Below are 72,089 nucleotides of genomic sequence, written 5' to 3' on the forward strand. Positions count from 1 at the left end.
TTTTGTAAAAAATCAACATTATTAATAAATACGGTAACAAGTTTTTTCACTCTTTCACAAATTTACTAAGTTATAAAATATAAACATAACAGATAAATGAAAAAAAAAATGAATTTTGGTTACAGTTTTATGTTTAAAATCTTTATTTATATAGAATATTCTTAAATATAAAATCTGTTAAATCTATATGTACTATATATTATAAAAATTTATAAAGTATAAATGAAAAAAAATAGGAGTAAACTAACTTCAATACACGAATTAATATTTAAACTATTTAACTTTAACTTTCACATAAAAAGAAACTTCATTCAATATTATCTTCACCATCTTGACAAATTTCATTTAGCTCTATAAAAAAAACAATAAATTAGATATAGAATATCAATAAAATTACAAATAATAATAACTTACCTAATTCACTTAATTGAACATCTAAGCATTCTGAAACTGTATATTATGAATTTATAGTATTTAAATGTTAGTAAATTTAAATAAAATAATTATAATAATAAAGGGAATACTTACTTGGATTTGCTGATGTTGATTGAGCAGTATAACTAGTATCTATTAAATCATAAAATAACATTAATAATGTAAAATGGATTATTTGATAAAACAAAATAAAATTTAATTACCTGAACTGAATTGAAAAGATGATAAACCTGAAGAATTTACTGGTTTTGGAAGATTTTTGAAATTTAAAAGTCTACTAGTATAAACTGCTTGTGGATGCGTTTTGAAGCTTTTGGATTTATCTTCATTTGACCTGTTTTTGAATTTTTCCTTTCTAATTTTATCACATTCTTTGATTTGAAAATAAATTTCACCATTTTGACCTTTGGCACCATTATACCATCCATTTAGTGTTTGATACAACTCTTTAGTGGTTGGTCTATTTTTTATTTCAGCATCCCAACATTTTACCATCAAATCTGCAAGTAACTTTGGTATGTCTTTAGAAATTGTTGGTCTAAGTCCTTTACATATTTTAATAGCTAAAAATTCATTGTGAGGAATATCATTAAAAGGAATTTCTTCAGAAAGAAATTCGTTCATTATTATCCCAAATGAGTAAATATCTGCTGCTTTTGTATATTGTTGTCCACGTAAAACTTCTGGTGCCATATATGGTAATACTCCATAAATTCCTTCTTCTTTAACTGTTTGCTTTATATTTGCTGGTTGACACATTCCTAAATCACTTATATATGAAGAACTATAAGCTATTAATATATTGCCTGAATGAAAATCTTTGTGAACTTTTTCAGCATTATGAATATCTAAAAGTCCTCTTGCAATTTGTTGTAATTTATAAATTTTTGAATTATAATTTATATAATTTTCAGATTTATTTAAATAATTTCTCAAATTTCCATCTTCACAATATTCTATAACCATCATATAATCTTTATTATTTGGATCTTGAGTAATTCCAAAACATTGAATAATATCTACAAGATGAATCTGAAGATGAGATTTAATCTAATTATCATAAAAAAGGAAAAATTTTATTAATAACTGAAATAAATGCAAATAACAAACTTTATATACAAGAAAAAGTAAGTTTAAATTACCTCATTTAAAAAATCTGAACATATATCAGAAGAATTATTCAAACTTTTTAATGCATATTTATTATTCTTGAATCTAGACCATTTTTGATTTTCAATATCCCAAGTACAAATATATCCTTCAGGCCATTCAGCTGAATAAATCTTACCAAAACCACCTTCCGCAATATAAGTGATATTTTGAAATTTTTCAAAAGGTATCCATTCAAGATATTTTTTATGATATACAGCATTAAGTTGTGATTGCTGTATAAATTCATCAATATCTTTATTTCCACTAGTCCAATTTTTAAAGTTATCTTTAAATCTTTTAGCATTACACGATTGACACCAATCTTCTCCAGTGCCAGGTTCTTTACATTCTCCACATATTCCATATGCTTGTTTTCTTTTTTCTAAATCTCCTATATAAACTACTCTTTCATCTACATTTTCTGATTCAATAGTTGAATCAATAGTAGGAATTGTAACATGGCGCTTTTAATAGACAATAAATTATTAATATTTTTAACTACAAAAATTCAATAAAATAATTTATAATTATTAAAAATATTAAATTGCTATTACCAGATATTTATTATAATCAGTACTCACCCATAAATTTTTTGGGGTTTCATCCATATTAATTGAGCTGTGGTTTATAATTTTAATTTTAGTTAATATAAATAAATAACTACGTTACTCAAAAATAAATTTCAGAATTATTATGGCAAAAGAAAAAATTATAAATTGAACGAAGTGCGCTTGCTTATTTGTATTACTTATTTGTACTACTATTGTATACAAAAATTACTATTTTTGTAACAAAGAAAATTCGTAAGCAGCTGATCATCATCTAACCCGAAATGGTTAAAATGAAAAATGCGAAGTAAAATTATTTTCGGTAATGTAGATCATATAATTTTTTTTTCTGTATTTTCAAGAAAATAAATAGCAATAAGTCTATAATAGAAAATCATTGCCAAATTATATATCAAAAATAAATTAGTTTGGAATAAACATTTTAATTAATATATTTTTAATTAACGAAAATCAAGGTTACAGATTATAGTTCGCACATACAGTAAGCTTTTTTTGTCTCTACGCTAGGAAGATAAATAATAATATCGTATGATTGGTTTAAATGAACCTTGTCTAGTAAATATGATAAATGAAAGAAATGTAAGGCATTCCGTATGGAGAAGATAATATTATGAAGATGATCAAACATTGAAGGATCGAAATTTTATTGTATATACGTAAATCAATAATAATCTTGAAAAGTTTTATTATGCAATTTTAAATTGAGTAAATTTTAAAACAAAAAGAAAATTTATTTATCTTTTATCTTAGTAAATGATATTTATTTAATTATGTATTAAGAGATATATTTTTTGAAAGGAGACCACATTTTCCATATTACCTTTGCACTAATCTTACTAATCTTTGATGAGGCGTAAAAAAATTGAGAATGAATAAAGTGTGAAAATTATGGTCAAGTAGTAAATAACTCTTATATTAACAAATCCATTTCTACGATAAAAATATTAATAAATGTTTTTAAAAAGGACAATCTAAGTATCTAACGGACTACAGGTTTCATGAAGATAAATACATCATATTTTGAATATTGTATTTTTAAGTTCGAAAATTATTATTTATTTTTTATGTATTAAAAAATAAATTCCATTTTCCTTTGTTGCTCTTATTACTATTTTAATTAACATTAATATTTATCTCCTCCAATCTATTTAAATATTATTAACTATACTATTATCATTTAATATTTATATTTGTTTCTAATGGAGTAAGAGGGAGATTAGTTGTTATGTTAGCTGACATTTCTGTTTTCTTATCGTTATGGTAATATGTAAAAAAAAATTAAGATTTGAAAACACACAAGTGCATGTGTACCAAGCCTATAATTATAAAGCATTGTCGGAACATTTCCTGAATGCCATTTTCCTGAATATATCTTTTCCCGAAGTCAATTACCCAAATACTAATTTCCCAAACTGGACCCTTTCTGAAAAATACAATTTCCGAATCCATATTTCCCAAACTCCAATTTCTTGAAATCTATTTCCCGAATCCTGAATCTCAAATATCTCGAATCCCAATATCCTGAATCCTAATAATAACCCAAGCATAAATCAACCGGAAAGAATGATCTAGATTTTAAGTACTAAGTCAAAATTTGTTATCATGAAATGAAGAGAGTTGAAAGTGTTTAAGAAAGTTAATCATCAATTCAAATATTAATCATTTTATAAATTGTCAAGAAAAATAATGAATAAACTAAGTAAATTTAATTGAATAAAATCCCATCATTTTTATCAAAAATGATTCTTTACAGCTGATGTTTTTTGATATTTATTTTTTTTTTTGCATTATTCTTAACAATAATTGAGTATTTTAAATTAAATCTAATACACAATGTAAATTTAATTTTCTGGTTATATTTTATGCTTTGAAGTAAATATTTAATACAGTAATATAGTTTAGACATAGATAGATATACTTCTATACTTCTATGCAAAGGTCACAAATGTTCATTATGTCCGTCCGGCACGTACTCTTAAACAGCACGCACTTCGGACTTAAAATGGTTTCCGTTTCCTAGTAGTCGCTGAATTCTGTAATTATACTACAATACAACATATTTAATAAAGGAAAAAAATTTTTGTAAAATTTTTCTGGCAGGAAATAAAATATTATTTGATAAAATTTCCAGAAAAATCGTCCAAATTTACGTTATTAGTCCGAAGTGTAACGAAGGACTATATATTATTCGTATCGGTTTCACAAATGTCCTGTTGTCCGTCCGGCACGTGATGATGTACAATGCTTCGGACTTGATAACGGTTTCCGTTTCCTAGTGTTAAGTATGATATGCTAAATATTGGTACTATGTCGTATAATAATTATACCCCTGATCCATCCACATTAAGGTAATTTTAGCAGGTGTTATATGATAAAAAAAGGAACATTTATTATATTTTTAATATCATATTTATTAATTTATGATGAAATTTTTTCTTTTGTTGGAAAGCATAACATAAGAAATATATTAACAACGATGTAAAAATAAAATAAAAAATTTAATAAAAAGAAAATTATAATAATGTACTGTAGGTTAGAAATTTTAAATAATATTTAAAAACGAGATTTTATTTAACATCTTACAACATCATACAATAATTCAGGATGTTAATAATGAAAAATATGTAAAGATAATCTTAAAGTATTTATCAAGAAATTGACTTATTAGCAGGGAAGCTGCCATTCGATTTTATTTCGTTATAGTAAGAACTATTTAAAAGAGGAAACTAAATAGTAAGCTTTATTTACTAATAAATTCATGTAAAATTTTCGTGATTATGTATTTATTAGGGCACTTGGTTAATAACGATACAAAATTGATTAAGCAAGTTCTAACGTCAATCGGCACATTTCAACTCCGATTTTGTCCTACATAAGTCATGCTTAATGCAACCATAATTTACCAATCAATAATGCCAAACGTGAATATGTCACAAAAAAAATTTTTTTCATTTGTTATAAAATTTAAAGAGTTTACTTTAGAGGAAGTCACCATTCCAGCTCATATTTTAGGTAACTTTACACCAATTATTCGCTTAGATTAATAAAATAATATTTAAAAAAAAAGAAAATAAAAAATTTTTTTTTTTTTGGCTTATAAAACTATACCTAAGTAATGTAACACCGTTTTATAATGTATTTTTAGGGCATTTATATTACAACAAAACTTTTTTAAACTTGTGCAGAAGCAACAGTATTTAATATAAAAATGTCCAACAAAAGATTAATTATAGATTGCAGATCATTTTGTATAACTGAGTGGCGGCAATTAAGGTTTTATTGGATAAAAATAATGTTTTGTTTTTTCTTGAATGCTTTTATTGTAGTATAACTTGTTATTAATAAAAGAAATAAACAATATTAAAAAAATATTATACTAATCATTTAGATAAAAAAAATCATCTATGTAATTTAAAAATTATAATTTATTAATTTTCAATTTAACTAATTTTATTTTTACTAAATAAAAATATATATTTATCCTAACTAAAAAGTCATGCAAAACATGTTTTTTCAAATAAAAAAAATCATTTATTTGATTATATTACTTGAAAGAACAAAAAAAATTTTAGCAAAAAAATACGATAATTAGGAAAATAATTATTATTAAAAATAAGAATCAGAAAAAAAGGCGCTAACCATAACGGCGTAATGCCATAGTGTTAATCTGATCACTGACCTAGATTCAAGTCTAAAAACTAAATAAACAATAATATACTTATATAACAATAATTTTAAAAAAATATATGGAAAAATTATATAAAAAGAATATAGTATAGATTATAAAGGAAATTAAAAATATTTGAAAAATAATTTTGGTTTTAGAAAAAACAACCCCAAAAAGGAAAGGGTGAGCCAGAAAACCTGAAAAATTTTGTTTTTTAAAAGAAAAAATTAAAAAATTAAAAAAAAAATCAGTTTAAAAAAAAACTGAAAAAAAATATCAAAAAAGAAATTGGTTAAAAAAACAAATAAAAAAAATGGATTGAAATAATTAGTAATTACAAGTTTCAAATTAGCTAAATCTTATTTAATGTAGGCTTCAATATAAATTTAATAGAAAATAGATACTTTGTTATATATATATATGGTGAATACGGGTTTAATTACAATGTAATTGGTACAGACGTACAGTACTAATAAAGTCTGTGTTAAAAAAAAAAAAATATTAAGGGTAAAAAGTATTAGTAAGAAAAAAATCCTAAATTTACAATAAGAAAAAAAGAAACAAAAAAAAGGTGCTTACCGTTGCCTGCAGCACCGATCTGATCACCCGATCCAAACCTAATGGTGAAAAATTTGGTTTGAAAAAAAAAGCCAACCCGAAAAAAGAAAAGGTGAAAAAATTTTTTCAGATTGGAAAAAAGCCAAAGCCAACCTGAAAAAAGAAAAAGGTTTAAAGAATTCGAAAAAAACTGAAAAAAAAATTTACGAGAAGGGACAAAAGAAAAATAGGGAACCGAAAAGGAAAAGGAAAGAAAAAATAAAAAAAAACTTGAAAAGAAAAAGAAAAAAAAATTGGGGGAAAAATAAAGAAAGAAATCGGTCTAAAAAAAAAATCAAAAAAATAATATAAGTTATTTAATAAAAAAAAAATAATAATAATAATTTTTCGGTTTTGGAATCTAAATGGAGAAAAAATGAAAAAAAAAACAAAAAAAAAGAAAGAGGAAAAAAAATGAAAAATTTTTAAAAAAAGAAAAAAAAAGGAAAAGAAAAAGGTGTTTCGAAAGAGAAATGACAAAATTTGAAAAAAAGAAAAAACCAAAGAAATTGAAAAAAAAAATAAATATTTGAAAAAAAAAAATTCCGATTAATTAGATGTACAACATGACTTGCCAATCAATCGGGTCTTAACTATAAAAATACGAATCAGCCAATTATTTTTGTAAATTTTTTTTGATTTTTTTTAACAAAAAAAAAATGTTTTTACGAAAAAGAGAAAAAAGAGAGAAAGGTAAATCAAAAATGGAAAGACATTTCCATTTTTAATTTTATAAATTTTTTTTTTATTTTTTTAACAAAAAAAAAAATGATTTTTTTACGTAAAGAGAAAAAGGTAAACCAAAAAATGGGAAGTTATTTCCTTTTCAATCAAAAAAAAAATCCAAAAAACGTTAGTTTCGCTATTTTTTTTTTTTTTTTTTTAAGGTTCAACTCATATATTTATTAATTTTAGAATAAAGATACAAAACGCGAGTTACAAAAATAAAGCTCTAGCTAACTAGTTACTAAATAGTTGTGGGGGGATAAGAATTAATTGCTCTACGAGACGATCTAAATCCCACTGCCGACCCATAAACAACTTTCACCCATCTACCTGATGGACTACTGGAAGACGTATCAACCTTAATAGCGTTTATAAACTACACTAACACCTACTGCACCTTTAATTAACTACACTACTACTAATAAATTAAAAATTCTATAAACATAATAACAAAGAGCTACGCTATTATAGTACACAACAATTATAGTAATCAATTATTTTTCCTCCATATCTAATGTAATTAACTAATCCTTCTGTATCATTATATTTTTTATCTGTAGGAGGTTTTTTTGTTGTTATACATTTTTCTTTACCATATTGTTCTTTTAAAACATTTTTTGTAAGTCCTAATGCGATATTAATTTCATGATAGACAGAACATCGTTCATTCCAAAAATCTCTAATTAAATCGAAAGAAATTTTCCGGAAATTATATAAAATTTCCTTTGTTTTTTTATAATTTTTTAATTTTCCATTAATAAATTTACATAAACTTAAAGGAATTATTCCTTTTATTATATCAATACTTGTAAAAAAATCTTCTCTAATTGAATTATCCCAAATAAAAGGTAAATCTGGCAAATCAATATCTTCTACATATAATGCTTGATTTTCTATTTGATCATTAATACTATCAATTAAAATTTGTTTTATCTGTTGAATTAATATAAAATTGTCTTCTGATCTTTGGTTACATGTCCAAACATGATTAAATTCTTCTTTTCTATATTACATATTGGACAAAAACGATCTTTAAAAATTGAAAAACATGATTTTTTAATATGTTCTATTGTAGGTATTTCTTCAATAAGAAATTGAATCTTTTTTCGCTTTAACTTAGATTCATAAAAATCTGTATGCATAGTACCTTGATCTCCTTGTAGCAGATAAAATGTAATTTCCCAATCTACTTGTAGTTTTCGATATTTATAATTTCGATTAAGATTTAAAAATTGTTCCAGATTAAAAATATTTGTATATATTTTTAAAAATTTTCTTAAACTTAATTCTATTGGTACACCATTCCAATTAGGAAAAAATTTAATTAATGATAGTGACGTTGTTTTAATATTGATTCCTAAATGTTGTATGTAATTATATTTATCTTTCAAATGTTGATTAAATATCGAAAAATTAAGATCATTTTCCTGAACAAGTAAGATATTAACATCTAATGATAATGTTTTAACAATTTCAAAAATTATAATCCACATATAATTATGGTGTTTTAATTTAAAAATTTGTCGACTTGTTAATGAAAAAAAATTATTAATTCTATAATTATTATATGTTTCTATTAACGATTTATCTTTTGTAAGAATAGTTATTCTACTATTATCTGGTAATATAATTATAGAACATAATAGTGCTAAAATTGATCTAATATAAATGTCGAATTCAAATCAAATGTACTAAAACCAAAAATTGATTCAGCTTTATCTGTGCCTATGTTTTTTGCTGATCCATCTATATAAGTTAAAAATTGTTTAACGATAGTATTAATCTTTGAGAATATAATAAATCTGATTTATTTAAAGATAGATCTATATATTTATCAATTATATTAACATTTTGATTCTGAAAATTCATTATAAACCTTGAGTCCATAACTTTGATAATATTGTGGATTTAAATTTAATTGTTGATTTATTTCCATTATCTGAAAAATATCTACGTATTGAGTTTTTGGTAGAACTAATGTTTTATTTTTTTCAAATTTATCTGTAAAATTTTTTGTTTTTTCTCCTACTAAAAACATATTAGATGTTTTAAGCTTTAATAACCATTTTTTTGATTCACGAGTATCATTTGCAAAATTACAACCAGAACAAGTTTGAACTTCCATATAAATACTTTGTTTATCACTTGTAACAATATAATGTCTAATAATATATTCTTCTCCCTTTTTTTCTTCATCAAAAATTCTTCCTATTTGTAATCCATTATTCCAAAACATTATAAATTGTTTTTTCTTAGATTCATTTGGCGAAATTAATTCGTAACCTTTTAAATTATTAATTATATTACTTTACCGATAACGTGGTTTCAATAAATTCGTATATTTATCTAAAAACGTTAATTTCGCTATACTAACATTATATAAAATTAGTTGAGACTTTTTCATCCAAATTTGGACTTATGGTTAGATTAAATGCAAAATCTAATCCATAAAAATGCACAAATTTTCACAAATTTTCATTTTAACAATGATTGTCAATGATCTAATGCATTCCAGGATATGATCAACATTTCGGTACAAAAAAATCTATCGAATTATTTGATATGAGGGTTAACTATGGCACATTCATACAATCATACCATAAAATTTTCCTTGAAAAATACAATCTAGATTTTTCTGATAGGATTTTACCATTGGGTTATCTTCTGAATCATCATCACTAGGCAGTTTCATCATCATATCTATGCATGTATAAGAATAAATAAATTTATGGCAATGATCACACGTTAAAAAATTTAAAATTTAATTTTTTACCAAAATCAGCATTTTCTTTTGTTCACAATTATCGACATAACCATTATCAATACTTGAAGGAGAATCTGTGGAATCTTGCTTTCTACCTGAACATCAATCTTTCCACATCAATCTGTCCACATCCACTTAACTTTGCTATTGCCAATTTCACATGAAAAAGTATGAGAAGACCATATTATTCAAAATTGTAATCTATTTTTGAAACCGAAGACTTCAAAACTTACTGTCCGGTGGCGGCGTAACCAAATGCTCTAGTTGGTGATTTAAATTGAAAAGTCGAAGCCGATACCTAAAAAAAGAAATATAAAAAAATATTAATAATAATATTTCTTTTTTTTAAAAAAAAAAGTTTCTAAAGTTCGAACGAAACTTTTGAAACTTACCGATACCTAAAAAAGAGAAAAAAAATATTAGAAAAATTTGGTTTTTTAAAAAACAAAGTTTCGAAAAAACGAAAATTTTGAAACTTACCGATCCAAAGTGAAGGGTCAAAGCCGATACTTAAAAAAAAGTGAAAAAAAAGCATTAGAAAAAATTATTCAATTATTCTTTGCATTGAGGAGGTCACCGTCAGATGACAGTCGTGATAGTCTCCCCATTTTTATTGCACTTCCAGTATCATCCGTCGTCTGATGACAGGCACGAACGTGTGGGATACCCGCCAGGAGGCAGGATTATGTACGTTGAGGAGGTCACTGTCAGATGACAGTCGTGAATCGTGATGGTCTCCCCATTTTTTTGCTTTTAAGAAATCCGATAGAACTAATTTTATTACCAGAACAATTACGAACTAATGAAATGATAACTATTTTTGTTTCTTCACCCTGAAAGTTATCAACAGTCCTTAAAGTAACTCGTTGATTTAATGGTTTTGAAGTATTATTTTCTTCTCTCTCCATATAAGCAATATTTTCTGCATCTCTCTCATCAATTTCAATGGAAAATGATTTAGATAAAGCATCCTTGATTTTGATCAATTGTCCTGAATAAGGAGTAAGCACTGCTATATCTTCATATTTAGTATATCCATTTTTAACAAAATATTTAACCATTTCTACAACCATTTTAACTTCATGCATATTTACATGAGATTGTATCCCAGAATCACCAAAACTATCTTCTGGGTGATTATAATCAATAAAATATACTTTATGCTGAGCTCCACATATATTTGGATATTTAGCAGTGTTTTTTCCATCTATTAAATCTTCATAAATTGTACGTCTGATTAAATCAGAAATTTCATTTCTCATACGTCTCTGAATTAACAGTCGAGTTCTTTCAATTGTAATTGCATTATTACCATCAACAAATCTTTCAAATAATGATTTATCTAATTGATAATATTCTCCTATTTGTAATTCCATACTAAGAGAATATGTTGAAACATTAGGTCGAAGTTGATTGTGATCCCCTATTAATATTAAATGTTGAGTAGAAGGAGTTAACGCACTAAGAATATGAGCTTCTAAACTTCACCAGCTTCTTCACAAATAATGATTTTAAGATCAATATATCTAATTAAATTTTGTAATTTAGCAGCACCACTTGTTGTCATACTAATAACATCACTATTTGATAATATTTAACGACGCGCTTCATCATAAATATCATTCAACTCTTGACGACATCCTTCATGCACAGTTTGTAAATTCAATAATATTTCTTCATCAAGTTCTGCATGCCAATAATCATGAAGTATTTGTCATTCTTTTTTTGATATTTTCCAAATTGGACAATCCTCTAATAATTCATTCAAAAAACGATCAGAGTGTGATTTTTCATAATTTTTTACAAATTGTAATTCTTCATTGATAAATTCATCATCATCTGAATCCGTTTTTTCATTATTTAACCAATGATCTTTTCTCTCTTCGATCTTTCTAATATCTTCTCCAATCAACCATTTTTCAAATTCGTGCATCTTCCTTCCTTGAACCTTAATAAATTTATTCTGAGATTCTTCAGTTTTTTTCTTTATTACTATCTTGAAAGCCTTTATCATCAGTTTGTTCGTCATCACCGAATAAGAAAACTATATTTTTTTTCACAAAGCTTTTGACCAGTCGAATTCTTAATAATAATATATTATTAATCTAGATTTACTGTATTTTTATCTATAATTTGTAAAATTTTCCCTAAAATATACAATAAGGGATAAACTAATCCTGGACGTATGATATACATCCCCGAAATTAACTAAAATAGGATTTTAGAATCCAATTTAGTAACACAAACATGCGCGCATTTTTTTTCTGAATTATTATTTACAAATGATTTTTATGCCTTTACATTTGACAGCCACCAAAAATGGTAAAAGCCTGATTTTAAATTTTATTGTTTAACGACAAAAAAAAAAGAATTTTTTTTTATACATATATAGAATTTTTTTAAAAATATATGCATTTGTGTATATATATGTATTTTTTTTCAGAAGCTTGGCACTGAACTAGAATAAAAAATCAGCTTAACTTTTTTTTTAGTTTGGCCTATTTCTGAAATTTTCCAAAGATCAAAATTCTTTTATTGTTTGGCATTGTCCAGTTATTATGAGAACAATTATGTGAATAATTTATTATTATCACGTGATTACGATGATTACAGGTTACAATATACTTATACTATAGGCGTAAATAATAAAATTGTTGTTTTTCTTAACAAGATCTTTTTTTAATATTGTTCACACACCTCAACTTCAAAATTTCCTAGAAAAATTGATGCATAATTTACGAAAAAAGTATGTGAACGTTCTCTATTGAAACAATAAGAACCAATTTAATTTCTTGAAGTGGAATTCTCTTTGTTGCATTTCTTTCCGCTCATGCCATTCCACAGGTCCCTATAAATTAACATTTCTTGTGGGACATCTATAAATTAAAAGGGATGGTTAGCTTTTGCTAAGTACTCTACTTAAAAATTTCGTCCCGCCATCTGGTAGGTGACGTGAGGCAGTATCCTTCTAAAGTATCAAGTAACATAATGAAGCAGTCCGGATCTTCTTCCTATATATTAGTGTCGATATTTTCACCGTCCGTTCCTGAAAACTGCACAATAAAAGGTATAGCTACAAGTATCTGTTTGAAAGAACTTACAAAAACACAGCTTTAGGTTATTGTGTCCTTTCGCTGACATCTCTCCTGGACACACAAAGATTTGTTATCATCCAGAAATTTTGAAAACAGAGAAGGACGTTCACAGTAAAACTGTGGCCACGAAGCGCTTCCAGTTCTCTGAATCCAAAAGTCCTCAATGAAAACAAATCATTGCATGAAAGAAGTTGAGGAAGGCACATAACTATTCCTCATTGCGGAACAGTAGACCTCAACACTGAGAAGATCTTATCCGTATCTCTCAGCCAGGTCCGTCAGTTAACAGAGTTATCATAGTTAGACCTGCCAGCTCGCAAGGTTGCCATAACTTCCTTGATCATTGCATCCACTTGTTCACCTTCACCAGAAAGAGGCAGGCAAAGCCCACTCTCTTTAGCTTTACGAAAAATGGTTCGACATACCTCTATATTAGATAAAAATGGAGGTCCGGAAGAGGGATGACGAGAAATAATGTGACGTTGCAGTCGTTGCACCAGTTATTAGAAGTCACGTGATTCCGCGTAAAGTTTTTTCCGATAACAAATTGTTTTTCGGGTGCCAACGAGTGCTAAAGGTTTGTTGAATGGGTTCTTGAGACAAACTACCATATCTTCAAGACGGTGAATTTGAACCTGATGACTTATATTCAGGTACCTTAACCAAGGCTTCACTTTTAAAGTTAAAGATATAACCTTGAGGTGGGTTCTCGTACGATGGGCTCCAGTCATCTATTTGCAACTCTTTAAAGCCGTTAAACCCGAGATAATTCTTTCTATTTTAAAGTCAGGAAAGAAGAGATAAAATTCAATTATTTATTTATTTATTTATTTTGAGGAGTATAATACAAAATTTATAAAATGGTTCTTGATAATTACGAAAATTATTGGTTTAATTTCTTCAAGAGCGCTAAAGTGAACATCATAAACTTTCGGGTTTGGAGTTAGCGTCATCTTTTTTTTGTTAGGAGGGTTTAGAACTCGGAAACAACATTTCCTATCTGTATTTTTTGTTAGGAGAGTTTAAACTCGGAAACAACAGACAGTTGTTTCCCGTCTGTTAGAAGCTTTTTTTGTAAGAGTTTTTTTATTAGGTAGTGTCTTTTTTGTTAGGAAGGTGTCCCCTTTTTATATTATTTTTCTTATCACGCGATATGTCTACATGTGAGAGTTTGATATATGAGTCATCTTTACTCTGATTTAGAGAAATTAGATATCATATGACTCTGACGAAGGTGATCTCGATAAAAAAAACTATTGCGTCTTGCGTCACGTAGTAAGTTTGTTTTTTTTAAAAAAAAGTAAAAAAAAAATAGTTTAAACAATAATCATTTTTGCCTTAAATAATTTTAAATAAAGCGGAGAGTCAAATATGGACTGCTTAGAAATACAAATATGCATGATGATCGCATGATCAATATAATCAATAGCAAAAATTTAATGTAAGAAAGTTTATTATCAAAATATAGAGGTTGGGAACAACCAAATAAATAAAAACAATAATAATGCGAATAGTAACTAAGTCTTTTTTTTTATTAGTGTTAATAATTAATAATTCATAAGTAATAAAAAAAAATTCAACGAAATTTTGGATGACGTCACCCAACAAAGAATTTTAGTTTGAAAAAAAAAAATCCATAAAAATTTCAGAAAAAAATTTCGGTCTATTACAACCTATCGTAAATAATTTAGGATAGAACTATAAAAAAAAAAAATTTTTTTCTCATAATTAGTCATTTATAAATTAATTTAGATCGTTAGATATTCGGTTGCAGAAAAATGAATATTAGAAATTTTATATATAATATTTTTATATTGGGTATAAATAGGTTAAGTATTTACACTGATAAGAGTTATAGGATTTTTTTATGTCATGTATTTAGTGTAGATACTTTATTGATGCGATGTAAATTTTTATGATTAATCGATTTTTCGATTATCATAATACGCACCTGTACGTATTATATGTAAAATATTCTATTTTTACTTTACTTTGGATAAATTTATACTTAGTTTTTTTATTCATATGAATAATTATATTTAACTTTTAACAACCTATAATTATACCACTGATTTTATCATTATTACTGTATATACTACATAAATTGAATGATTTCCTGCCAAGATGGAAAGAGGATAAAATTATTACCGTATTGAAAAGCTTGAGGCTAATAAAAAGAATCGACATGTAAATATAATAAGCTTCGAAAATATATTATGTTATGGACACGAGTTTTCACTTGTTAAAGTTTAAAAACATAAATAAGTACAAATGATGCGCTATAATTATAACGAAAAACACATTTTGTAATTGAACATAATTTGTTAGTCCAAACTTATTTTAATATGCCTCATTCACTACGAATATTGTAAATCATAAATATAATTATTACTAAAACATTATACAATGAATTGAACATCTACAAGGAAAAAAATAAAATAATAAGAAGTATTTATTTGTAATAAGGTTTAATATTAATCTTTCTTATTATATGTATAACAAATATTCAAGAGAGTATGTGTTTTATGTGTATGAGCATATGGTATGAATGAAAAATCACCAATATTTAAGTCCTGATCTTTGAAAAAATAATTTTGCCAATTCTCCTTCACCATCATCATCGCTGATATATCACCAATATTATACGGATGTGATATAACATTGGTATATTGGAAATATCCAGATGGGTCTACAACCTTTTCAGCCATCGAAATCTTCTTTTGTGCATCAATCAACATCCCGTGACGAACCCTACCATCATATTCCATGATATGCGCACCAAATACCTCCTTAAACCAATCGATCGATGTCATTATGTGAATTGTATCATTTCCTGAACAGGCGCGAAGCATCTTATGAAAATCGTGCACATAAAAGTAATCGCAAATATTACTCCAAGACATTATCCATGGATCTAATTGACGAATGGAGACAAGCAATGCAGAATTATCATTGGTAACAGGTTGAAAATGTAGATAAATTTCAATCTTTCCAGCTTGTCCCTCAAGTGGTGATAACCAATTGCAAACTTTTATAATCGCATTTTCAAGGAAGTTGTAAATTGCATTCAAAAAGCTGATTTCTTTACGTTGATTCTTAGATAAAATGGTGTCCATTGGCATCATTTGGAGCATGAATTCATTTGAAGAATGTGGTAAAATTCCGTTATTACAATTGAACATTGTAATGCTTGCGATTAGATTTTTTGGTGGTTGATCATCCATAAGGGGGAACTCACCAGTAAGAATATGACGTGCAACTTGTACACGATCTCGTGGCTCAACAAGATTAGCAACAATAAAAAATACATTATCTTCTGAAATAAAAGTTTTTGTCCAGAGTTTATGCGCTTCTTGGTGAGATTTTGGTGATCTGATAGACTTATTCCAATGAGAGATTAGAGATCTGACTTTTGGATGAAGCTCCTTTTTTGTTGGGTTAGGTGGACCATCATTAGGTGCATCTCCGAATTGTAAGACACTTTTGACGGCCTTCTCAAAGTATTTTAAAGTCTCCATTGTCCATACAGAAGAGAACCACACTTCTATTATTGATCGAATTGGAACTTTTTTCACCATCATTTCTTTAATCACATTAGTTTTTGCTACCGCATAAACAGATCCTTCATACCCAATGAATTTATTTGGTTGTTCAATAAAATTCATATTCTGAGTAATTTCAGCTTGTAAAAGTAAATCCAAATCTACAAAACCGACAGCAATATGAACCTTGCCTTGGTCATATGTTAAACTTAGCTTTGACATGCTACTAAAGCTTTGAGCGGCCACATCTTTACCCCCTAGATATTGAGATTTCATTTTTCCGGTAAAAATATCACCAATTTTTCTTGGAGTTGTGAGAAAATTTATGAGAACTTCAGAAAATTCATTCCATCTATTCATAATATATTTCGGGTCAGGTTCGTCAGGATCATGGTCTATGAATCTTCCGATAAGTTGAAGATATTCTATTGATGATTGAGCAGAATTAAGGAATTGAATATGCATCTTTTCATGTGGATATTTAATGGCATATTCTTGTTCAAAATCAGGTACATTGAAATTTTCTACAACATCATCAGAGATCAAATCCGATATAAATTCACGCATTTCAGATGAAGATGAACTTGTTGGTATGATGAGCTCGGTTCCAACTGTTCCACACACCTTTCTATGCTCTTTCCAGTCTTTTTTCTGACATTTTTTAGAACAATAATATATTTGATTACAATTTGTACATTTGTTCTTGGAAGGTTTCAAGCATACGTTACATATATTTTTCACAGGAACTTTATTAAGTTTTCCACTTTTAAAATAGTATATAAAGAAAAAAAGGAAGAAAAGTGAAAACAAAATGAACATCATGTCTGATTTATAAGCAAAATAAACAAATTAATTGAGCTTAAATAACACTGTATGTTACACATCCATACAAGCTCAAAAAAAAAAAAAGACCAGTTAATAACTGGTTTATAAGTAATATTAGGACAAATTAAATTGATCATTTTTAAAAAAAGTTTAACCGGGAAATTATTAACATATTTAATTGATATATAGGGTATATTGTATAGGTTTTGCCATAAAAATCGCTTTATTGTTTCCGAGATAGGAAATTTTATTGGACCATAGAACTATGGACTAACTTTATTGGTCACGTAAATAGGAGTAATTAGGCAATAAAAAGTACTTTCAAGGTAGAAAAAAGGTATTATTCAAATACTTGATTCGGCACAAAAAACACGCTATTTTTATAATTTTATTTCTATGTATACTAACACACTATTTTCATAATATTTTGAATATTCGTTTAATAATGCATTTTTTTACGATCACCGATCACGTGATATTGCAATATACAAAATTTAAACGGCACGATTTCATAAATTATAAAATGTATGAATAAGATATATTGTAAACAAAATCAATATATAATATAACCGTTATTTCGATTAGATAATCTTGCATAAAATGAAAATGAATTTATCTATTATATAATTTGATCAAAATTTAAGAAGTTTTAAGCAATTCAATACCGATATACATACTGTATTTGTTTTTTTTAAAAAAAAATCCTAATATATAATAAATCCGACATGATTTTACCTATTAGCGATAGTCGATAGATTTAAAATATGATGTCGATTGTATTTAGCTGTAAAATCTTACTTGCTACATTTTCTTTATAGATCCAATTTATAAATTTAGAAAAGTTTTAAATTAAATAATATTGTACTCTCAAATATGCACAAAATTTTTAGGAAATATGCAAAAAAAACATTAATGTTAAAATTAAATATTAATATAACCATTTGTTTATTGTCATTCTATTGGAACGAAAATATTTATTATTTACAGTACATGCGTATAATTTTTTATTTCTAGTTCGTACAAATTCTCGACTAGCGATCATCCATACAGTACATGGCTTAGACATCGTGAATTTCATGAGATTTCACAGTTAAATGCAGCAATTATGTAATGTGTATTTATAATATTCATAATGTACTATATAATTATTATGAATAATATGCAGCAAATATCCGCTACATCAAAATAACCGTAAATTTATTGAATCAAGAATTCTGTTAATGAATAAAATACAAAAAAAAGAAATTAACATGTATGAAAAAACCATACATCAGTGACTCATTTAGCAGATAATAAATAACTACTTTACGTCCGTGCGACTATCGCTAGTGTAAATTCGTGAAAGTTATATTTATCGCTGTTTCAAATTAGTGCGAGTGTGCGACCCCCTGTATGTCATCCCTTAAGGAAATCGGTTTTCACAAATCTGGAAATTCCTGAATTTCCTGGATAAATAAGTAGAGAAGGGTCAATTATTAGCGATCTCCGAAGGAATTCCTACAAAAATTCAAATATTTTCCTATGTGCGAGTTTTAAAATTGTGTATCACTCATATAAGTGTTCCGAAAGGGTCGGGTCAAACCCGGGTTGTTGACCCGACTCGTATTTAGGGGTCGGGTTGGGGTCGCATGATTTGATGACCCGACCCGTAGATTCGTGTTATACCTTTATTTTGATTTTTTGACCCGGCGACCCGAATCTTTTTATTATATTTTTAACTAAAAATTTAAATTTTTTTATATTACAGCTGTTTTCATAAGACCTGGGACAAAATAAAATTTTCAAATCAAACTATCAAATCAGGATCACGTGCCCAGCTAAAAATACCATCGGCGAATCGGGTTCAAAAATTTAGTTTGTCCCAGGTCTTATGAAAACAGCTGTAAATACAACTTGACGGGTCGAACCCGGGTTATCCGAGTCAGACTATAATCAGGTCAAGTCGAATCCGAGTCGTTACTTTTACACTCGGGTCGAGTTCTAATACACCTCAAAATCCGACCCGACTCGACCCCTTCGGAACACTAAGTGAGTGTGTCATATTTTCAAGTGAATCTACTTAAATAACTGAAATTTCCCAAGATTTCCTCTGGTAATCACACGCTTCTCTGCATAGTTATTCAAGAAAATTCCAGATTCTCCAGATTGTGTAAACAGTGGATGACGCACAGGGGTCGCACTACGCACTAATTTGAAAACAGCGATAAATAAATTTTCTTCTTTTATTTTATAACAATGAAATTGGCTAAATTAAAAAGTGTATTTGAAAACATCATCACTTTTTGTTAAAAAACACAATATAATATTTCACAATAATTAATTGTAACGATTAAATATTTTTTAAGAAAAAACGAAAAGTCCCAGATTATCAATTTTGAGGTGATACAAAAAATAGTAAACTATTTTTATCATGGGATAAAGTTTTATTTGTTGGCTACAATTGGCACATGATTGAATGACACCATTAAATATGAATACAATTGCGTAATTAAACAATTGATTCAATCTGATCCCTTACAAATTTTTTTCGTTATAAACATAAAACATGTCGATTTCTGGCACACAGATTTTATTATGGTGTTTGGTTCGAGGAGGATCCGTTTTTAACATTACTATAGAAAGGAATAATCGAGTTTCTGATCTCAAAAAAGCTATCAAAAATAAGAAACCAAATGATTTTGCTAATGTCGATGCAGATAGACTCACGTTATGGATGCTTAAAAACACTGTTAATATTAACGAGATTCAAAGCCTATTTCTTCAAGATAACGAGAATGACCAAAATATAGTTTTATTAAAGGATATGCGAAAAATTGAGAGTTATTGGCCTGAAGATCAAAACCATTCCGAAGATTATATCCACGTTGTCGTGGAACCACCAGTTCCTACCGGTAAGTTACTGTATAACAAATTTAATCAACGTTATATAGCGTAACTTTCCTTCATTATCATATGCCAATAATATTTAATCTTGCGCCTACTTCGTCTAACACATTAGAGCAACTCTTTACCGGTAAGCGAGTCTTAATAAATTTATAAACGCGGTGGCTTGTACTTACTGTGCTATAACCTTAATAAACATAGCAACAATTTCTTCACTCTGTATTATTTTTAACAATGATTAAGTAAACTTACGCTTCTTTCCTGACCAGGCCAAGTAGGAGCTCATTCACTTTCTCCTTCTAATGCAGATAACGACATGTTAAAACGGCAAAAGCTTATAAAAGGTTAACTTTGCATGTATCATGTTTGGTCGAGTTATACTTCATGCCTTCTTATTGCTTTTTTCTCATTCATAGAGTATCAGGTGTGGCCTTGAGGCGAATAGCCCCTCGGTTAAAGCCAGACCTGAAAAGTTCTTTAAGGATCAACAAACAAATCCAATCCTTAATGGTCGACCGCTTGAAAACACCGGTCCTCCTATTGCTCTTTTCAATAACACCTTTAGCTTATTTCTTAATGATTTTCATAATGAAAATTTGGAAATAACTTCTGATTTTTTGATATGGACTGAGGAACTTATTCTTGCAGCAGCAGATAGTTATGATAATGAGGAAGAACGGAATGAAAAAATAAGAGTGATACTTATGGAAAAATTGGAGCCATATTGTTGATTGAGTCCGGGAAAATAAAGCAAAAGTGTAAGAGTGATGGGATATTTACGATTACATCAGGCTTATTCTTCGTTCATTCGAGTAAAAATGATCCCACCATCCAAGGAGCGATATATTACAGAGATTACTGGTCTCAACAAAATGTATGTTTAATTTTAATCCTTTGGTTAATGCTGTTCAAATCCATGTGTTCACATGGTCATATAGTAATTAATATCTTTTACTTAGGTTGAACAAATCCGAAATTGTTGTTGCGCTCCATCTTTCATTATCGCCATGGTCGGTGCGTGGTTTTGTATTCTCGGAGGTGTCTTCCTTAGCAGGGTGGTAGTTCAGCCATTGACTGACTTGATTCCTCTCACAATAAATTTACAAGACTTTGATGAAGTGAGACGAATTGCTCGTCTTTTTTATTCGTTATCTCGTGCATTACAACAGCTTAGTTTGTTTTACCAAAATTTGAAATTGACACCATCGGATCAACGATTCTTTCCTTATATTCGACAGTTCCCATTCAAAGGAGAAGATATTAATTTCACTTACATAAATGAAATATTTGATGATCATACAAGAACTATCTGGAAAGCAAAAAAAGAAAATGGTCAAATTATTGTCGTAAAATTTACACCCAAATACAATATCGAAGCACACAACATCTGTTCGAGTATTTTCGTGCCCCAGATTTGTTCTATTGTAGCGATGATAATGAAGCAAAAACTCTTTGGGATTTAAGATGGTCATCATGGAGTATATTTCCGCTATTTCACTTGACCAAAAATTCATTAAAGGCGAAATCAAGACTGAGTCTTGTAAGGTTATTTACGAAGATATTAAGCAAGCCATTGGATTGCTACATGAGAAAAACTTTGTGTTTGCGGATCTCCGCGCTTCAAATATTTTGATTATTGACACAGAAGAAAATCAGCGGGCAATGCTCGTCGATTTTGATTGGTGTGGAAAAAGCGATGAAGACAGATACTCTCCGTCAATGAACAAGAATATATCGTGGCCTCTCGGGGCAAAACCGCGCACCTTGCTCAGAAAAGACCATGACCTTTATTGGCTTGATGTGTTGTTGCGTGAGTTTTTGAGGTATGTTCTCTTCCTCTCATTTAATAATCTGTGCGTAATATTGGCTCTATTTATATTTACTTTACTTTATATTCCAGTCCAACAGATACTGTACACTCATATTCGATATGCCAGTAGGTTCTCATATGTCTACCGCATCAAGAATTTGCTCTTCAGGATGAAGATATGAACATATTGTGAACATTTTAACGAGCTATTTGTTTGTCGATTATCGTAACTTTCATCTTCACAACAAAATCACATTGTGTAATTAATTAGATTACTTGTACACGTAGGGTCATGATTTTTAACAAATGTATATGTGTAGTATGGGTTTGTAACTGCATTGGAATAATAAAAGTATTTGCGTATTTGCATTTAACATTTTTATGCACAATTTAAAATTTTATTTTTGCCGTTCATCACATTCTTTCAAACAGTGTCAAACAAAAAAAATTTTGATTTGTGGAACGGCTCTATAAAAAATATTATTACAGCTGATTCCATAATATACGGGACACCCATTATTTTTACTCCATGCGGAGAGAAACTCAGTAAGATTCGGCATAACTCAAAAACTAACACCACTGCGCTCGGACCAGTATTCTGAATCTAACAATATAATTTTTATCTTATTCTGAACTTTACCGAGTTTTATAGAATGTACCGAATTTTATCGAATATGCCGAGTTGTCTCTCGGTATGTGACTAGGTGTCCCATATATTATGAAATCAGCTGTAAAATATATGCCGAAATATATATGGAATGGCGAATTGTAGATTCCAAAATCCCAAATCCCAAATCCCAAATCGTAAAGCCGGCCAGAATTAAATGGAAGCTCAATTTAATATCACGTGACACAAATTGACCAATAGTAATATAGTCAGCGGGTTTGGGTCTTTGGGATTTAATAAATTTATTTATTTTAAAATTACTTTTCATTCCTTTCATTTATTTATTTCTTAATTTTACATTATATCCTAATTGCCTACATAAAAAAAAGTATTCAAATAAGGACACCAGATCGGTCTTTCACTTCCACCAATTGATTTTCCAATTATGCACTAAATAATTATTACCCATTAAAAATTTAAAATAGATTATTTTTAAAAAAAAAAAATTCAAATTTATAAAAATAAAATTACATATAGTTCGATATCAATGGAATATAATAACATGGGATTAGGGATTGGAATCGATTAATCGAAAATCGACAAAACATAGTAAAATCGATTCTCAAGAATCGATTCTCAGCAATTTTTTACATATAAGTTAACCTGACTCCATAGTAATTTTTCATGCCGGCCAATTGCTGATTATTTTTGCTGAAATTAGAAACTGATTCAAAGTCAGATTGGTCGTCTATAAGAAAAATCTTGAAAAGATTCGATTTTCGATTCCAATCCCTACATGGGATATTCTACGTAAAAGGTTGAATCAATCTTTAGGTACTTACATTTTCATATGCCGGTTCATATAAGATCGCCAATCTTCTATATACAAAAGAAATATACTAGAAAGATGACAAAAGAAAAAATAAATTATTGTAAAATTTCATTAGTCAGTGGCTTGATCGGAAGACACACGTGATTAAATTTCGACTGCAAATCACAAAATAATTTTTAAAATATTATATTTTGTCGCGTATTGCAGTATTGCATAAAGTTAACATAAATGCATAATTATATAGTATTAAGTATTAACCGGTAAACTTAATTGTATACACTCAATTCATTAGCTTCTGCAGATATAGTTTATATTGTTTTTACAAAATGTTAGCTGATACATGGAATAATATGTTAAGTTTTGGCTTCGTTGTTTATATAAACTTTATTCATAAACATTTTGTTTACAGGTATTGAAATACAAAATTAACAAAAAATTTAACTAACTTTAAGGAAAATGTGACAACAAAGGAAGAATCAAATCTACATTCATTTTAAATACCAACAATTTAGGATCCTCCGATTAAGCTATTTAATCGAAAATTCTAGTGGTTCTATAAAATGCTTAAAGTTCAGTATGTTGATGAGCAGAAAGAAACGAAATTACTATGCTACCTAATATTATTTAAGTTATAACTAGATGAAATTTTGTAGAGATCAGTAAACAATACTAAAACATTTTGTTTTATTTGCCACGTCATTTAATTATCATGCTTTCTATACCTAAAGCATTTATAAAGGTCTACAGCAACGCAGGTTGATTGCGCCGCCAAAATTACTCCGATATACTATACTATATAATTCGGCACGTGGTCTACTAAATTTCACGTGTGCTCTCTTAAAAAAATTAGTGGTGTAAGTGTAACCCTACGTAACGATTAACGACGAAATATGGAAATAACGGTATTAAAGGAATATGTTTTCCATCATACAAACAAAGGTAACTTTCGTCCTCATCTTCATTAATATTATTACAGTATTTTCTCAAATTCTTCGGTTGAAACCATTGATTTTTTGTATTTTTTGTTGAATAAAATAAATTTCGGAGACTTTCGGCTTTTCGATGAATGAACTTTCGCCAAATGAAAGGATTCGGTCTTAGCCTAATCTCCTTTGTTTCAGTAAGCATTCAACCATTAATTTGCCGAAGCAACTAATTTTACCCTCTTATTAATAATATTACATTTCTTAGATAAAAGATTTAATAAATAGGTTTCTCGTTAATCTCGTTATTATTAAAAAAAATTGGCAATATGGCAATAAAAAAAAATTGGCGAGAAAAAAAAATGACGAGAAAAAATACATTTGATATTTATATATAGTTTCAAATGTATTGAACCTATTAAACCACAGAAAATCCACAAGGCTTTGCGTAAAAAAAAAGCAGATAAAAAAAAATGCAGGATTGCCCAGTCGGTGGTATCCGTTCGCAAATAAAATTTTTAAATGCCAGATTTCCCCGGATATCCTTTAAAAGGACTTTCCCCAACAAAATGACAGATAAAATGACAGCTATTTAAATTCAAGGCTCGTGACATGTATTTTTTTTCCTGTAAATGATTATAATGTTATCAACTTTAAAAAAAAAAAAATGATAAATTTAGATGATCTCGACATAAAATTCAGATGTCCCTGCACGAAAACTATTTGAGGTTTATTCTACGTTTAGGAAAAAAAAGAAACGCCTTAGTGCCTAATGCATATAATAAAAACCAATTTAGAATTACCTAGACTGAAACGAAATCATGAGCTCCATTAAAACAGTGTCCGATTACACTTGATCATCATGAGTCTATACAATGAGTGCCCTTATTAGTTAAATAGGGCAAAAGAATAGTACAATGCAACAATGATTGTCATTTCTAATAGATTTATTTTTTTTCCGAGTCAAAAAACCTACAAACTAGCTCATACTAACTTTTTTTTTATGTACCCACTTCGTCATATTTTTTTTTCTTTTTCTCCTTTTCCCCCCCTTTTTTAAATAATATAATTTTAAATAATAATAATTGTTTTTTTTTTTTTTAAAAAAAAAAAAAAAAAATTATTCACAAAGAATCATTTCAATAATTCCCTAAAAATGCTTAGCGTAACGTACTTTCCAATAATTGACTAATTATGTAACGTTTTTTTTTATTTTAAAAAAAAAATATTTTTTGTTCGATTTATTTATTTCTCTCACTCTCTCACTCTCTCACTCTCACTCTCACTCTCACTCTCACTCTTCTCTCTTACTTTATAGTCGATTTTTTTTTTTATTTTTCATTCGACCTTTAAAAGTTTGTGGAGAAATATTTTTTTTTAATTAATTCATATATTTAATTTTATATATATATATATATCTATCTATCTAACTATTTCTATATACAGTATATAGTTTACTTTTATTATTTTGTATAAAAAATCCTTTTCTTGTACTTATTTATCCATCAGATCCTTTTTATATATTAATAAACCAGCGGGCTGGAGAAGAAAAAAGAAAAAAATACTTTTTTTACCCTTTATTTTTTTTTTATTTTTTTTTTTTGAAAAAAACTATTCGATAGACAATAATTTTATTATTAAAAATTTTATTTATATAATTTCTTTAAAATAATGACATCTGAAGGTGCAACTTCGGTGCAAGTTGGTAAGCAAAAAAAAAAAATTGAAATTTCTAAAAGTCTTTTCATTTTATCCTTATTCATTTCCATTTTCGAGTCTCATTTAAGATTAATTTAACAAACAAATAAACGGTCACATGTCAATATTACATAATAACCCTAACAAAAAACCTTCTTTAAATTATACATTAGCTGTCCGAATAAAACCGATTACCGACGAAGATTTAGAAAAATTACCTACAAGATTTCAACGTCAAGTAATTACTACTCCATCTCCACATCAAATTGTTGTTGAAGGAGAGAAAAGACAATTTTATCATTTTGATCATGTATTTCCTCCTGAAACCACTCAAGAAGAAATTTATGAAAAATCTGTTGAAAATTTAGTGGATAAATTTTTAGAAGGTATAAAAATGGTTCATTGTTTCATATTGTGTGGCGCAGCCTATTTGCATTTTAAGTTTTAGATTTATTTATTTTTTTTTTTTTCCTCCATTAGGTTACAATGTGACAATATTAGCGTACGGTCAAACATCTTCAGGAAAGACCCATACAATGGGTACAGCCGATAATTCATCTATACCATATCATAATAAAGGAATAATTCCTCGTGCTATAGCAACTTTATTTCATACAATGAATACTTCTTCATTATATATGAATCGAAAATTTTCAATAAAAGTTTCATTTATAGAAATTTATAATGAAGACTTAATTGATTTACTTGGTGAAGGTGAGGGAGAATCTAGACCTCAAGTCATGATACGTGAAGATTCAAAAGGTCATATTTATTGGAGTGGTTTACAAGAACTTCAAGTTAATAGTGTTGATGATGTTATAGCGTATGTATAAAATTATTTATTTGATTACATTTAATTATAATTTCTAAAATCATTGTATATTTGTAGTTATTTGGCAAGAGGTTCATTAAATAGACAAGTTGGTGCTACTGATATGAATGCGAAATCTTCTAGATCACATGCCATTTTCTCTCTTACAATGTCACAACAAAAATTAGTAAATCATAATGGTTATAATAATTATTCAAATCCTGGTTCAAGACCAACAACTCCATCTTCAAAATTAATGGGTTCAAGAGCTAATTCAAGATTAGATTCAAGATTTGATGATGAAAGTGATTGGATCACCATAACTAGTAAATTTCATTTTGTAGATTTGGCTGGTAGTGAAAGGGTAAGTTATATTGTTCAAATTAAATTTAACCTATTACATCTTTCATTTAATACATCTCTAAAATTTTTTTTTTTTTTTTTTTTTTTTTTTTAGCTAAAACGTACTGCAGCAAGTGGAGATCGTGCAAAAGAGGGGATATCAATTAATTCAGGTTTATTAGCGTTAGGGAATGTAATTTCAGCTTTAGGAGATCCAAATAAAGCAAAACATACAACTCATATTCCTTATAGAGATTCTAAACTTACTCGTTTATTACAAGATTCTCTTGGAGGAAATGCACAAACTTTAATGATTGCTTGTGTTTCTCCCGCAGAATTTAATCTTAACGAAACTGTCAACACTCTTAAATATGCAAATAGGGCTCGTAATATTAAAAATAGTGCTGCTATCAATCAAGAAGAAACTGGTTGGAATGACATAATACATTTACAAAATCTTGTAGTAAAGCTTCGTAGTGAAATATCAAATTTAAAAGTTGCATTATCTAATGCAAATTCTAATAATGGAACGTTATCCCCTGGTAGAACTACACCTGTTGAAGGAATTAGTAGAATCAAATCACCAACCGCAGGTTATTATTCTTCAATACCAACGGGAAGAGTAACACCAACTCCTGGGATACCGACGGGAAGAAGCACACCCACAGCTTCTGGGATACCGACGGGAAGGAGTACACCCACAACTTCCGGTATACCAAATGGAAGGAGTACACCTACATCAGGAATTCCTGGACCATCAGGAATTCCAGGAAGAAGTACGCCTACATCAGGAATTCCTGGACCATCTGGTATTCCAGGAAGAAGTACGCCTACATCGGGAATACCTGGAAGGAACACCCCAACAAAATCAGGAATTTCTTCAGGTATTCCAGGAAGAACTACACCAACATCAGGCGGTATACCTTCTGTAATAACACGTCGTACATCACGTCCATCACGTCCATCTTCACCACTTACAACCTTCTCACATGGAAATTATTTGGCAAATAATAGTAAAGATACGGAAGCTATGGAAGATGAATTGATGCAGCTTCGAGCATCATATGCTGAACTTTCACGAAAATATGCAAAAACTTCTGCCGAGCTTGCTATGCATCAAGATAATAATCCCGACGAATTACATAATCTTAAAGGACCTGTAATTGAAGAATATGAAAAATCAATATCATCACTTGAAAGTAATTTAGCCATGACAATTGCAGCATTAACTCATGCCGAGAATGCATTGAAAGAAATTGAAGAAAGAAATGCTATGTTGGAAAAAAACCAAGAACAAACAAAGAGTCTTAATAATAACTTACAGAAATATATTAAAGAACTTGAATCAAAACGTGATACTGAAACAAAAGTGGTGACTGCACGTGAAGATCATTCAGAAAAATTTGTTAGTGAAGCTGTGAAAGTACTTGAAGAACGATTACGCGATCGTGAGGCTGCTTATAAAGAATTAGAAGAAAAATTAAAACGTTCTGGTGTAGATCAAGAAAAACATGTACTTTTGAATAAAATCGATAGTAAAGATAAACGAATTAGTTTTCTTGATAGCAAACTTACTCAACTTGGTGATGAAGTTGATAAATTAAGAAGATTGGAAAATAAACAAAATTCAAGTACAATGAATTTTTATAATATGTCGGAAAGAGATCAATTGACCATCAAATCTCTTGAATCAAAACTTCGACAAACTGAAACAGAACTTGATGAAGCAAAATTAAAATATCAAGAATTACAATCAAGGTTAGATAATAGTTCAGAATTCACGGCAACGCCTATTACACCCATGACTCCTATGACACCTGCCACACCACATAATGAATACAATAATAATAATATAAATGGTTCAACAAAGCTTGGTGTACATCGAAAAGCAAAATCTTTATCAGCTGATCTCAAATCAGAAAATCATTCTGCAATTATTGAAAAACTTCAATTTGAGTTAAAATTATTCGAATCTTTTAATAAGGACAAACAACAAAGTTTAGATGCTGTTAAACGTGAATTGAACCATTTAGAAATAGATTATCAAGAAACATTACAATTGGTTAATGATCTTCAAGAAGAACTTAAAAAACGTGATGGTATATCAAATTCAGAACCAGCAAACTCATCTAATTCTCAATTACTTCAAGAAGTTGAAAAACTCAAGGAGAAAGAAAAACAACTTTTACAGAATATCGAAGTACATGAAACCGAACATAAAAAACATGTAGAAGAAATTGAAAGGTTAGAATCAAATATTCGTGATCTTCGTAAACAAATGACCGAAGAAACTTCTGATGATAAAAATGAAGAATTAATGATATTACGTGAATACGTGGCTAACAACAAAGATTATGAAAATATCATTAAACGACTTGAAGATGAGCTTCGAGAAGTTAAAGAATCGCATAATCAAGAGAAGAAATCAACTACATCATCAAAAGACAATAGTATTACGAATAATGATGAATCTTCGGCTGATAAACTTGAACAAAACGTTGACGAAAATGTAATAGCATTGGAAAGTACCGTTAAAAATCTTGAAAATAAACTTTCTTCTCTCAACTTGGACATTAAAAACAAAGATAACATTATTGAAAAAGAATTGGAAAATAAAGGGTTATTACAAAAGCACCTCAAAGATAAAGAAACTGAGGTAGCTATTCTTACAAAACAATTGATGGATCTTAGGAAACAAGATGATGATGTGCAGAGGAGAATGAAAGAGCTCCAAGCGCAATTAGGTAGCGTCAAGGAAATCAATAAGTCATTAGAAAGTGATTTGGATAATATTAAGAATGAATTGAAAGTTGTAAAAGAGAATGAAGCTCAAGCACTTGAACAATTACAAGTACTAGACGCTGAAGAGTTGAAACTTCAACAAGAATTGGCGCAATTACGCAATACAGAAATAACGCAACGAGAACGAATTGCTGTATTAGAAGCTCAATTATCAGAGAAAGGTGCACAGATTGATAATGAACTTATAAATGTAAAATCAGAATTAGCAATTTCAAAAGAATCAGAAATTACCAACAAAGAAACAATTGCTCAGTTAACAAAAAATATTTCAGAAATTGATAATGAGCTTACAAATGTACAATCAGAATTAGCAATTTCGAAAGAATCAGAAGTCGCAAACAAAAAAATGATTGCTGAACTTGAATCCGAATTAAGTAAATCTGAATCTATAATAACCTCTTTACAATCTAATATTGAGATATCGAACTCCAATGAAAATGAAATAAATGAAACACTTGTTAAACTACGAAAGGAATTATCGGATACTAAATCAGAAATGGAATCACAAAATGAATTATTAACAGAACTTGGAAATCAATTGACAACAACCGAAAAAGAACGTGAACAATATTCCGAACGTATTAATGAATTGTCAAGAATTATAGAAGAAAGAGAAAATCAATTGACAACAACTGAAAATGAACTTAATCAGTATTCTGAACGTATCAATGAACTATCAAGAATAATTGAAGCAAGAGAAAATCAATTGACAACAACCGAAAAAGAACGTGAACAATATTCCGAACGTATTAATGAACTATCAAGAATGATTGAAGAACGTGAAAATCAATTGACAACAACCGAAAAAGAACGTGATCAGTATTCCGAACGTATTAATGAACTATCAAGAATGATTGAAGAACGTGAAAATCAATTGACAACAACCGAAAAAGAACGTGATCAATATTCTGAACGTGTTAACGATCAATCAAGAATGATGGATCAACAAAAGGAAGAAGTAGAAGCTTTTGAATTAACAATAACGAACTTGGAGAATGAACTCAAAGATACGAAGACTGCATCCCAAACTTATCAGGATAAAATGAAATCATTGGGAGAAAAACTTTCTGATTTAGAATCTCAACTTGATGAAGCAAAAGCTTCAAATGAAGAACATGTTCGAATGATCAATAACCTTGATTCTACATTAAAAGAATCTAACATTCATCTCAGTGAGAAAGAGGAATTGATATCTACCAAAGACTCCCATATTAAAGAATTGGAAGCAACAATTAAAAAGATTAATGAGAAATTAGCTGATGCTGAATTGTCTAGAACTTCTGAATCTGAACATGTAAAATCACTTCGAGACAAAATTGCGGAAATTGAAGCTAAATTAGAACAAAGCCCATCACCTGAAGATCTTGAATCAGCGCAACAACTTGCAGATAAACAAACTGAGCTCGTTAAAGAATTGGAAAGGAAGATTGATGAAATTAATAAAACTAATTCATCAGACATTGCTAATATGAATGAAAATATTGACATTTTAACCAAGGAATTAAATGAGATGAAATCCGCCGAAGAAGCGCAAAATTCTTTGATTCATGAATTAGAGTCTGAACTAAAAGAAAAAGAAGACAAGACGCTTGAATTAAAAGAAATGTTAGATAAGGCCAACGCCCAACTTATCGAAAAGAATGAACATTTAAATGTCAAAGTTAATCTTGAACGACAAGTACAAAATTTACAAGAACAACTTACTTCTATGGCCAAGGAATTAACGGACATTACTACAAAATATGAAGACGGCGAAGCTTTATCAAATGAATACAAAGTACAGATATCGAAATTAGAAAAAGCTCTTGAAGAAGCCAAAAAATTATCAAGTGATAAACAAAAAACTGATGAAACATTAGAAACTTCTGAATCCGAATTCAAGATTCCACTGAAGGATAATACAGCACAAGATAATCTTATTAAATCACTTCATGAAAAGATTATTGAACTAGAGAGCGCAGGAAAATCAAATTCCGATATAACTAAATATGAAATTGAAATTAAAGAATTAAACGAAAAAGTTTTCAAATTAGAGGAAATGGTTGCAGAAAAATCTAAATTAATAGAAAGTTTAAAGGAAAGTGGGACAGAAATAAAAGAATCAAGACAAAAATTAGAAGTATTACAAAAGGAAAAGAACGATCTTGTAAATGAAATTGAAACATTGAAAGTTAAAGCTGACCGATATGAACAATATAGAATTGAAGTAGAAGAAGAGAAAAAAGAAATTAATAGTATTTTAACAAAAGAAAGAGATGCCAGACATAAAGCTGAAGTTCAATTAACCAATCTTGAAAATCATATTGAAGAACTTCAAGGTGCAAAGAGGAGTAAATTTATGTGTTTTTAAATTATTTATTGTATAGATATTTTTTTAAACCTGTATAGAATTATAAATTTTTAAAATTAAATAATTAAATAAAAGTAATCATTAACTTTAAACGTAACGAGATACCTAATACTGATAACTTGAATAAAATATTTTACACTTGTTTTATTTTTTGCGCTATTCAATTATTCATTTATCACGCTAATAGTAAATAAATACTGTACATAACGTACTATTATTAATCTAAAAACAGAAAAAAAAGTATATTTTTTTTTATTATAATTAATATTTTTTCAACATTAACTATCTAACTTATAGTGAAAAAATTACATTATGTTCCATTTACTGTATATACATATTTACTGTATCTCATATATACACTTTCCAAGTTACCCTTCCGCACCACCAGTTTCTGCAATTCCTTCAACTTTAGTTTTGTTTAAATTTCTACTCCAAGGATTACAATCAAGGATGGGTGGATGTTCATCATGAAGATTTGGAAGATAGAAGAATGCTATGGCTATCAATACATACGATACCTAAAAGGTATTTATTTACATATTAATTACTAAGATTTTACGAAAAAAAAAAACAAATGATTATAAAATTTGTATTGATAATACTTACAATTAGCATATAACCTTCTAACCAATGTACTTTATTGTCCTATTAATAAAATGAATAATTAATAAATTTTTTTTTTAAAAAAAAAATGTTTATAGAATGAAAAATTATTATACATACAGCGACCAGATAATTTACAATCAATATAGCACAACCCAATACAGATATTTCCAATATATTAAAATCCAATGTTAATGGTTTACCATAAATCCATCCAACCGATACCAATATTGGTGCGATTAATAATGCCATTTGCTTTTGAAAATATAAATAGCGTGAATATATAATTTAGAAATCTGTTTTTCAAAAGATTTGAAAAAAAAAAATTTACTCACCACAGACGTATTAAGAATAACGCTGATAGCTGTATCTACTTTATCTCTAGCTGCTTCCGCGATAGCTTGATAATGTTCAATAAAACTCGATACAACTAATAAAAAAAATTAAATATATAAGATTAAAATATTTTTAAGAAAATTTTAAAATTTGCGTATTTACACGTACCACAAAGAGGTAGAAGGACTATCCCAATGAATCCAGTACCAAGTTCAAATTTATCTCCTAATTCTTCAATACTTGAAACCAAAGTTCTTGCACATATTGTAATTCCGGCTACCGATCCTGCAATCCTTTTTTTTTTAAAAAAAAAAGTGAGATCCGAATTGCAATTTTTTTTTTAAAAAAAATAAACAAATTATTATTTACACTTACAAGATTATATCAAATAACCAATTATAAATTTTATGGTGATCAAATTCTTTAACGTCTACTATCTAAAAAATAGGTCCTATCTTAAATTAAATATTTTTATGTTTTTAAAATCATTTTTTTTTCACTTACCTCATGAGCATGAGTTTTCAATTGAAAAACTAATAGTCCTATAAAAACCAACATAAGTATAATAGCTGTAGCATGACTAATGTTTTGTAAATTACAGTCAACTAAACGATGATCTGTTGTATCAACAGGTACTGCAGCTATTTTAAACGCTGCCGGAATCATTAATGCAAGAAAGGCTAAAGCTAAAATGGAAGATGATGTGTCGACGAATGTTCCAATTTCGAATTCAGTATGAAGAGCGGGTTTACCATCTCTACGACGAGCCGTAGGCCAAGAGCCCACAACGAAAGTTATACCTAGGACCTAACAAATAATGAATAATTATTGAAAAGAACGAGTAAAAAACGACAAGTAACTAGCATTATTTTATCTTTTTCTAATATACCAGAGTAATATTACAGAGAATTGATCCTAATACAGCTGATCGTACAATCGCATATCGACCATCCATTAACGCATATGATTCAATAACAAGTTCAACAAAGTTTCCTGATAATGCATGAAGGACCGCTTGATATTTCTATTTTAACATTTTCGTTATATTAAATCAATTAAATCAATTTTTAAATTTCTTATTTTTAAAATTTACCGGTCCTAAGAATGCGGATAAATCTTCCACACCAATTGTCATTATATTAGACAAAGGAATTATGGCCAAAAAATTGAAGATAAAATTGAGATAAAACACATCATGGAAACGTTCTTCGAGATGCATTCGCGGTAGAACTATCGCCGGAATCAAGAAAATAAGCAAAAAGTTGGTCATTTTCCCTTTCTTTAATATGTTCCAAGTGAATTCTCTCCATGATTTTGGATGCAATAAATGACGTTTCTTGAACACTGTATGTTTGCGTTCTAAGGGTTGTTCAATTTCTATCTACATTTATAAATACATAAGCATTATTATAACCGCAGCACAAAATTAACTCGATAAACAAATAAAATTCATACATCATCATCATGACCGTTTCTATCGCTCATTTTTTAAATTATTATTAACAAATAAAATAAATAAAAATATCTTTTCACTTAAATACCAGAAATAAAAAGAAAAGAAAATTTTATTTTATGTTTTACACTTTTCTCGATTCTATTCGTTTTATTTATACTCATTGTCAATCTGTGGGATGAGCCTCCATTAAGCAGACTGTAAATGGCTTGTTGATGCTGATGATGCATCAAATTCACGGGTATCTTTGATTAAAATTCAAGATTTCGGGAATGTTGTAACCGGGTATTTGAACTTTTTGGTTAGCCCGGAAATTTAGAAAACGCCGAGGCTTTTTATAATTACTATTTTAGGAATAATCGACCAGCTTGCGTAATTTTAATCAAGGTTTTAGAAATTGAAATAGTTCGATTTTTTTTCCTAAACGATCTTCTCAAACTCCTTTTTTTCAACATACATCCAACATACATCAGGTTATCTTATTTTGTTTTAATAACAATTTTGTGATAATCAACAAAGAAAAGCCATTATCTTTTTTTTAGAAAAGTATTCTTGTTTATGGTTATTTATATTATGGGAAAATTTTTTCATACTAAGCCTTTTTAACCATTTCAACAAAGTTCAACCTATAAAAACAAAATCGTATTCATTTATATACATTATCCAATACAATTTATGTAATAATAAATATTTTACTATATATAAATAAATGGTTTACTTCAGTTTAAATATTAATGCGAATAATTTATATTATATAATTAAACACAAAAAATGTATTTTTAGAAAATAATGACTCGTAAAAAGTTTCATCACCGATCAAGCCATTATCAACAAAGTAGATTAAACAATCGAAGAACTAATAATATAACGCGTCCTCAGTCTCAATCTAGTTCAATCGATTCTTCTAGTTCTTTATCAGTAGCTATATCTGATGAAACTCCAAAAGAAATTCCCGGATATTATTATGATCATGAAAAAAATAGATATTTTAAGATAATGCCAAATAAGGCAGTCGGGTCAAGTAATCCTTTTAGTGCCGATTCGATTACGAAAAGAGTCGAGGAGGTAAAATCATATTTAATTTATTTAATTACAATTAATTATTAAGAAACAATTATTTATATTGCGTCTTTTTTATTTAAAGAAAGCAAGAGAACTTGTAATACCTAACCAAATTCCCAATGGAATATCGCTTCTTTTAGATCGAGAAATAAATTTTAACAAGCCTATTTATACATTCAAAAGGTAAGGATCGATTAAAGATAAAATCTTGTGAATCCTTCTTATTCATAATAAGATGTTGATCTTTTTTTAGTGAAAACCGACAAATTTTAATAAAATCATTACGCCAAGTTGGTTCAATTATACCAACCGCGATAGAACGTACACCTATAAAAGATTTTCAGGTATACGAATAATTACTTGTTGTATGAAAAAAGCGATATTAGAGGCGAGATTTAGTGAGAGATGATAAACCGATAATTGATTGGGAAAGGGAAACATAAACGCCGACGCTACGTCCTGTTTTATATTTATAAGATCTTTTAATGATTTATTATTAATTAATTTAAAGATTCATCCATATTTTAACAAGATATTATATGGTGATTCATTTGGCAACATAAGGTTCGTAAACATGTGTGCACTTCATGATTGTCTTTGGACAATGATTTATTTTGTTTTTTTTTTTGCAGTTATCCTCGAATTTATTTATATTGCAAAAGTTTAATCTGATTATAATAATTATATTTTAAATAGCCAAATGAAGATTAAATGTACTTCCAGTTCGTGTATGGAGATTTATAATGATCAAATGGCTAAATTAACCTCGGAGGTATTGTAAATTAACTTTTATATATTTTTAAGAATAATGTTAAGTAATGATGAATAGTCTTAAATGACTCATCGCATGATCAAAGATAATATTCTGTAAGGACTTGAAAAAATCATTAATGAAGAAATTAATCCAATAATTGTTTTATAGATATCATCGGTGCGCTTGGATCGTACTGATCTATTAATGTAATATTATGCAATTTCATTTGGTTAATTATGATGAAATAAAAAAAGAAAGAAAATAAAAAGGAAAGAAATTAAAGAAATTAGAATTTTTTAAAATTACTTACGTAATAATTTTCCCCCTTGAAAAAATTATGTAGGGCTACTACACTGGGTGATACGGTTGCCTCGGGTAATATGTATATATTAAAATTACCTTCGGGACCTTATCGTGACACGGGTAGGTCCTTTCCTCACTCAATATTTACATGATGGATAATCAGGGATGGGGAAGACTCGCTCGGTTCCGAACCGATAATATTGAAAACCGAGTTGAGCAGAGTCAAATCGAAAACCGAGTATTATGTATCAAAATTTATCAAAATCGATTTGGAACGATGTACCAAACCGAATGGAACGAACCGACTCAAATCGCTCAACCCGAACTTTTTCCACCCCTATCAGGATAATTAAATACCTCTAATCACTAATTACTCAATTACTCTTTATAAATATCCTCATAAGCACTAGATGTAAGATATACATATCGGAGTGGTTCAACAATTTGGACTAGTTCGTTTTCCGAAATAGATTCTTCGATAGCATTAGGTGAATATATAATTAATCATTTTGATTATAAAAGAATTAAGAATGTTAAAATTTTTTTTTTTCCAAAAAATATACTAGGGTCATCACGAAAATTATCTGTTATTCAAGGATGGGAAGAGTATCCTTGTGTTAATAACTTTAAGACAAACAGTGATGTTTTCGCGTTGGATTTTGATCGATATCAGGCAAGCGGACAAGCTTTTTATAATTGATAATAAGATAATAAGATAATTTTGGCCAGATTTACGTAATTATTTATAATTTAAAAGATACCAAACTAATTTTTCAATTTCCTATAAAGCCCGACATAGTTTTTGCAGGTTGTAGAGACGGGAAGTTACGTATATATGATATTCGTTCTGATTGTTCCAATTCACATTATGGAATTGGTCCACCGATAAGTCAACAATCTCCAATTTGTCATATAAGACAGATTGGTGCATGGTATATTTTATCAGATGGAATGGATGGATCCGTACGTATTTATTTTATTTATTGAAATTGATATTTGAAAATTTAAAATTTTATTATTTATATGACATATACAATACTTTATATATAAATATATTTTAACGTAGCTTTCTTTATGGGATGTTCGAAATGAAAGAAGGAATTTTGATAAAACTTATGTTTACGAACCGGTTTTAGAATTTAAAGGAAATGTTAATTCAACCAATATTCAATATGGATTCGATGTTAATTTAAAAGAAGACATTGTAGCAATAGGTACATCTTTTTCTAAGCGCGTTGAATTATTTTTGTCATCTTAATTAAATCTTATTTATTTATTTATTAAAAATAGCTGGCCAGGATAATAAAGTTAGATTTTTTTCCATAAATACCGGAAGAGCTATAAGATATCCAATTGGACCATTTAAAGATAAAGTATCTGCGTTAAGATTTTGTACATGGGATTCGGTAGGATTAAATCCTGAATTGGATGAAAGAGGCGAAGGTATTTGGATGGCCGCTGGAAAGGAATTTATATGGTGGAGTATTGGAAATAATGATATGTAGAAACTGAAGTTTGATTGGATTTTACTTTAACCACCGAGTTTTTTAACGAGTTTGATCACCGAATTTTGATCGAGTTTGACCGAGTTTGATCGAGTTTGGGTTTGACCGAGTTTGACCGGGTTTGACCGGGTTTGACCGAGTTTGGCCGAGTTTGGCGAGCTTAGAATTTCCTGAATCATCATAAATTATGAAATCATGAAATTTCGGGAAATAAACTAGTTATTGTTTATGAGGAGATATTTTAATTGCTCAATTGCCGCATATTATTGATTCGCAAGGTCATGTTATTTTAAATCTAAAACTAATCTAAAAACTAATCTAAAAATTAATCTAAAAATTAATCTAAAAATTAATCTAAAAAATTAATCTAAAAAAATTAATCAAATTAATCTAAAAATTATTTATAGATATTTGTTACCCGGAATTACACAAAAAAAAAATGTATTATAGATAAAAAAAAGAGAAATAAAGAGACCAAAAAAGAATTCATTTAATTGATTTTGTATTTTCAACGTACATTTGAATCAAAAAATTTTAGTTTTAGTTCATCAAATATAAAGTTTACCGTAATATACAATAATATACAGTTATAGGTAATATTAATGCTATAATAATAATATAAACAGTAAAGTTAATATTCATTCAGGGTAATCAAAATTGTAAAAGTATAAATATCAAAAAAAAAAAAAAGAAAAAAAGTTCTTGATAATTCCATATGCAATTAGAAATCAGATGATATTAAAAATCCGCATTAGAATGTTTCACTACTTTTTGCGACATCACTAAAAATATAATTATGACACCATCTCAAGTTTCATGTTCGCGGAGATGAGAACTTTTTACGTTCTTTATGCAGACAAAGATAGTCAGATAGATGAAATGGCATGGTAGATCATATATTAAATTAAAAATTTTCCTGTTCACAATGTTCGTTTAATGTGTATGTAATAAAATGTAGTGCATGTAAGTCAGTGTGTACCTAACATGTATTCAATCGTTAACTTTTTTGAACAAAGCCATCGTTAACTAATTTGAACAAAGCCTTTTTTTTATTACTTTTTAGAATTTCATTTTAAAATTTTTTTTGTGGAAGAATTACAGTATTTTTTTTTTTTTACCGTGAATTAATTGTGAAATACCTGTGAAATACAACAATTGAAAATATTTGTAAAAATTAATAAATTAATTAATATATTGAATGAATATATTGTAAAAAAAAAAATTATAGTTTTTTTTACTCCTTTTTTTTTACTGCGCATAATAACAAAAAAAGATTAAGCGTTAAAATTTTTAGATTAATCACCTCATTTCTTATTTTAAACAACATACAAACATTATATTTTTTATTTCCATTTTAAAATCAATTCATGAGTAAGAGGCCCTTATCCGTTACAGGAATATGAATAAATCGTAAGGTTGAGAGAGACACTTAATTTGGATTAGAATTAATAGGCATACCAAATTAGGATTTATTTAAAAAAAATGTAGGCGTCTTATTATGATTAGTAGGAAATGTAAGGAAATGTAAGGGAAAATTAGAATTATAGAATTTATGGAATTTATGGAACCATTACATTTAGGGACTTTTTTGCTGGGATTACATTTGGGACTTTTTGCTGGGATTACATTTGGGACTTTTTGCTGGGATTATATTTGGGACTTTTGCTGGGATTACATTCGGACTTTTACTAGGATTATAATAATTTACATTTGGATTTTTGCTTGGATTACAATTTGGGACTTTTACTTACTGGGTTACATTTGAACTTAATGGGTTACATTCGAAATTATAATAATTTACATTTGGAAACTTTAACTGGGGACTACCTTTACTGGGATTCATATTCTGGAATCATAAATCATAATAATCTACAATCATGTAGTCATATTGTCAAGGGTGGATTCAAAGGTGGAACCTTACATCCTTACATTTAACAAAATTTAGAAATCATTAAAGAAAATCAATGAGAATCAATCAAAAAAAGAATTAATTAAAGGTGACACGATTTTTTAGCTTCAAAGGTTTTATAAAGATTATTTAGGAAAACAAGAAGTTTTGATTAATAATAAATACAATTTAAAAAAGAATATTCTTATATTGGATTGAATGTATTGATATATGGGTTAATTGAGTTTTGAAAATCATCAAAGAAAAAATCACAAATATAGTAATTGAAAAAAAAAAACAATATCACGATTCACGAATTTAGTAATTGATCCCAAAAAATTAAAAAAGACAAAGGACAAAAAAAAAAAATGACAAAGGACAAAAAAGACAAAGGAAAAGACAAAAAAACAAAAACAAAAAAAGAACAAAAAAAAAAAAAACGAGAAAAAATTAAAATTAAAATTAAAAATAAATAAAATTAAAAATAAATAAAAATAAAAAAAAAACTAAAAAACTAAAAAAAGAAGGTAGAAATTGAATTTTTTTCCTAAATCAGCTTTCAACATTCAACATTTACCCGATATAATGTTATAATGATATAATGATATAATATTTCTAGATTTTTTAATATAACACAACATAAACAATTATTAAAATTCTGGATCAAAGCTCTTTTACATTCATTATTTCATTTATGTAATTTATGTAAGGGAAAAAGCATGTAAAGTAAAAGTACGTACTGTAAAAAAAAAAAAGTGTTAATAACTATAAAAAAGTAAAAAGTAATATAAAGCATGTAAAGGTGTGATAAGTATGTACTATAATAAATATAAGAGAGATATATATAAAATATATATATAAAATATTTTTTTTTTTAATGCATCCTAAAAATAAACTTTTTGATTCGTCAAGAGATTTTACCTTCTAAATTTTTTTTTAAAAAAAAAGTTAAAAAAAAAAAGTTAAAAAAAAGTTAAAAAAAATTCATTTTAATAAATTTAATAAAACTTTATTTTATTAGGAATTGCTTATTAAATTGAATTTCTAATTATTTCTATTCCTTTTCTTTTTCTTTTTCTTTTCTTTTTAAATAATACCCAACCCGAGGATCCGGGTGATAAAAAAAATCGGGTAACTATCTCGGTTGGGGATAACTAATTAACTTTGATAACAAAAACTAAACATCAATAACAACATGGATAACTAAAACTAACTTGGATAACTAACATGGATAACTAACTAACTTATTTAATTTAATTTTTTTTTTTTTTTTAATTTATTCTTTTTCGATTTTATTTGATTTATTCGTTTTTAATTATAATTATTATTTATTATAATAATCATTATTATTTAATTTATTCTTTTTTTTTTTTTTAATTTATTCTTTTTCGATTTATTTTGTTAATTTATTATTAAAAATTTTTTTAGGGAGAAGACAATCGCGTTTAAAATAAATGTACTGTATTAAGTTTAGATCATTATGCTTAGAACTCATGCATTTGCATGAAAAAAAAAAAAAAAAAATTTCGTAGTATTATAATAAAAAAAAAATAAATAAATAATAAATGGTTATAATTGGTTCGCTTTATACATGCATTAAAAAAAAAATAAATAAATAATCAAAAAGAACAATTAACTTCTTAAAGAATAGATTCTTTTTTTGGTTTTCCGTCAAAAAAAAAAATAAAAAGAAAAAGAAAAAAGCGAATTTTTTTTTGTGTTAAAATGAATTATTATTAAATGGATTATTATTAAATGAATTATTATTATTAAAAAAAAAAAACTTTAAATTTTTTAAAGGATGGACAATGATTCAAAAAAAGTTAAATAATTAGGAAATGATTCGAATAAAGATAAGATAAAAAAAAAAAGGTTGATTTAATATGGATATATGGATGGTTACCATTCATTCTTAATGATCTACAAAAACAGAAAATTTTTCGGAAAATTGCAGGAAAAAAAAGAAAATTTGTCGAAAAATGTTAATAAGAATAAACTGATAGATTAAAAATAACGGATGATAATTAAAAATGTATAATATAAAAAAAAAAATAATAAATATTTTCGTACTACATTCAATAGGAGTTAGAAAGAAGAGATTTTAAGGGGTAGGAAAAAAATAAATTATTTTTATTATTTTTTCATGTATTGTGTGGTGTATCACAAACGAATAAAGTTAGAAGTTTTTTTAAAATCCATTTTTTCTAAATAAAACGTTAAAGGAATAAAAACTCCAAAAGAGGAAATAATAAATTAAAATTTTTAATGAACGTATGATAATACAATTCTAAAAATAATTAAAAATATTTGAAAAAGATTTCATTCATAAAGAATCTATGGAATCAATGAAATCCATGGAATCTTGCTATGGAAACTTTTGAAATCATAAGATAATAATACGTCGAATAATACGCCGAATAATACGTCGAATAATACGTCGAATACGTCGAATGTACAGTAAGAATGTACAGTAAGAATGTACCTCACGTCGAATTGTACCTTACTTCGAATTGTACCTTACTCCCCAATCATCAAATTCCATATGAAACGCCATCATCATCCCATCATCCATCAGCCATCAAAACAATAACAAAATTAACCGACCTTTGATTTTACCCTGAAACGAATAAATATTTATTTTATTAAACAATGAGGAGCATTGATTGATTCTAAGGGGAATTTGAATTTTGTACCGTAAATTTGAATTTTGTACCGTACAAAAAAGTAAATAATTTTGATCATCCAACAAGAAACCTTAAAGGCTTAAACCTTCCTTAAACCTTTTTTTTTTTAAAAAGATTTACCAAGGGGATGATATCATGATATTAATGGATAGAATTTGCGGATTTCAAAAAAAAAAAAATTTCAAAAAAAAGTTTTGTTACCTTTTTAAGTTCATCGATTAAATGATTTACCGAAATTCTCATTCAATTTCTTTTGACGGATCATTCTTCCTAATAGGTAATATAAGTTAATTTTAAAAAAACCGTTTGACTATTTTTTTCTACCATAGAAATATTCATTGTAATTATTACAATCTCATGATTTTTTTTATTTTGGTTAAAAAAAAAATAATAAAGCAAAGCATACAATATGATAAATTTTATTGGAGTAAAATTTGTTGATGACTTGATGCATGTAATGTGAAATCCTTTATTTATATAACAAAATGAAGGGCATAGGACATATGAAAAATAAAGAATGTAATTAGAAGATTTGGAAGGTTATTTAAAATTTTTGTAATTTTTGTACATTTTAGAATATGTAGATTATAAAGAATGTGTATCATAATAAGAGATTTTTTTATTTTTTTCTTACAAATATACAAATAAGGTTATTTAAAATTATTTCGATTATTTGTTAATATTTTTTTATGCTTAAAAATTTCTGTATAAGCATGGAATCCATCCTAAATGTATGTTAATATGTCATGCATGTAATGTACATAACCTAAGTTACAATTATGATATATTAATTTTTTTCGCGTGTTATGCTTGTTATGCTTGTGATAGCTTGTAACGCTTGTGATGCTTGTGCCGTTTTTTTCGTGGCAACTTAATGATCTCATTGAAGTCATTGAGGCACCATAATAACAGATCATCAATGATTAACCACGATTGGTTATTTAAAAATACTGCGAGAATCACGTATATATATAAAATCACGATAATCACGTGTTTATACGTGGTTTACGTGGGATACGTGTTACGTGACTAAGTTACGTGTAATGTGTATCATAATTTAGAATTCGTAAAGAAGCTGAAATGGAAGCAATGATAATTGTTTTCCAGATTTGTATATCTATATAAGTATTCATTTAATTTCATATAATAATTATAGGTAAATGTTTCTTAAAAGTATCACACGTTTTTGTAACTTTCTAATTCAGTTATATGATAATGAAAAAAAAATCACGTTGAAACGCAGATGGTTTTAAATAGTAAATAAATATTCTTGTTTGTGATATTTTAAATATATACAAGGATTTAAATACTGTATTAGTGTATAGTGTTATATACACAAGTTACTGTAAAAAAACTAAAACTAAAAAAAAAAACGCCGCAAGTTTGAACCCCCTTTAATATATTTTTTTGTCAAAATTAAAATAAATAAAAAAATAAATAAATAAAATAAAGAAAAATAAAATATAAATTTGTTATAATTTTCCCGATTAATAATTATAAATAATAATAATAAAAAATTTTAAAACTCCGCCCCGACGCCCCCCCTTCATTTTTAAAAGGATTAATAATCAAAATAACTTATATAACTTATATATACTTTTTTATATACTTTTTTTATATACTTTTTTTAATAAATCATCCCAGAAATCTTTTTTTTTATTTTAGTATAAATCAAATTTTTTTTTTTTATTTATTTACCATAAATTTGATCATTCATTTGTTCGTTAGAAAAAAAAAAAAAAAATAGTAAGCCACTTTAAACCTTATTAATTACCTTGGCGTTATTTTAGCCAATTTAAGTTGTAGAAAAATTTTTTTTTTTGTTTGATTTGTTTGATAGAATTTCTTGATTACAATCACGTTCTTAATTTGCGATTGTTATTGTTTTTTTTTTCACTTGATAAAAACTTGTTTGAATTGTTTGGATTATTTGGATCTACTTACCATACAAATTTTTTTTTTTATCACGTTTAAAAGTTTAAAAAGAAATATATACATATATATATAAATATATATATATACGTATAAATAATACAAATAAATATACGGTAAATAATATAATAACAATAATAATAATTATAATTATAATTATAAACAATAATGATGAATAATAATAATAAGAAAAAAAAAAGAAAAAGAGAAAGAAAATTTTACTTAATACAATTATATAATAATTGAATTACGTTTTATGTATTATAATTGTATTATGTTTTTTTTTGTGAATTGTGATTTTGTTAATTCCGACTCCGACCCGTTCATATGAATTTAGGTATATAGAAAATTTAGAATACATTAATTTATTATCAATTTAAAGTAATTCAATCATCTGATCTTTTTTTTTCTTCCGAAGTTATCCGATTTGAACAATAATTGTATGAAGAATGAAAAAAAAAAATAATAAATTTCTTGTTTAACGAATTTAATGGCGAATTATTTTTTAATGTATCAAATAATAATATTTTTAATAAATTTTGTAAACAAAAAAGGATTCAACAAAAAGTAGATCAAATAACACTTTTATATGATATAATTGTAAGGATCGCGCGTAACTCTTTTAAAATAAAGAAATTTGTACCCAATACATTAAGCAAATCATCTTTACAAATGACGTAACGTATCACGTATTATATGAGCACACCTGATCATTTTATTTTAAAAACACCTCCTGAAAGGTTTTCAAAAAAATGACATGACAAATTGAACAAACAAGAATTTTTTTTAAAATTTTTTTTTTTTAAAAAAAAAAATTCTTATCATTCAATTAATTTTTTAACGTTTTTTCTTTAAAAATTTTTTTTTTTATCTAATCCAAAATTTTCAAATATGCAATATTAAATTTTATATTTATATAATAAACTTTACACAAGGAAATTATGCGAACCAATAATTCAATAAATAATATAATAATAAACTAAAAAAGAAAAATTTAAAGTTTACTCATCATAATATATATATTTCGTCATCAATTTATTTAATGTAACAAAAAAAAAAAAAAAAAAATATTCTTTTTTTTTAAAATAATAAAAAAAAAAATGGGACACATGCTTTTTCCTTTTTCTTTTCTAATATATTTTTTTTTATAATTCGGAGATTAGCAAATTGTGTAACTTACAAATTTTTTTTTTTTTAAAATTTTTTATATGTTATATGCCTGCTTTTTTTAAATTAACATATATAAATAAATAATAATAAAAACTTAAAAATGATATTTTGTTAAACTTAATAAAAAAAAAAAATTTTTTTTATATTATGTATTATAAAAAAAAAAAAATAATGTACTTAAAACTGACAACATAAATTAAACAATAAATACAACGTAAATTTACCCAAGTTTTTTTTTTTTTTTGTTTCAAAAAAAAAATTTTTTTTTAAATTTATTTTTTCCTTTACTTCCTTTTTTTGCTCTTTTTTTTTAATTATATAAAAAAAAGAAAAATATTAAAAAAATATTCATCATTAGGAATCATTAAAGCAATAAATAAACAGGCGCATAAACCTGCTTTATCATTCTTTTTGGTTCATAAAGCAAAAAAAAAAAAAAAACTTATATATATCATATATATTTTTTTTGTATATTTTAGTTGTATTCTCTTTTTTTTAAAAAAAAATAAAAAAAAAAATCTTTTTTGGACGCTTTTTATTTTTCAAAGGTTTTTATTTAAAATAGAATATTTTTTTCTTTTGTCATGGCAGAGCCTAAATTCAATGAGAAAAATGGAGTCGAACTTTCACCTGAACTTAAATCATCATTAGATTTAATACAGGACGCAACATTGGTTCATGTTCATCATAATAATCATAATGAAATATTATCATTCTCACAACAATTAAATATAGCCTCACCTCATATGCCACCGCATCATTATTTGGTAGATTCGGAAGATGAGATTGATGAGAGTGATGATGATGATGACTTAGATTATGAATTTGTAAATGATGATGATTATGATGATAGTGATATTGATGATAACGATTTTAATGAAAAAATTAAATTGGAAGTTTTTAATAGACCTCCTTCAAGATTAGGTAGACCTTTATCAAATCCATATAAAAGACATAATAAAAGGAATGGTCCTTCAGTTGATAGAATAAAAATGGATAATGCTTTCTTAAGAAATCAAAATAGTAAATTAAGTCAAGAACTTGAACAATGTAGATTAACAATTCAAGCCCTTAAAAATATTGTTACTCAAAAAGATATCGCTTTACAAAATTCTCGTTCTGATTATCAAAAAGCAATTTTACAGGTTAGAGTATTAGAAACTTTGATTTTAAGTAAACATTCTAAAGATGGTAGTATTATCGTAAGAAGTGGTGGTATTGGTGGTAATAATTTACCTACAGTAACTTCTCTTTTACAAGAGAAAGAAATGATTTCTCTTTTTCAAGAGAAAGATTTAATATTACAAGAGAAATGTTTGGATAAACCGATTGATTCTATTGATTCTATTGATTCATTAGAATCTGATTCTCTTGAAAATACCATTATCACCTCACAAATTCCTCAAACAACTCAACCACCATCTTTAGAAACTCCTTCAGATTTTATAGGATCTTCGGATGATGATGATGAAGATTTAATTCCACCTCCTCTTCCACCTAAAAGAGCGAATCGACATATTAGAAGATGGTCAATGGATTTTGGACCAAATAATCGTTTAGGTCAAGATGAAGAAGGATCAATACAAATGAATATGATTAATAGTAATATAACTCAAGCAACATCATCTGATGATAATACGATAATATCATCATCAGGTACCACACCATCATCATCAACGCTAACTCCTATCAATAATGATCTACAACGCAACCTTCCTCGTATATTGAGACGTCGAACGGGTGATATAATTCAATCATTATCGTCATGTCGTTCTTCATCAACTAAAAATGGGTACGATCATTCACCACCAAGTACTCCTTTTAGTGATGATTCGAATGAAACGATCATAAATGAAAAATCGACAAAGAAGAGAAAATCCGCTCAACAAAATTTATCGAAACTTCGTAAAATCTTTTTACGTTAAAATTTTCTTATTCGTTGGGGTGATTTTTAATCGAAATCGGGTCGGATTCTTTTATTACAAAATAGAGTCGTAAAAAAATCGTTTTTATTTTTTATTTTTTTTTTATATATTTTTTTTGTAAATAGTAATATATTTTTTTATTAAAACACCTTTGTATACCTCTTTTTTGTAAGATTTTCTTTTCACCCTCGACATCATTTTGCACGCACGCACACTTTTTCACACAATTTTTACATTTTTTATACACAAAAAAAAAAAAAAAGAAATTAATAATTTTTAATAATAATTTTTTTTTTAGGAAATGATTATTACACAGTACTAATAATATATAATTTTCCCTCTCCCCCTCTCTTAAAAACAAATATAGATTTTTTTTTTATTATCATAAACAGATTTCAAAAAAAAAAAAACAATTTATCTTTTGTATAAATCATCAAAACATTTCACACACAACAACACAACACACACAACCATACCCAAAAAACAACCACGATTTTTTAAATTTTTTTTTTGTGTATATATGTAGATATTTTATTATTCTATTGTTTTTTTTTTTATTTTTATTTTTATTTTATTTTTGTTTTTGTTTGTTTTTTTTTTTTACCCCCTCTTCCCTCTCCCCCCTCTCCTTTTTAGTTTAATTTTATGAAAATTTCATCATACAAGGAACATTAAGGATATGGTTAGCTAGAAAAAAAAATAATTATTTTTTTTCTTGGGATTAGAAATAATAATTATATGGTAATTTAGGTAGGATAGATTAATGGGACAATTTTTTTTTTTTTCGGAATCGGATCTTATCGAGAAGGTTATAGTTAGTTAGTTATATGGAATCAAAGAGGTGTGCAAAGGAAATTGATTCGTTTATTTGGTTAAAAAACAGTTAAGATAGTAAGTTAGTAAGACGTAAGAAGTTAGTAGTTAGTAGTAAATAGTAGTAAATAGTAAGTAGTAACACACACATAACAATAAGAATATATTATATAATGTGAGTTGTAATAATGAAAAAAGGATAAATAATAATGAAGAAGAAAAAAGAAAAGAATTTTAATATAATTTTTTTTTTAAAAAAAAAAACTATTTTTATTTTCGGAAAATCCTATCTATTTTTTTTTTTCATTTCTAAATATCGATGTTTGTGTCGTTTGTGTCCTCGATTAAAATGACCTAAAAAAATGTGTGCTCGGAATGTATTGTTATATGTTATGTATATGTATGTCGGCATGTGTGTCGGATTATTGTTTAATTACACACACATCATTACACTATATTACATACACTATTAAGTGATACACTCACAAAGTCCGTGAACTTTTTTTTTTTTATGAAAATAATAAAAAAAAAAGATAAGAAGTTATTTATTATATGATAAGATTTTTTTTATAATCCATTTATGGGTTGAATGCCCTTTTTTTAATATATGTATATATGTATATATGTATGAAAATATTGGGTGGGAATTTAGAATTTAATCAGGAATGTCTTTGGAATTTATGGAATTTTTTAAAGTTTTACTACATAATTACTATAATAACATAACAAAAAAAAAAATATTATAACAAAGGATTTATTTCTTTGTAAAAAAAAAGATAAAAAAAAAATTTTTTAATGCAAGTAATAATAAATAAATCGTAAAAGGCTTATCATCCGTGAGATTATTATGGCGTGGGCATATTATGATGAATAATTTGGGCTTATGAAAAAAAAAAAATATAAATTTATACTTGTATTGTATATAAACTTGTAACCATATTGTAAACATTTTTTTTAAAATTCCAAATTGAGAAGTTTAGAATTTTTTGTTTATCAAATTATATTTTTGAAATATTCCCATTCTAATGGTTCCATTCTACTATTATTCTTTTACTATTCCTTTTTTTAATAACGTACAAAATTTTAAATAAGGTTTATATTTATGTCAATCAAATTTAACCAAATACAATAACTTCATTGTGTTTTAAATAATTTGATTTTCAACAATAACACTTTTTTTTTGGTTGTTTTCAATGTTTCATTTTTTTATAAAAAAAGAATCTGATAATTAATAATTTTTTTTTTTTTTTTTTTTTTGTGAAAAAGTTTCAGAAATTATTTGATTGGGTTTGATTGATGAATTTTCTTATTGTTCACAAAGAATAAATATAAAGCAAACATGTAGTAAATATGGAGAATTTATTGGAGTAAAAAATATGGAGCAAATTATTGGAGTAAAAAAATATGGAGCAATTATTGGAGTAAATATTCGAGTAAATATCTAGTAAATATTGAGAAAATATTTTTGAAGATACAATATATACAATAGATACTATACTGAGATACTGTAGATATATAGTAAATAGGGATGATCAAAAATGAAACTTATATGAAATACTTAAAAAAAATTCATTCGGGATAAAGAACGAGATAATGAACGAGATATTGAACGGGATTTATTATGATATAATTTATTGATGAGTAAAAATCGGGATATCATTTTTTTCCAAAAAAAAAAAATCTTCTGATTAGATAAAAAAGAATTTTTTTTTTTTTTTTTTGTAACTGTGAAATGTAAATAAAATGTATATCTTTTTAAAAATAAAAGGTAATAACCATGTGATTATCGGTAATTTGCGTTATGACTAACATTGTAAATAATATTTATTTTAATTTTTAGGTTTTCAAAGTTTACATTGAGAAATTTTTCAATTGTTTTTGAATAAAATCTTTTTATTCTATCATTCTTTCAATGAAAAAAAAAAATTTAAGTTGAAAAATATTATGACAACGTTTTAAAAGTACAATTAATAATAAAATTAGTTAATGTTTGTAATAAAAAAATATTAATTTTTTTTTTTTTAAAAGAAACCTAAGTTAACGATATGTGTAATTAAGTGTAGTATAGTTATTCGTAGTAGTATGTGTAGTATTTGTATGTCACTGTAGTGTGTAGGGTTGATATGTGTAATTGTGCATTATATACAGTTACTAAGTGTTTAAACAGGTTTAAAATCCCGTCATTCAAGATTTTACCATGCAAGTATTTTGTAATCAGGGAACGAAAAAAAAAAAAAAGAGTCACACGATCCTTAAAATAAACCAGTTTTTCTAATTTTACTTTTTCTTTTACGAAATTCCGAATATTGAATATTATAAAAAAAATTAAATTTTTTTTTTTTTTTTTTGTGATGAGTGAAAGAATTGATTTACCCACGCTTTAAATATATCGTGTTACTTGCACGTTTAGAAAAAAAAACACTTTTTTTTTAAATATTAAGGGGATACCATTGCGAATTTCCTTTATTAGATTACAATCGTCCAAACTTCCCTTTTTTTTTTCTTGATGGAAAATTATCCCGTGATTTTTTATTATATAAGGAGTTAACATATTAAATGATATAAAATGATATAAATGATATAAATGATATAAATGATATTAAATGATATTAAATGTTTATTTTTTTTTATTTATAAATTTATTTATTTATTTATTTATTTTATTTATTAGTTTTTATTAGTTTTTATTTTTATTTTTATTTTTTTTTGTTATTTTTATTCTTTTTTTCATTTTTTTATTATTTATTTATTTATTTTTGGACGTAAAGAAAAAACTAAATAAAGCGAAAATAAATGTGGGGGAAATTGAAAAATTGAAAAAAGTAAATAACGCGGGAGAAAAATAAAAAAAAAGGATGGATTTTTCATGCCATGTCATGTTATGTACAGTGTAAATGTGTAATAATAAATTAAAAAAACATCCGTGCGCAAAAAGATGTATTGTCATTTAAATGTATTGATGTCATTTATAAAATTTTTTTTTTTTTTAAATTAAAAAAATTATGTAAATTCATTGTTCTTATGATTTATAAATCTTAAATTAATTGGTTCATATAGTTTATATAATTTTTTTTTCGTTTGATTAAAAAGTGTGAACAATTGTTGTGGTTTTATATTGTATTATCTGTTATATTATATATATAGTTATATACAGTATGATTATACTGTATGATTAAATATGGAATATATCTGATATGTAGTATGTACGGTATGGTTTTGGAATCGTAATAATATTATTAATATTATAATAAATTATGTAAATTAATAAATTTAAATAAATTTAATAAGTTTTTTTATTGTGTAAAATTAATGCTGCGCCATAACGCGCGTATGGAATTATATTATACCACTTGTTCCGGAACCAAATTACCCCGTGAATTCCGTAAATTTATACTGTTATTTTATATGAATACATGTCCAAAATTATGTATTACTTAAAGTGAGGTAACTTTTATTGAATTTTACCCTAGACTTACTTAGACTTGTATAAAATTTTACTATAAATATATTGTTTCAGATCAGAGTTTACACGAAATACAAAATCGCAAATTATTAGAGATCTAGTGATCAGAATTTAATGAAATTTACATCATTCGATTCGTCTCATTAAGACAATTCTAATGATGGTAAGATCATGTCTTTACAATAGATATTGATGGAGATCGTCCCCATTTTCACGACTGATCATTGCACTTCAAACAGGTAAATAAATGAATTTACCTTATTTATATTACAAAGGATTTTATAAACTTATATTTAATTAATTTTTTTCCTTATTTGAATTTTGATTTTTTACTTTAACATAAAGTTTATACATTTTAAATATTTTTTCACACAAAGAAAAATGGGATCCGATTTTACTTTAACATAAAATTTTTACATTTTAAATATTTTTAAATATTTAAAATACAAAGAAAAATAAGAAAAACTCAAAAAGTCTAAATAAATTAAAAATAAACCCAGTATACTGACTATTAACTTTAAAATACAATGATATTTGGTATAAGATTCATAAAAAAATCTTTATTTTATAAATTTATTTTTGATCATAAAAGATCTAAAAGATTTAAACTAGTAAACCTTTTTTTAATATAAAATTTTACAAAATTTTCAAGATGTTTTACAAATGGTTTCCATTACTGGTACCTATACTGATACTTCTGACTGATTAGAATGGTCACTGCTTTAATTGAGCAATAGAAGTTACAAAATTATAAATACATTATTTATTTTCCAACTATAACCAAGTCCTTATTTTGCACAACTCCAATTCATAGTCAAAGAGAAATATGATGCTTAATTGCCTGTGAAATAAGGATTGCACATCTCAACTTCATGCCCACCAAAAAGCAATGCCAAAACAAATGGAATTCTCTCAAATCAGAGTGACATAAAATTCCTTTTGAAATGTTTTTTCAAAAGTTTTTGGATTTTATCACAGACAATGTTAATAATAAGATGTACTGGTAAATTTTTTTTAATGGTTTGTAAAAAAAAATAATAAAAGTAAAGCTGAAAAAAAGAAAAAAACTTGTTCTTTTTTTCTACTAATGACTCTTTACCAAACAATTACTATATTATCATTTGGATAGAAAATAAAAAAACAAAAAACTAAAGTATAAAAAAAAATGATAACAAATTCTAAACAAAATAAATAAATAATGGTAGTATTAGTATTTAATAGTTAAATATAGTATTAAAGAAAAATTTTTACTTTCTATTAGTAAAATAAAATTTTTTAAATTTTTTTTGTTTTCATTAATTTTGGGAATTATAAAATACCATAGAACCAAAGAATTTAGGTCATTTATGACTTACAATGAAAGTTCTTTTCAAACGGCCATCAAGATGTTGATACCACCTGAATATCATATGTCAGAAGTGCAATTAGTCATTAATAGAAGTAAAAAAAAAGGCGATGGTAAATTCCAGTTGTCATATTATCATTTGAATAGAAATCAAAAAAAAAACACAAGAAATTAAAGTATAAAAATAAAAGTGATAACAAAATTTTAAAAAAAACAATAATAAGCAATTATCAAATATTTTTATACTTATATAAAAAGAAATTATAAAGTATAGTTATTTAATAGAGAATAATTATAGTAAAATAATATTATTATAAAGAATCTCTTAATAATTCAAAATTAATATATTAGTATTATTTAATAGTTAAATACAATATTAAAGAAAAATTTTTACTTTTTATTAGTAAAATAAAAATTTAAAATTTTTTTTTTTTTTTAAGCAGTTATCATATTATTATTTGGATAAAAAATTAAAGTATAAAAAAAATGATAACAAAATTTTTTAAAAAAAAATAAATAGTGAAATAATAATTGTTAATTCGTAATCCATGTACCAATCGGACCACCCTTAAATCTGCATTTCCAATATAGGAATATCCACCAATTTTTAATCGAATAAATTGAAATTTTTAATGAAAAAACTTTGACATTTGCTTTATTTTATTAAAGTATCAAAAATAATTCTTAAAAAAGTCAAACTTTCACCAATAAACTTTAAATTTCTTCAAATCGTAATTTGTGTAACCATCGACATAAAACCGAAATTTTTTTTCACTTAATAATTTGAAAATAAATGCTTTAAATATGTTTAGAACTAATATTTTAAGATAAAATTACCATTTTTAAATTCCTAAAGATTGATTTATAAAAGTTTCATATAGGCATTAAAAATGGGAAAATGGATTATTGTTAGTTAACCTTAAAATAGGAAATATTTTTACATTTATTATATCATTTTTTTTTTAATATTCTATTAATATATGTCCAAAGTATATATGTGTGAATTTTGAGACTTCTTGCTAGTACTTTTATTAGAAAAAAAAATGATAAATAATTTTTACTAAAATTTCGCTAATTGATGATATTTAAAAGCAATTTGCAAAATTTTGAGTTTTGAAATACTTAAATTTATATTTTTACAAAATAGATTTAATCTCTAAGTTTTTTTTAAAAAAAAAATTTAATTGGTTTGGCTAAAAATTGACCGACTTTACTTTTTTTGGAAGTGGAGATTTGATTTTACCAATCACTAGATCTGATTCATTCGTGAATCGGCAATTAAACATTTTTATACTTATATAAAAAAAAAAATTATATATATTTTTCATTGAAAATAAAAGTATAATTAATTTAATAAGAAATTTTTAAATTATAAAAATAAATATTTCTTAATAATTTAAAATTAATACAGCCAAACCTTTATATAACAATATATTGGGACATATATAAAATTTTTAGAAAATATTATTATATCAAAGTTATACCGATATTTATATGTCCTCACATATAGTGGAAAAATAGAATTTTATCAGTATATTAAATTTTTAATAGTATATCGATATATCAAATATTAGTATATTGAAATTAGACTGTATATAATATTATTTAATTGCTAATTCGGTTAAGATCAGCAGTGTCCTACTATGTAAAATTGGGGAAATTGGTGCAAATAATAAAAATAATTATCATATGATCTAATAATCCAATTTTGATGAACTTTTTTTTGTTCTGTAAGTCTGGATTACCTTTATAAAATAAAAATAATTTCATTGAAATTGGACCATTAGGTTGTGAGATAATCACAAAAACATATTTTACCGACAACGATCAGATTCCATTAATAACAAAGCAGACAATTATCTCTGATTCAGTGATCCAATTTCGATAAACTTTTTTTTGTTATTTAGATCTCAATAATCTCTACATAATAAAAAAATTTTGTCAAAATTAGCTCTATATCGTGAGATAATTGCGAAAACATATTTTGCCGGACGATTTTTAGATTCACTGATATGGCAAAATATATCTTTGTGATTATCTTCCGATCTAGCAGTCCAATATTGACAAACTTTTTTTTATTGTGAAGAAGAGGTTAAGACCTAAAAGACAAAAAAAAATTATTGAAATTGGATCACTGAATTAGGAATCAATTCTTTTTTTATGATTTACTAAAATTTAGTTATAATAATAATATGAAATACTTTTTCACGATTTTCTTATAATTTAGTATTTCAATTTCAATAAATTTTTTATTTTATTGAGGAAATCAAGATCTATAAAACAAAAAAAAGTTCATTGAAATTGGATCATTGGATCAAGAGATAATTATTTTCTTTTTTTGCCCCGATTTTACATAGTAAGACACTGCTGATCTTAACCAAATTAGCAATTAATAGTATTAAAGAAAATTATTAGTAAAATAAAATTTTTTTGATTTTTTTTTTAATTTTTTAAGCAGTTGTCATATTATTATTTGGATAAAAAATGAAAAAAAATGAAAAATTAAAGTATAAAAAAATGATAACAAAATTCTAAAAAAAAATAAATAGTAAAGTAATTGTTAAACATTTTTATATTTATTGTCTGAAACGTAGCGTAGGATATTAACAGTTAGACACATTGTAATGCAAGATATATCTGTCCGCACACATGATTAACCAATAAGATGTATTATATATTATTATTACATGATCAGATTTTTGGTTAAATGAGTGTTTCAAATATTACAACAGATCCCATTACCTAATATATAAAAAAAATTATATATATTTTTTATTAAAAAGAATAGTTATTTAATAAAAAATTTTTAAATTACACAGGTTGAAAAGTGAAAAATCAGGCATCAATCAGGCACCAATCGGTTACCAATCAGTCACCAATCAGCTACCTGATTGATGACCGATTGGTGCCTGATTTTTCACTTTTCGATCTGTATTAATTATAAAATAATTATAGTAAAATAATATTATTATAAAGAATTTTTTAATAATTTAAAATTAATATATAGTATTATTTAATAGTTAAATATAGTATTAAAGAAAAATTTTTACTTTTTATTAGTAAAATAAAAATTTAAAAATTTTTTTTTTTTAAGCAGTTATCATATTATTATTTGGATAAAAAATGAAAAAAAATGAAAAATTAAAGTATAAAAAAAATGATAACAAAATTTTAAAAAAAAATAAATAGTAAAGTAATTGTTAAACATTTTTATACTTATATAAAAAAAAAATTATATATATTTTCATTGAAAATAAAAGTATAATTAATTTAATAAGAAATTTTTAAATTATAAAAATAAATATTTCTTAATAATTTAAAATTAATATAGCCAAACCTTTATATTATACTTCCCAGCGAAATTAATTTAATTACGTCATTATACCTGACGTAATAAGCCGTAATAATTACGGTTTTAAATTTTAAAATGCCGATATGCCGTAATTAAATTAACCTGTCAAATTAATTACGGCAGTAAAATTTAAATTATATTAAAATAGGAAATAGATCAACTAATAAACACATGATTTAACATGAGTATATTAAATGAACGTAGTATATAATCATGTGTTATATTTCTTAAATTTTTTTTAAAATATTTCTTTGTCTTAAAAAATGCCAAATTTAAAATATTTTCTAACGCGTGTACCAATTAAACATTCTGATATAAAATAATACATTTTTTTATATATATTTTATACACTAATTATAATGTCTACTCAAGAAACAAATGGTGGAAGTTCAAGTGGCGTATTATTAAACACAAATAAAGAAAAAGGAAAACCAGGAAGAAAAAGAGGACCTGTTTGGATTCATTTTAATGATATTGGCACTAAAAAAGAAGGTCATATTGGTTGTAAATGCATGTATTGTGGCTGGACTCAAAACCGAGGAGAACCAGCCCAAATGCAAGCACATTTAGCTTTATCCTGTTCAAAAGTTCCTTCTACAATTAAAATAGAATATTTACTTCTTATTAAACAAAATGCTGAAGAGCGAGTTACTAACTCTACTTCAACTGTCTCAAAAAAAAGATGTGTTAATTTATCTCAAACAAGAATAGATAAATTTTATGAATCTGACCAGATTGATAGTACCAAACAAGTATTATGCGATAAAGCTGTTGCAAAATTCTTTGTTTGTTGTGGTGTGGCATTTCATTTAGTTTCTCATCCTTTTTTTATTGATATGGTTAAAAGTTTATGTAATGGATATGAGCCATCGTGTTCTACTACTTTATCCAATACACTTATGAACAACGAACTTACTAAAATAACTGTTGATCAGCAACTTACGTTAGATAAAGAATCAGATTTAACATTAGGTAAAAAAATAAATTTTATTTTTAGATTTTTTAATTATTTAATAAATTTTGAATTTTTTAGGATTTGATGGCTGGACGAGCCCACGAGGTCAATCATTATACGTTTTTATACTTATTACATGTGAACGAAAGGAAATTATACATAGTTTAAAAAATCTATCATCAGAATCTCATACAGCAAAATTTTTAGCTGAAAAAATTAATGAAGTAATTACAAATATTGGGCCTGAAAAATTTTCTGCAGTTGTTTCTGATCATGCTGCTGCTTGTGCATCTGCTAAACGAATCATTGCTGATACACATAAACATATTATTCCAATTAGATGTATTGCGCATCACATTAATCTCATTACAACTGATATTTGTAAAACTTCATTTGCCAAAGAGGTTATTGCGAAGTGTACAAAGTTAGTAAAATTTTTTAAAACATCACATCAAGCTGGTAAAAAGCTTAAAATGAGTATAATTGATGATTCAGTTAAAGGTGGAAATCTCAAAACTTATGTCAAAACTAGATGGACAACAGCTTGGGATTGTACGAATTCTATTTTACGTCTTGAAAATCAGTTAAAAAATGTAAGTTTATTAATTATTAATTATAAAATGAATTAAAACGTGAAATTTATTTTATTTTATTTATTTATTAGTTATTAAATGAATGCCCAGAAATATTGAATAATGAAATTAAAAGTTTATTGCGAAGTAGATCATTTTTTAATGATGTTGATGCCGTTAATACTTTATTAGGCCCAGTCAAATCAGCAGTAAAGGCTCTTGAATTCAAATCAACTATGCTTGCTGATTGTTTTGTTGAATTAATCAAGTTATCACAAAGGATTAATTTCCTTCCACCAATATCAGATCAAAATTTTAAATCTACCTGTATTGAATTATTTAATAAAAGATGGAAACAATTCGATTTTGATCTTTATATTTTAAGTTATATGCTTCATCCATACTACCGAGGTAAATTGTGAATTTTTTTTTGAATTATTTATTTTTACACTAATCTTAATTAAATTATTATATTTATACTTTAGGTAAAGGTTTACATCCAATGGTCTTTCGTGATGTTTGTCTTAATGCAATGAAATTGCTAAAAAATATGGGTGGTGGTGAAAATTCTTGTAGCGAATTAGTTGCTCAAATTCGCGCATTTACACAATATGAAAAACCTTATGATTTAGAGTATGTATTAGGAATAGATAATGTTTTTTTATGGTGGCGATTATGCAATCCAGTACGTCCTGAAGAACATTATATTCAACAACTTGCTATGAAGATTTTATCAATTACTCCACATAATGTAGGATGTGAACGTGTTTTCTCCATAATTGGTTGGATGGCTAATAAAAGGAGAACACGGTAAGTTAATATTTAATATTTAATATTACTATATTAAAAAAAGTATATTATGCCTTTAATTTAGTTTTAATGTATTTAATTTAGATTAAATATTGAAAAACTTGAATCAATGGCGAAATTACATACGTACTATATAACAAATGCAAAGTCTGAGCTCAAATTTGCATATAACACACTTTCCGAAGATCAATTTCAAAATGAAATTCAAGAAACATTATCTGATCCTTCTTTTTTTGATGATGATGATGATAATAGTGATTATGATGATGAAGATGAGGATTATGATCAAAATGAGGATGAGGGTGATGATACTGAGGCAGCTAATAATAATAATTTGGAAATTTCACGATGGGTTAATATTATGGATAAAGAATTGCAAGAACTACTTCAAACAGAAGTTAAAGTAGTAATTGATATTTCTCCTCCACCACCACTGGTAGATCACGGTTCTCAAGAATTTAATATGGAAGAAGTGTTAGATAGAATTCTCACTTAAAAACATAAAAATACATTGATAAATAAATTTTAATATTTGTTTGGTATAATTACCCATAAATTTTTATAATGCTTAATTACGTCCAATATAAAATTGACCCGTAAACTATTTAAAATTATTTATTTATTGAAATTAATCGCTAAACGCTAACACATTTTATACATTTTATTAAAAAAGAAAAAAATTTTTTTACGTCGAAAATATGATTCCGATGATTGGGTTGATCAGATGACAGATCACAGATCCATAAATTCGATCTCATCGATCATTTTTTTTTTATTTTAATCTTTTTCTTTAAAAAAAACAATTTTAAAACCGATTTGTTTTAAAAAAAAATGATATTTCGGTTTTCTTAAACCGATTTTTTTTTATTTTTAAAAATTTAAAATCATTTATTTATTTTTTATTTATTAATTATTTTTTTAAAAACAATATTTCGGTTTTTTAAACCGATTTCTTTTTATTTTTTTAATTTTTTTTTTTTAAAAAAAATAATATTTCGGTTTTCTTAAACCGATTTTTTTTCTTTTTTAAAATCATCATTTATTTATTTTTTATTTATTAATTATTTTTTTAAAAAACAATATTTCGGTTTTTTTAAACCGATTTTTTTTTATTTTTTTAATTTTTTTTTAAAAAAAACGATATTTCGGTTTTCTTAAACCAATTTTTTTTATTTTTTTTTATTTTTTTTCTTTAAAAAAATAGATATTTCGGACCAATTTAAAAAAACTGATTTTTTTCTTTTTTAAAATTTAAAATTATTTATTTATTTTTTATTTATCAATTATTTTTAAAAAAAACAATATTTCGGTTTTCTTAAACCGATTTTTTTTCATTTTTTAAAATATATTTTTTAAAAAAAAACATTTCGGTTTCTTAACCGATTTTTTTTTCTTTTGCTTTTTAATTATTTTTTTTTATTACAATTATTTACTCTGAAGTCAGAATTGTAACTTTTTTAAGATCAAGAATACGGATCTTGGGTAAGTTGCCTTTTTTTTAAAAAAAAATTACTTTTAGAAACGTTATTAACGTTTCTTTTGTCTTATTTTTTAGGACTTATACTTTTTCGGGTTGAAATTTCAACTTGAAAGGTATGAGGTTTTTTTAAAATTTGCTTTTTTTTTAGAAATTATTAACGTTTATTTTATTATATTTTGTAGGGAAACATTTTCGGCTTCCTGGATTCTTCTAAGACATGAGTATGTTCTGTGTGGGGTTATTTTTATAATTTCTTTAAAGAATCATATTAACGTTTTTTCTTTTAATTTCTCTGTAGGTTTTGGCTTCCTAATTCCTTCAGGATACAGGTATATGTGTGGGTGGGTATTCTTTTAATATTAACATTTCTTTTTTTATTTTTTATAGGGTTTTCCATAAACTGCTTTTCCATTTGTAATTTTTGCGATCTAATCATTATTGTTACATATATTAATAATTACGTCATTTAATTTGCAGTCTGTCCTAACAAATAAATGAAAAATATCAATAGTGCTAAAACTAAAACTAAAAAAAAATAAAATAAAATAATTAAGTATATTGTTTAAGAACTCTTTTTTATGTAATAAATAATAATTGAATTAATTGAATAATATAAACATATAATTTTTAAAAATCGGTTGTACAATTAGTTATACGTAATATAAATTATTTTAATAGCAATAAAGATAAATGGAATAATGGATCAATGGATCAAAGATTCAATTCTAATATAAAATCAATTCCGTCAGTACAAATTAATACGTCAGTACAAATTAATTACATCAGTACAAATAAATTACGTTACGTCAATATGCAATTCGGCATTGTGCCGTTATATTACGGCATTCAAAAATCAATTACGCTGGGAAGTATACTTTATATAACAATATGTTGAGACATATATAAAATTTTTAGAAAATATTATTATATCAAAGTTATACCAATATTTATATGTCCTCACATATAGTGGAAAAATAGAATTTTATTATATCAAATTTTTAATAGTATATCGATATATCAAATATCAGTATATTGAAATTAAACTATATATAGTATTATTTAATAGTATTAAAGAAAATTTTTACTTTCTATTAGTAAAATAAAATTTTTTAAATTTTTTTTTGTTTTCATTAATTTTGGGAATTATAAAATACCATAGAACCAAAGAATTTAGGTAATTTATGACTTACAATGAAAGTTCTTTTCAAATGGCTATCGAGATGTTGATATTACCTGAATATCGTATATCAGAAGTGCGATTAGTCATTAATAGAAGTAAAAAAAAGGTGATGGTAAATTCCAGTTGTCATATTATCATTTGGATAAAAATCAAAAAAAAAACACAAGAAATTAAAGTATAAAAATAAAAGTGATAACAAAATTTTTTAAAAAAACAATAATAAGCAATTATCAAATATTTTTATACTTATATAAAAAGAAATTATATATATTTTCATTAAAAACAAAAAGTATAGTTATTTAATAGAATAATTATAGCAAAATAATATTATTAGAATCTCTTAATATAAATATAATATTTTTCATTTTAGAAATTAACTAAGTATAACCGCAGGTGATATCACCTAACCAAAATCACATGATCAATATAATATGATATTATTTTTAATAGTTAATCAAAATTAGACTATTTATACTAATTCCCACATTCCCTTCTTTTTTGCTCTTCTTTTCTTTTACTATATTATATATACAATGGAGTATAAAAACCCTAAATAAAAATAATCCTATGGTTGAAAGTGATAAAGATGATTCTATATTAGATAAGTGACGAAGGTGAATATCATGATACTAAATTACTAATGTAGAAATTACACTATGTCCTGGTATGCAATTTCAGTTGTAGGAAGAATTAGAAACCCACCTTAATATTTACGCTCTTCAAGAAGGTTTTTCTTACAAAAAAAATAAGGCTTGAATATTACATGAGTCTAGTGGTACAGCCATCCCGATTTTTTGAGGAGATTAATAATATTTGCAAAAGAATTTTTTAACATTACATATACTTTCAACAGTTCAAAACCAAATGAAACAAATCTTTTTTTTTGATGCTTCAAGAATATATAGAACAGGTATGGAGTAATTGATTATTTAATGACATGGTATTAAGATTAGGGTGTGGGATTAGGGTTAAGATTAGGGTGTGAGATTTAGTTAGGGTTAGGATTAGGGTGTGGAATTAGGGTTAGGGTGTGGATTAGGGTTAGGATTAGGACTTGGAATTAGGGTTAGGCTTAGCATGTTTATTGTTTCTAACTTTATTTATTTCTTTTTTTTTAATTTTTGATTGATGGTTCAACTTGCAAAGATGGATTCCGGGAATATGATTATAAAATTAAACTAATTCTACTCAAAAATTTGATTGAAAATGTGCTATTAGATTCTATTGTAGAAATTTGGCAAATTAAGCCTGAATTATTACCAACACATTCACAGTTCATCATTTATTTATACCAGCGTGAACGTCCGCCAAAACTGTATCAAAGTGAAGGAGAACCACAAAAAATAATTAAAGAAAACAAAGAAAATCAAAGTGTTAATATAATGATAGCACTCTGAAAAAATTACAAAACTGTAGAGGTTTGTCATAATTTACGAAATTGCAAGGTTCTTAGCGATAAAAATTGATGTTATATTATTTGTAGATAATTAATTTATTTTAGTAGATGTTATAAATAAATTTTATTGTATATGCCATATCAATAATAATTCAATCATGTGACCATACTGGAGGTGATATCACCTGCGGTTATAATTAGCAATTTTCTTAATTTTATTACTATATACTGATTTTATTATAAATTCTGCAATATTACATATATTTTTTCCGCCTAACCACATATAGTCTTTGAAGTATAAGAACGATCATCTCAATTAGCTTCAAAAGGATGTGAAGATATTGCGATCTTACCATCTTTCAAATGATTAAGATCAGCCCTGAGGCTTATATAACAATGTATGCGCTTCACAACCCACTGTGGTGCTTTACCTATTTTTCTTTTGCAATCATCGCACAATTGAAATCCTTTGCATGGATTTGTGCAATTGCAACATAGTATTTTGCATGGACTTGGATTCTCGCAATCTCCACGTAGTCTTTTACAATCATCACACAAATTCAGCTTATTCTCATCACATTTTATGAGGATATTGCAATATATTAATTGTACTATAAACCATTGTATATGATCCATTATCCAGAGTAAACCTCCATCTTTACCCTTGCGAACCTTTTTAATAAAGTTAGCCGATTGAGTCAAAAAGACTAGCATGCATATGAAGACAATTTTTATGGCTAATGAATTTTTGGTCATGACCAAACCAATGAAAGAAAGGAACAAAAACGAGGTTGAAATATAATATGCATAGTAGAAATTTGATACTATAAAATAAAAAATGAAAATTGCGATGGTCATTAGGAATATTAAAATTCGAATGAATATTGCTTGAAAGGATAGATGGAAATGTAAAAAATCGATATATAAAAAATAGCCTATCATTACTAAAACATGGATAAGTACTTGATAAATTAGGGGATAAAAGAAATCAAAAAATATGAAAAGATATCGTTTTACTCCCACCAAATTTTCAAACGAGTGTATATTAAGTAAAGAAACTTCCGGGTTACGTGATTTGTTGACGGAATAGTGAAAAAAACGTGAAATAATTTTTATAATTATGCAAATAATCATATAGATGGTAAACCAACTAATCGCTCTTGGTGCATCTTCTGTAGCGAATTCATTGATGATAGATAATACCAATGGTAAAAGGTGAGAAGAAACGACAGTGTGGAAAAGATTGACCCAGTATCCATAATGAATATGGTCATTTTCTTTGTCGGTAAATGCAATTATCGAAATAATAATTGGCAAAATTGTAAAGAATAAATTATCAATAAAAGCATCATCATTATTTTGTTCTTTGTCGCTTTGAGCAATTACAATGCTAGGGAAGAAAATTAAGATATAGGAAATATCCATTTTTTTAAAGTTGAAAATAAAAGTAATTTTAAAAATCTTTTATATAATTTGTATGTTCCACAATTGCTCCATCAAAAATCGTCTGATAAATTGTGGACAGTTAATTCCGAGCTCAGCTAATTCTGAACTCTGAAGTGATTGTAACATGAATTAGGTAACAATAACAAATAATAATCATTTATGCAAAATATTTATTCTTGATCCCGACAATAATGACGTGATCGGTTTTAAAAATAGGCTGACTCCGATAACAAAACATTGAACTGTAAATACATATCTGATATGAAAAATGTTCATATCCGCCGATCTTTGGAATTGGCCAAAATTAATAAAAATATATTAGTTCGGTATAATAAAATTATTTGTTTTATCGAATATTTGAAATAACGACTTCGTTATATCGAGTTCTGACTGCACATTGCTATATTGTAAATTTTGATACACGATTTTCCTGCTATACCTTTATTTTTATTTCACAAGCGATATCACAATAATGAATAATACATTTGTTTTGTAATCTATTGTGCCCTGCCCACCCACTGTGTTCACGCCCTGAAAAAATAGTAGCTAACATAACCGCCACTTAATAAAAAACAGACTAACTCTGCTTGACATTAATTACATTCGTGTTTTGCGAAAGGAAGGAAGAATTGTAGGTGTTACAGGCCTAGAAACAGCAGGTTCTTCTATGGATGGTGTCACTGATCTTGATGGCACCTCCTTGTCAACTTTTGATGATTTCTTAGATATGCTACGAGGGGGAACTGATTGCTCAGTTTCAGAACTCAACCATTCAGGTGTAGAGATCGAAGATACTCTTGAAGACAACTTGGCCGTTGAAGGTGAACCCTGACCTAATATTTTCATTCGAATGGAAGTTCTAGCAAATGAAAAAAAAATTGTGTTAATTTTGGGTACCACTCACTTATTTTCCCAGAAACAATTACCTGGTTCTGGCTTCGTTGAGAACTCCTCATATAACTTCTCCCCAACTTTCTCTTGTTCCCAGTTCTTTCTCTATATTTTTTTCATTGTCTAATAAAATAATAAATAAATTAACCAGACAAGTCTTCGTAGGACGCAAGCAGTTGCAAGCAATCGGCCAGTACTACTTACGTAAAAAGCTTTCATGAGACTTAAGAATTTTTATAACAATCTTCGCCAGTGAAGTAATTTATATTTTCTTGTTTGTTTATTTTCCAGCAATATTATCCCAAAAGAAATATTTCTTCTTACTCAGAGCATGATACTCAGCATTTCTTTGTTTTCATTCATCAATGAGAATGCAAAGCTGGGCGTCAGAGAACTCCATAGTTGACTACATGGTGAGAAGCTTTTCTAGGAGCGCTTATTTTATGGAAAAAATATCGAGTGATGATCAATTATAACGGTGGCTTAGCTATTTTATTTAACTAGCCCCCCAAAAAAGCACTGGTCGGCCGGCATTATGCGGAATTATGTACTGTCACGTGAGCAGTGCGTGGTGACAAATAATGCACCCCTTTTTTGTGTGCCAGGTTCATAGCTTAGCAAGCCACGCACCACAAAACTTATTTTGGCCAGAATTAAAATGAATTAAAATTAAAGTATATAGTCCACGCGGTACCACAAAACTTATTTTGGCCAGAATTAAAGGGAATTAAAATTAAAGTGTATATATCGTATCAATAATGCAAAATTTTAAGAATATAATTAAACGAATTATTAAAAATACTAAACTTTTAAGAAATTAAATGAATAATAAGTATCTTTTTTAATAAATTTAAAGTGTATATATATATAATAAATATGGACAAAGTAAAAATATTGCAAATTTATTTAATAAAGCACAAGTTAAAATTAAAAATATAATTTAATTCAACTGATTTCTTAGAATATTTTTGCTTAAATTGTGTTCTTTTTTACCAGTTTTCTTTTTTTTCTGACTTGGAATTATTTATGAATCTAAATTTTCTTTTCTGTCAGCTTGCTTATTAGTGCCACCTGATTTATTTTTTTACACCGCTTAACAGACTCTATCTGAACACGAATTATTGCACCACTCTTAATGCGTGTTAGATCTACATTGTGGTTAATATCATAAAGGAAGGAACACAAGTGAGGAATTGATTTTGATTTGATGTATGGTATCGTTCAGCAAATTTGTCTAATGCAGTACGAAACTGTGGACCACAATTTTCATAATCTACTTTAATTTCTTCCAAGAAATCGCCCAAAGTAGATGTGTTGATTTCATTCTCTTTTATTTTATTATTTTCATTTAATTCTCTCAGAAATTAGTTGTCAGTTATAGAATTCAATTGATAGCTGCAGTTCAGAATTGTCAATTGTTTATCATTTTCGTTATGCGATTCTATCTGCAGAGTTTGAACTTGTGAGAAAGGACCTGCATGTAGTGAAGCATAAAAAGAACCATTTTTTGCAATGTAGCTTAAAATAATAATAAATTATGTGAGTGATAATTATAATAAATATCAAATTTAATGGAATCTGTTTGCCAAGTGCGATATAGAAATAGATCATATGATCATTAAGAGTTAATGATGGTAGAAAATTAAAATTTGAAATGTGAAATTTTACAGAAACAGCTTGCACGGTGTGCCTATCATCCTAACATGACAGCTACAAGTTCCAATAGCACTGTTAAACAACATAAAAACAACCCATTTTTTTTGTACTTGGAACTAAATATTCATTTTTGAAAGTTGTTGGTTAAATGGAATTACTATTCACTTTTTCCCAATCTGGACAAAAGAACCTTTTTGTGATCGTATGATCCAGGTGTTTATATGCAATTCTGAGCAGTTTAAATTTATAAAAATGGTCTATGTTATCTGTAACAAAATGAAAGACTTGAACTGGATTAAAAGCTTGAGTTCTAGAAAAAATGATATTCTTAAGTATGCTAAAGCTACATTCAATATAATTATTTGTATTGTTTCCACGTATCAGTAGCATCAAACGAAAAGATAAAGCCCATAATTGGCGCTGTTTCCATAAAAGATCAAAGTGTTTTTGTAATTGAGAATATAAGTGAAAAAAATTATGTTTAAAGTCTTGATAATGGTTATCCATCTCTGGCTCTGTTAATACGTAAAGAATTTTTTTCATCATCTTTATAATAGGTATTTGATCATTTTTATTTATATGATGTTTTGAATCGTACAACCATCTTCAAAATACCTGGAGTATATGGAAAGTACATAAAAGACGTATTCCCGTGGCCAACAGAGCTTTAGAGCGTTTCTTTCTGCGCTTGAATCATCTGTAAAAAATACTATAAGACCAACTTGAGAACTACATTTATAGAAGGCATATGAAGGTAAAATCATCTTTAGCAAATTTAGCTAATCGTAAAAAAGAACAATAATTAGAAATTTGTAATTACCGAGAAAAAAATCATAGGAAAATTACCGCTTTTTCCAATATTATTTCTGATTTATCTGATGTAACACTGGTCAAAATCAAAACTTTCGACCGTTAAGAGCTTTCGGTATAATTTTTGCTGATTGGTCATATGATTCATCACATTTTTTGACCAATGGCAAAAATCAGTAAAATCAATCACAAATCAACTAATACTGATTGTTAAACGAAAACTCATTCAGTCTTTTGGTGAAAAATCAACTTATACCGATTGTTATACAAAAAATTGCTCTTTTAAGATCATTCAGTAAAATTATACTGATTGGTCATATAAATCAACACAATTTTGCCAAATTTGCCAAACGGTAAAAATCTGGCAATAATTCGGCAAATCAGTTGATAAATGACTGAAAAAATCAGATGATCCAGATCGATATTTTACAGGTCTTTTTAAAATAAACTTTTTTAAACTTTTTAAACTTTTCGCCTCTCTCTTTCATTCGTAAATGTACACATTAAATTCGGTAACTTTTTATTAAATCAAAAAAGTTTCGAAACTTTCTTTAAAAAAACATTTTTTACATTAAAAAACGTTTTTTTTTATACTTTTAGTGAAGAAAATCGGTTCCAGCGTGGATACCGATATTACAGGTAAAGTTTTGAAAAATTTTGAAACTTTCTTTTAAAAAAAAAATGTTTTTAGCTAAAAACGTTTCTTTTTTATATTTTTTGCAGAAAATCGGTTCCGATGTGGATACCGTTTTCCTAAGTAAAGTTTCGAAAAAAATTTTTAAAACTTTCTTTAATAAAACATTTTAATAAAACGTTTTTTTATTTTTGTATAGGAAATCGGCTCCAGCGTGGACGCCGATATTCCAGTTAAGTTTCAAAACTAAATGGTTTAAAACTTCTTTAAAACGTTTTTTAATAAAAAAAACATTTTTTTTTTATTTTTTTTATATAGGAATTCAGCTCCAGCGTGGATGCCAATATTCCAGTTAAGTTTCGAAACTAAAGTTTCAAAACTTTAATAAAACGTTTTTTAATAAAAAAAATGTTTTTTTTTTATTTTTTTTATATAGGAATTAAGCTCCAATGTAGACGCTGATATTCCAGTTAAGTTTTGAAACTAAAGTTTCGAAATTTTAATAAAACGTTTTTTAATAAAAAACGTTTTTTTTTATTAATTTTTGTAGAAAATCGGTTCTGGCGTGGATACCGATATTCCAGGTAAGTTTCAAAACAAATGTTTTGAAACTTCTTTAAAAACATTTTTTTTATATTAAAAAACATTATTTTTTTATTTTATTGTATAGGAATTTGGCTCCAGCGTGGACGCCGATATTTCAGATAAGTTTCAAACCATTTTTGAAACTTCTTTAAAAAAAAAACGTTTTTTAACGTTTTTTTTTATACTTAATTGTAAAGCTATCAGTTCCAGTGTGGATACTGAACCCCAAAGATAAGTTTTGAAAAATTTTGAAACTATAATAATAAACGTTAAAAATTAACATTTTTTTTTTATTTTTTGTAGGGATATCAGTTCCGGTGTGGATACCAAAATCCCAAAGGTAAGTTTCGAAAAAAAATTTTAAAACTCTTTTTAATAAAACGTTTTTAATAAAACATTTTTTTTTATGTTTGTATAGGAAATCGGCTCCTACTTGAATACCAAATTCCAAAGGTAAGTTTCAAAACAAAGTTTTGAAACTTTAAAACATTTTTTAATATTAAAAACGTTTTTTTTTTACTTTTGTATAGGAATTCGGCTTCAGCGTGGATGCCGATATTCCAGTTAAGTTTCATTTTCAAAACTTCTTTGAAAAAAACGTTTTTTAACGTTTTTTTTTTAATATTATTGTAGAGTTACCGTAAAGTTTCAAATTTTTAAAACTTTACGAAACTTAATAAAAAAAACGTTTAAAGTAACGTTTTTTTATTATTTTTTATTATTTTTTTTTGTAGAGAATTGGCTCTGATTTGGATACCAATTCTACAAGTAAAGTTTCGAAGTTTTTTTTTCGAAACTTAATAAAAAACGTTTATTTTAAACGTTTTTTTTATTTTTTTGTAGGAAATCGGCTTCAATATGGACGCTAAAATCTCTTCGGTCAGGTTTCAGGATGAGTTCAACATGGAATTTCGAAGGTAGAACTTCAAAATATTTCATTAATTTATCTAATAAACATTACTAACATTCCTTTGTATTTAGAAAATTTTTTTTTTTTTATTTGAACGAAACGTTTGCTAACGTTTTCGTTCTTTTTTTTTGTAGATTCAAGACGCCCTCAAAGTATAATAGGGGTTTAGGGCATGGAATGGTTGATGGTAAGTTTTGAAGTTGGTTTAATTTTGAAACTTTAAAAGAAATGATTTACTAATCATTTCTTTCTTCTTTTTGTAGGCTTTCACTTCAGGCTGATGGATCGGGTAAGTTTCGAACTATTTTGAAACTTTTCAAAATTTTTTTTTTATAAAAGAATCGGTTTGCTAACCGTTTCTTCTTTTTTTTTGTAGATTTCCCCCTTCGACTTTTTATTGGATGGGTAAGTTTTTCGAAACTTCATTTTTTATTATTATTAAAGAAACGAACTAACCGTTTCTTTTTTTTTGTAGGTTTCCATTAACGAATTGGAGGTAAGTTTCGAGTATCGAAACTTTAACTTTTTTTATCGAAGAAACATTAAACTAATTGTTTCTTCTTTTTTTTTGTAGGTTTCCCACCCTTCGGACTTTATTGGATGGACAGGTAAGTTTCGAATTTTTTCAAAACTTTATTTTTTTTATTGAAGAAACGTTAAACTAATTGTTTCTTCTTTTTTTTTGTAGATTTTCTTCTTCGGACTTTATTGGATGGGTGGATAAGTTTCGAATTTTTCGAAACTTTATTTTTAATTATTATTAAAGAAACGAACTAACCGTTTCTTTACTTTTTTTTTGTAGGTTTCCCCTTCAGATTTTATTAGATCGGGTAAGTTTCTTTTGAAACTTTAACTTTTTTTATTTAAAAAATAGGTTACTAACCATTTTCTCTTTTTTTTTGTAGGTTTTCTACGGATTTTTATCAGGTTAGGTGAGGATGATGGGTGGATAATGGATGGTGGATGGTGTATATAGATGATAGATAGCTATATATTAATTTAATATGTAATTTTTAATACATATGGGCCGATCCTTGGAATCTAATTTTTTACACAAAAATAATTTTATTAAAGCAAATATAAATTATCATTTATATAAGAATAATAAATTTATACTAGGTAATGCAAAAAAAACTAATTAATTATATAATTTTTAATTTTTTTTTAATATATGATATCATTAAAATTTAAAAGATCAAATATAACTCTCATGACAAAATCATTGATAATTCTTCGTAGAAATAAGCTATACAAATAAATTTACATTCATTTGAAAGAGAAAATCGAGATCTATCTAATGAATCTAAAATCAAGTGAATTGAATCACTAGTTGTTCAGTAATCACGTTCAGTATATTTATTGAATTTTATCTAAATTTGATCATTAATTACTTCACATGTAGTGATTCAATTTGAATGATCTTTGCTCCCTAAGGTGATGCCAACTTTTATCTTTAAAATAAATTTAAAATAATTCGTTTAATATATGTAGAATCATCAATTATATTATTAATATAAAATTTTATAAGTTTGATAAAATCTGATATAAAAAAATTTATTAAATACCTGTAGATGCAAGCTACACGAATGAAATTATATTCATTTGAAAGAGAAAATTGAGGTCTATCTAATAAGCCTAAAATCGAATGAATTGAATCACTGGATTGTGAATAATTACGTCTAATATATTTATTTTTAATTTTTAAATTTGATTTGACTTTGATCGTTAATTACGCCTCATCCAGTG

General features: G+C 26.4%; 11 protein-coding genes across 11 annotated transcripts; 4 read left to right on the forward strand and 7 right to left on the reverse strand.

Annotated features, from left to right (window-relative positions):
* Positions 1-307: 307 nt before the first annotated feature.
* On the reverse strand, positions 308-2,195 carry OCT59_025676 (uncharacterized protein; the record flags this gene model as incomplete). Its single annotated transcript, XM_066140210.1, has 7 exons — positions 308-351; positions 415-450; positions 529-567; positions 639-1,485; positions 1,578-1,591; positions 1,724-2,051; positions 2,142-2,195. The coding sequence occupies 7 exons, from the start codon at positions 2,193-2,195 to the stop codon at positions 308-310; spliced, it is 1,362 nt and encodes a 453-aa protein (XP_065992241.1).
* A 6,794-nt stretch (positions 2,196-8,989) lies between these two features.
* OCT59_025677 (uncharacterized protein) lies at positions 8,990-9,382 on the reverse strand (the record flags this gene model as incomplete). The annotated part of the gene is made up of 1 exon (XM_066140214.1): positions 8,990-9,382. The coding sequence occupies one exon, from the start codon at positions 9,380-9,382 to the stop codon at positions 8,990-8,992; it is 393 nt and encodes a 130-aa protein (XP_065992242.1).
* A 644-nt stretch (positions 9,383-10,026) lies between these two features.
* On the reverse strand, positions 10,027-11,477 carry OCT59_025678 (uncharacterized protein; the record flags this gene model as incomplete). The annotated part of the gene is made up of 6 exons (XM_066140221.1): positions 10,027-10,054; positions 10,144-10,208; positions 10,303-10,308; positions 10,391-10,419; positions 10,695-11,333; positions 11,399-11,477. 6 exons carry the CDS (start codon positions 11,475-11,477, stop codon positions 10,027-10,029), a joined length of 846 nt encoding a protein of 281 aa, XP_065992243.1.
* A 147-nt stretch (positions 11,478-11,624) lies between these two features.
* OCT59_025679 (uncharacterized protein) lies at positions 11,625-11,939 on the reverse strand (the record flags this gene model as incomplete). Its single annotated transcript, XM_066140229.1, has 1 exon — positions 11,625-11,939. The coding sequence occupies one exon, from the start codon at positions 11,937-11,939 to the stop codon at positions 11,625-11,627; it is 315 nt and encodes a 104-aa protein (XP_065992244.1).
* Positions 11,940-15,479: 3,540 nt separating this feature from the next.
* OCT59_025680 (uncharacterized protein) lies at positions 15,480-17,366 on the reverse strand (the record flags this gene model as incomplete). The annotated part of the gene is made up of 1 exon (XM_025329880.2): positions 15,480-17,366. The coding sequence occupies one exon, from the start codon at positions 17,364-17,366 to the stop codon at positions 15,480-15,482; it is 1,887 nt and encodes a 628-aa protein (XP_025189607.2).
* Positions 17,367-19,917: 2,551 nt separating this feature from the next.
* Positions 19,918-22,239, forward strand: OCT59_025681 (uncharacterized protein; the record flags this gene model as incomplete). Its single annotated transcript, XM_066140246.1, has 7 exons — positions 19,918-20,263; positions 20,525-20,573; positions 20,680-20,981; positions 21,047-21,129; positions 21,215-21,650; positions 21,775-22,078; positions 22,164-22,239. The coding sequence occupies 7 exons, from the start codon at positions 19,918-19,920 to the stop codon at positions 22,237-22,239; spliced, it is 1,596 nt and encodes a 531-aa protein (XP_065992245.1).
* A 3,859-nt stretch (positions 22,240-26,098) lies between these two features.
* On the forward strand, positions 26,099-32,533 carry OCT59_025682 (uncharacterized protein; the record flags this gene model as incomplete). The annotated part of the gene is made up of 5 exons (XM_025308939.2): positions 26,099-26,132; positions 26,299-26,511; positions 26,606-26,948; positions 27,015-27,300; positions 27,394-32,533. The coding sequence occupies 5 exons, from the start codon at positions 26,099-26,101 to the stop codon at positions 32,428-32,430; spliced, it is 5,913 nt and encodes a 1,970-aa protein (XP_025189604.2). The 3' UTR covers positions 32,431-32,533.
* Positions 32,534-32,649: 116 nt separating this feature from the next.
* Positions 32,650-34,854, reverse strand: OCT59_025683 (uncharacterized protein; the record flags this gene model as incomplete). The annotated part of the gene is made up of 10 exons (XM_066140259.1): positions 32,650-32,948; positions 33,037-33,075; positions 33,154-33,288; positions 33,369-33,463; positions 33,538-33,662; positions 33,745-33,806; positions 33,874-34,176; positions 34,259-34,393; positions 34,463-34,750; positions 34,825-34,854. 10 exons carry the CDS (start codon positions 34,852-34,854, stop codon positions 32,799-32,801), a joined length of 1,362 nt encoding a protein of 453 aa, XP_065992246.1. The 3' UTR covers positions 32,650-32,798.
* Positions 34,855-35,611: 757 nt separating this feature from the next.
* OCT59_025684 (uncharacterized protein) lies at positions 35,612-38,446 on the forward strand (the record flags this gene model as incomplete). Its single annotated transcript, XM_025312391.2, has 12 exons — positions 35,612-35,887; positions 35,967-36,067; positions 36,138-36,228; positions 36,396-36,448; positions 36,581-36,656; positions 36,807-36,844; positions 36,982-37,061; positions 37,346-37,429; positions 37,508-37,614; positions 37,731-37,904; positions 38,008-38,155; positions 38,232-38,446. 12 exons carry the CDS (start codon positions 35,612-35,614, stop codon positions 38,444-38,446), a joined length of 1,443 nt encoding a protein of 480 aa, XP_025189600.1.
* A 7,918-nt stretch (positions 38,447-46,364) lies between these two features.
* On the forward strand, positions 46,365-49,304 carry OCT59_025685 (uncharacterized protein). The gene has a single exon (XM_025312388.2). The coding sequence runs from the start codon at positions 46,705-46,707 to the stop codon at positions 48,043-48,045; it is 1,341 nt and encodes a 446-aa protein (XP_025189597.1). The 5' UTR covers positions 46,365-46,704; the 3' UTR covers positions 48,046-49,304.
* A 14,419-nt stretch (positions 49,305-63,723) lies between these two features.
* Positions 63,724-64,836, reverse strand: OCT59_025686 (uncharacterized protein; the record flags this gene model as incomplete). The annotated part of the gene is made up of 2 exons (XM_066140290.1): positions 63,724-64,083; positions 64,615-64,836. 2 exons carry the CDS (start codon positions 64,834-64,836, stop codon positions 63,724-63,726), a joined length of 582 nt encoding a protein of 193 aa, XP_065992247.1.
* Positions 64,837-72,089: the final 7,253 nt, after the last annotated feature.

This window comes from Rhizophagus irregularis, chromosome 5, assembly GCF_026210795.1.
Source record: "Rhizophagus irregularis chromosome 5, complete sequence".
Classification (NCBI taxonomy): Eukaryota; Fungi; Glomeromycota; class Glomeromycetes; order Glomerales; family Glomeraceae; genus Rhizophagus; species Rhizophagus irregularis.

What these genes read in the sequence shown, in the direction of transcription:
- OCT59_025685 (XM_025312388.2), top strand. Translation starts at nt 46,705, where the DNA reads ATGGCAGAGCCTAAATTCAATGAGAAAAATGGAGTCGAACTTTCACCT.